At 37.9% G+C, this 72,089-nt stretch overlaps 2 protein-coding genes across 3 annotated transcripts in view; one reads left to right on the forward strand and one right to left on the reverse strand.

Annotated features, from left to right (window-relative positions):
- Positions 1-9,963: 9,963 nt before the first annotated feature.
- Positions 9,964-53,829, forward strand: LOC111150741 (ring finger protein 2). Its single transcript, XM_022508320.1, has 7 exons — positions 9,964-10,142; positions 42,047-42,135; positions 44,864-45,024; positions 45,649-45,864; positions 49,935-50,207; positions 51,147-51,318; positions 51,817-53,829. Exons 2-7 carry the CDS (start codon positions 42,049-42,051, stop codon positions 51,916-51,918), a joined length of 1,011 nt encoding a protein of 336 aa, XP_022364028.1. The 5' UTR covers positions 9,964-10,142; positions 42,047-42,048; the 3' UTR covers positions 51,919-53,829.
- Positions 53,830-64,603: 10,774 nt separating this feature from the next.
- LOC111150716 (tRNA methyltransferase 1 like) overlaps positions 64,604-72,089 on the reverse strand; it is a 53,327-nt gene continuing 45,841 nt past the window's right edge. The window contains exons 11-15 of one of the 2 annotated variants that reach the window (XM_022508268.1): positions 71,544-71,622; positions 68,060-68,226; positions 67,474-67,536; positions 65,916-66,042; positions 64,604-65,813 (exon numbers count right to left, since the gene is read on the reverse strand). In XM_022508268.1, coding sequence (XP_022363976.1) covers positions 65,561-65,813; positions 65,916-66,042; positions 67,474-67,536; positions 68,060-68,226; positions 71,544-71,622 — 689 coding nt within the window. In that variant the 3' untranslated portion in view covers positions 64,604-65,560. Of the gene's footprint in view, positions 65,814-65,915; positions 66,043-67,469; positions 67,537-68,059; positions 68,227-71,543; positions 71,623-72,089 lie in introns of those variants that run through there. The other variant, XM_022508267.1, reaches the window with a different exon arrangement.

The raw sequence follows: 72,089 nt of genomic DNA on the forward strand, positions 1-72,089 counted from the left end.
CTCATTTTTATTAGAGGTTTACTTTTTTTTTTTTTTTTTAGATTTTATTTATTTGACAAAGAGAGAGAGACAGAGACAGTGAGAGAGGGAACACAAGCAGGTGGAATGGGAGAGGGAGAGGCAGGCTTCCCACTGAGCAGGGAGCTGGACACTGGGCTTGATTCCAGGACCCTGGGACCATGACCTGAGCCAAAGCAGACGCTTAACGACTGAGCCACCCAGGTGCTCCTAGATGTTTACTTTTTACATGTAATTGTATCTTTACTTTTATGATAAAGCTTAATGTTTTATTCCAGTGTGAAACATGCAGATGATACAGAAATTAAAAAATAATTTAGAAACTGAAAGTCCTCAAAAGTTCTCCTTTCCTTAAATATAATCCCTCTTAATATTTTGGTGTATATTCATTTGAATATGTTTGTATTACAAAAATAGGATATATGGCACACACCACATACATTGCTGAGATACTTGACTTTTCACTTGATAATATATTTTTTTATATCTTTCTATGTCAGTACTTGTAGCTTTTTTCTCCAAGTTTTTATTTAAATTCTGGTTATTTATCATATATGGTAAAATTTGTTTCAGGTATAGAATTTAGTGATTCATCATTTACATGTAACACCCAGTGCTCATCACAACACGTGCCCTCCTTGATACCCATCACCCATTTAGCTCATTTCCCACCCACCTTCCTCCATCAACCTTCAGTTTGTTCTCTATTTTTTTTTTTAATATTTTATTTATTTACTTGGCAGAGAAAGAGATCACAAGTAGGCGGAGAGGCAGAGAGAGAGAGGAGGAAACAGGCTCCCCGCTGAGCAGAGAGTCGATGTACAGCTCGATCTCAGGACCTTGGGATCATGACCCGAGCTGAAGGCAGAGGCTTTAACCCACTGAGCCACTCAGGCACCCCATTGTTCTCTATTATTAAGAGTCTCTCTTTTTTTTTAATATTAAGATTTTATTTTTACTTATTTGACAGAGAGAGAGATCACAAGTAGGCAGAGAGGCAGGCAGAGAGAGAGAGAGTAGGGTCCCCGCTGAGCAGAGAGTCCAATGAGGGCTTCCATCCCAGGACCCTGAGATCATGACCTGAGCCGAAGGCAGGGCTTAACCCACTGAGCCACCCAGGCACCCCTATTGTTAAGAGTCTCTTATGGTTTGCGTCCCTCCCCCTTTCTTTTCCCTTCTCCTATGTTCATGTTTTGTTTCTTAAAATCCACGTATGAGTGAAATCATGGTATTTGACTTTCTCTGACTTATTTCACTTAGCATAATACACTCTAGCTCCATCCATGTCATTGCAAATGGCAAGATTTCATTTTTTTTAATTTAATTTTTTTATTTTTTTAATAAACATATAATGTATTTTTATCCCCAGAAAATTTCATTCTTTTTGATGGCCGAGTAATATTCCATTGTGTATGCGCATGCACGCACACACGTGTGTGTGTGTCTGTACCACATCTTCTTTGTCCATTCATCAGTCAGTGGACATTTGGGCTCTCTCCATAGTTTGGCTGTTGGTGGTAATGCTGCTATAAACATCGGGGTGCATGCGTCCTTTTGAATCTGTATTTTTGTGTCTTTTGGGTTAATACCCAGTAGTGCAATTGCTGGATCATAGGGTAGTTCTATTTTTAAGTTTTTGAGGAACCTCCATGCTGTTTTCCGGAGTGGCTGCACCGATTTGCATTCCCACCAACAATGTAAGAGGCTTCCCCTTTCCCTGAAATCTTGCCAACATCTGTTGTTTCTTGTGTTAGTTTTAGCCATTCTGACAGGTGTGAGGTGGTATCTCATCATGGTTTTGATTTTTATTTCCCTGATGAGTGATGTTGAGCAGTAGCTTTATCTCATTCTTTTTAACAGTTATATGATATGGTGCTGTATAGAATACTAAAATTTATTTAACCAAAAATAAAATTATAGTCAGGTTTTTACAAATGTAAGCAATGTAAAAATTAACATCCATGTATATATTTCTTTGCACACTCGTGTGAGTACTTCTGTAAGATACATTCCTGGAACTGGATCTCTTAGGCTGAAAGATACACACCCTCAAAATTTTGAGAACTACCAAACTGCCCTCTTAGGGGGTTGTGTCATTTTCATGCACATCATTAGTATATGTAATATATGTGTCCATAAACACAGACCAACAACTTGTATTATAAATGTGTGAACGTGGTAGGTAGAAAATTATGCCTATTCAAAGTTTCACTTTCTAAGTACTGTTGTAATGATTAAACAAAACACTCTTTGTAAAATATACAAAACAAGTATTTTTAGTGACTGCTTTTTAAAAACTGTAGTTATTCTCATTACCTGAAGACATTCCAGATGTATCTTAGGAGCAAAGCATATACATACCTATAGATTATAATGTTTCAAGTATTGGGGCCCACTTAAAATGAATAATGACTGGCACTGAAAGATGAATACTAACATTGTGCCGTCATGCTACTTTCATTCTCCTGGGTGGGTTAGGGGGACGTATTTCCATACAACAAATCTAGGCAAGTGAATGGGGGAGAAAATGCTAAATCTGGCTTGAGAAGTAATCACCTTTCAAGTTCCACTTGGAATATTGGGATTAATGTATAGCATGTTAAACTTTTGCTCTTGGTATGAAATATTAGTGTGTTTTGACAAGACTCTTCAAAATCAACGTCCAAACTGAAGATCCACCAATAACAAACTTTCTTGTTGGTCATCATTCTTTTGGTGGGGTGGGGGGGCAGCTGTAACGATACCACATGACATTCCTAACATGGGTTCTCCGGATCCAGGATTGTTCCTGGAGTGTTCTGTACCACAGAGAGCAGTCAGTGGACATTTGGGCTCTCTCCAAATGTCCTCCTCATTGTCTCTCCAAATGTCTCTCCTCATTGTTTCTTTGTTCTTTTCCACTAAAGAGCTCTGTATTTTCTGTATTTGTTGATAAAGATGGCTCTTTTCCCGTACCGTAAATGGCATGGTCTCTACAGGTTATGCTTGGCATGTCCTTATAATACAGTTTGTATTCACTATGTGTCAAGCCCCATGTTAAAGGCGGGGGTAAGGATATGGCCAAGCCTAATTAAAGAGCAAGTCAGGAAATGAATAGGTTGGCAAATAGCTAAGAACTGGATCATGTGGAAGAAGGGACAGCTGTGTTGAAGTCAGGCCCACAGTCATCTTTTTAAATTTTAGGAAAGGGTCAAACCAGGACAGCTAATGTAATAAAGTCCAAGAGTGAAGTTGGAGACTAAGGATGTGTAAATGTCAAGAAGTCAATGAATTGAAAATACACGAAGAGCATCAGTACTGCCTTAAGACAAGAACTAATTAGATCATAGCTGTGAGTATTGGAGGGGGATAGAACAGTGTGAGTTAGGTCACCCATATATCCTTGACAGGATACTATGACAAGAAGGTTCTTTTGTAGTCAACTTTATCCCATACTTCATATGTGACAGATTTCATAATCCTTAAGGGACAATAGTTAATTCTGATCTTATAGGCATGGTCTGTGAAATCTGTTTATTTTAAAAATGTTACAACTTTTGTACAGACTAAAATCCTTAAAAAATGTCCTTTCCTGGGTGTAACACATAAAACCTCATTATTCTAGGTTGACCAGAATGGTTTTTGGGTTTACCTGAATTATAACCTACTTTAGTGTCTTTTTTGATGTATATTTTAAGGGCTTGCTTCTGCAGAGTATAAAATGCAAATGACCCAGCAGATGGATGGATACTGCAGGGGTTTCCAGATCTTAATGTAGTTTAAAATAAAACAAAATTTTCTTTGTATGGGTGGGAGTTGGCAGTTCTTTTAGATTCTTTACTAAAAACATTTCCCAGAAATGTATTAGATAAGAGATGTCTTTACCCTCCACTTTCTCATCCCACAAAAACCATTCTAGCACCATGCTTGTTTTAAGTGGGAAAAACTAAAATGTCCAAAAAGGCAGTTTGAGTAGTTGTCATTTGACTTAAGTATTTTGCACTCTTCAACTGTACTTCCCCATAAGGATCTTCCAGCTTTCTTCTCCGGAGAAATTTCCATTTTAGTTCTGAGTTTTGATCTTAATTATCTATTCCTTGTTAGCTTCCAGGATGATTCTTGGTGTTCCTATATCAACGCCAAGACACAACTCTCTTCCCTTCCAGTAAACATTTTGAAAGGAAAAAACTTTCAAAGTTTACTTGAATGGAATAAACATTTTTCATGTTAGAAAGCTTAAGCCAGTAATTATTAAATCATACTCTAACTTATACTTGAAGTTGGATATCACAGTAATATTTCCCATTTATGTGCCCCATTATTAACTACAAAGAAACAGTTGGCTATTTGTGTTGCATCAGAATGAAAACTTTTATTCTTTCTTTTGACTTTTCAAACATATGCTAGTTCATTATTTTAATAAAATGCGCTACCAGATGTTAGGCAGAATGTGGCCACATCTGGGACACATAAAATACCATTCCAAGTCTCCAAAGGAGGGAAGTAGCAATATTGTGTAGTTCTCCCCAAAAGTCTAACTCGCCCATCTCATTTAATCTATTTAACTTCTTCAAGTTGAATCGTTAAGAGTAGCACCAATTATTTGGGTTGTCTTGGGAATATAAAGAGGAATGAACTAAAACACCAAGGGAAATGTCACAAGAAGACACGCACTATGCTGAAATACAAATAAAACTTCACTAAAGCCTGTGGCTACAGCTATATTTTTTCAGCTGAAGAGGTTGTAAATCTTGAGTTGCTGGCTTCCTGAAGTTACCTTGAAATATAGGTCTCTTTAGGCCTTTCTACAACGTCCCTACTTAAGTTGACCCTTTCAAAGAAAGCATAACACATCTAAAGAATGGCAAATAAAGATTTTTTTTTAGGAGATATATTTTGACAACAGTAAATACATAGATGGTAATTAAATCCCAAGCTATTCCTGTTTTCTAACCCAACTTTTAATTTTGTTTTGTTTTTGTAAAGCAAACTTTTTCTAAAGATTTTTATTTATTTATTTGACAGAGAACACAAGTAGGCAGAGAGGCAGGCAGAGCGGGGGTGGGGGGGGGGAAGCAGGCGCCCTGCTGAGCAGAGAGCCTGATGTGGGGTTTGATCCCAGGACCCTGGGATCCTGACCCAACCCGAAGGCAGAGGCTTTAACCCACTGAGCCACCCAGGTGCCCCTGTAAAGCAAATTTTCTAAGAAAACAAAACCAGGACCTGCTGGTCTTCTGTCAATGGATCAGGTTTATACACTTATATTTAACATCATCCCTAGCTTCTTAAAAATAGACCACACTAAGGACTGGAATAATACTAGTGTTGAGAGGAAGCTCTGGAGATGTTTCTCTTATATGCTGCTTACCCATTAGAAAGAAGGAAAATGCTGAAGTTGAGTATGCAGCATTGAGCGGTAAGGCACCTGTGGCATGAAAGTAGGTATCCCTTGGCTTGAATTCAGATGACCTAGGTTTGAGTCTCAGCTCTGCCACTTGTGAGCTCAATGTCTGCAAAAGCTAGTTAACCACAGAAGTCACATTTTCCTTGTCTATAAAGTAGGAATTATACCTTGGAGGGCTGATCTGAAGATTCCGTGAAATAATTAGTATAAATGTGCTATAGAAACTGTGAGACATACATAGTTTATTAGTAACAAGCTATTGGTGGCCTTAAATCTTTATTTTAGAAAAGCAGGTTAACAATTAGATATTTGGAGCACAACTGAAAAGAAATCCATGTGGTATATATAGAATAGGCAGGCATATATTCCCATTTCAAACACACTGCCTAAATAGAGAAAGATTCTGCAAGGACTAACAGCAATCTTAATAGACATTTCTGCTTGTCAGTGATAAAACTGAGGCAAACCCAGCTCATATGCACTGCTCTATTTCATATACACACTGAGATCAAAGATTCGTCTTTCATTCTCTTAACACCTATTTATTGAGCATCTAGTGTATGGGCCTAGCATCACACTAATCTCTAGGTATACACTGGTGGACAAGATTTCTGTTCTCAAGGAACTTATGTCCTACTTACATTTGTATCTTTAATCCAAGAACTTGGCAAAGTGTTGGCACATAGTTGATGCTCAATAAAAGTTGGTTGAGCTGAACTAATCTAATTTTGTATCATTACCACAGCAGAAAGCCAGTAAAGCTGTGAATTTTGTGATCAGAAATGATTTCTATACTCAGTTCACCATGGGATTAATAGGGTACCACTTCTCAAGTTTTGAGGGAAAATAATCTTTTTTTTTTTTTTTAGGTAAACTCCACCCCCAACACAGGGCTGAAACTGACAACCCCAAGATCAAGAGTCGCATGATCTTCTGACTGAGCCAGCTGGCCACCCCAAAAAGAATCTTTTTAACCTAGAGTTCATGGAGTCATCTACCTATAGTATGATACTTGCATTATGTAGTGTTAGCATTTTCCTACTGAAGGAAGACATGATTATCACCTTCAATTAGTACATGTAACATGGGAGCAGAGTATTAGTAGGAAATGTTTTTAAGGGTAATATCCCTTAGGTCAGGTAAAAAAAATTAGCAAAAGGAATGTAGGTTGGATATGTCAATCACTAGACAGACTGACATTGATTTAATATACAACTAAAACAAAGGGGAAGAAAATGGCAAGTCCATTCTATTTACATGATAGTCAATTCTTTTTTTTTTTTTTTTAAGATTTTATTTGACAGACAGAGATCACAAGCAGGTAGAGAGGCAGGCAGAGACAGAGAGAGGGGGGAGCAGGCTCCCCTCTGAGCAGAGAGCCCAATGTGGGGCTTGATCCCAGGACCCCGGAATCATGACCCAAGCCGAAGGCAGAGGCTTTAACCCACTGAGCCACCCAGGCACCCCATGATAGTCAATTCTTAACAAGCAAAGAGAGTTTACTTTTGGAAGCATAACTTCCAGTGTTATGGAATAAAACTTCTTGGGAGTTTTTTAAAAATATATAGGAGCTCACTGGTGGAGCCAGGATGGGTGACATTAGTATCGTTCACCAAAATCCCTACTTCTGACTTGTTTCAAGGACTCAGTCTCTCTGCAGATGGCAGAGGCTATGTAACTAATTTAGGCCAATGAAATTCTATCAGTAATGTGTGTGTGTGTGTTTACATTTTTTTTTCAGTCATGTGTTGTGTTTTTTTTTTTCCCAATCTAAGGCTATGAAAAGTTCATTGGGATTTTCATCTCTTCCTCTGCCACAGAGAATCAGCTGCTATGATCTTGGTGAGATAGCTACAGAACAGTGGACCCTCTGTCAATCTGGTTCCTGGAGTGACTGGAACAGAGGGCATTTGATCCATATGAAGCATGAACAAGCAGTAAATGTCTGTTGTGTTAAGGCATGGAGATTTTGGAAACTTTATTATCATACCATAACAAAATCTTTCCCGATTAATATAGTCATGGGTGGCCTATAGCACTCTCAATGCCAAGTTTTTGAGTAAGATAAAATAGATAATATGAGTTCCATTAATTTGACAGTCGTGTCTTTCATATTAAGGATGCTAGCCCGAGGTCTAGCTTTTTAATCACATTTAATCCACATATCCCATAAGTTTTCCATTTCCCACTAATTCTCCTGTGAATCTTTTAAAAGTACTATATTTAACTTTTATCCATAAAGTTCCCATGCTTTCAACAAATGATCACTTTTTGCAACATCGACTGAATTTCTTAATGTAACCATACACCATTATCTTCACAGGCATAACTGGAGCAAAAGGTTCCGAATTATGAACACCCAGGCAGTTGTCATGAATAAAGAAGTGATGGTTCTGCAACTGCACTATCTTTAGAAAGCGGACCATTACAGGAAGGGAGAAGAAGAAGCATGCTTTGATTATAGTTCTCCCTTGACTTACGACAAGGCTACATCCTGATAAACTGGTGGAGGTTGAAAATATCATAGGTCCAAATCCAGTTAACACACCTAAACCTACTGTCATCATAGTCTACCTTAAACGTGCTCAGAACACTTAGATTAGCTACAGTTGGGCAAAATCATCTCACACAAAGTTATTTTATAATAAAGTGCTGAATAGCTCATATAATTGAATATTGTACTGAAAGTGAAAAACAGAATGGTTGTATATGGGTACAAAGTGATTGTATCAGTTTTTACCCTCTTGATCAAATGGCTGACTGGAAGTTGTGGCTCACCGCTGCTGCCCAGCATCACAAGAGTATCCTATCACATACAGCTAGCCCAGGAAAAGATCAAAATTCAAAACCTGAACTACAGTTTCTACTGAACAGTATCACTTTCAACCACTGTTAGGTTTAAAAGTCATAGATGGAATTGTAAGTTGGGACCATCTGTATTTGGACTTTTTGGACTGGAGAAAGAGCTTGATCTTGAAGATCTTATAGAGTCTGAGAATTGCCATTCATTTCTTTCTTTCTTTCTTTCTTCCTTCCTTCCTTCCTTCCTTCCTTCCTTCCTTCCTTCCTTTCTTCCTTTCTTCCTTCTTCCTTCCTTCCTTCCTTCCTTCCTTCCTTTCTTTCTTTCTTTCTTTCTTTCTTTCTTTCTTTCTTTCTTTCTTTCAGTAGGGGATTCCAAGCTCAATGTTGGGCTGAACTCACCACCCAGAGTTCAAGAGTTTAATGCTCTACCCACTGAGCCAGCCAGGCTCCCAAGAATTGTCATTTCTATTTAAAGCTATAGACATGAAAATTTTCAAGTCACTGAAAAAGAATAATGCTTTGCTCGTTTACTTTAATGGATCGTTAGGTAGGATACATAATGTGTTATCTTTCATATTTTAACACTGTCTTCTTTCTTTCTACCCATCCAAAAACTATCTGCCAAAGTACGAATCAAATCCTAGCTCCTTAGGAAATCTTCCTTCCACACACCAGCTGTAATTGATCCCTTTCTTTTCCAAAATCCTATGTAAATTCATACCGTTTATTTGGCATTGCTTGGAGAGTTTTAGAAAGTTCAAAAACTGGAAAACACCTAAGAATTATCCAACACAATATTCTCATTTTGCAAATGAAGAAAATTCAGTTCAGAGAGGTTATGCAATTTACTTAAGTCACATGGTTAGAGACACAGTGGAGGCTATAAACCTAGTTTTATAGGGTGCTCCATTTCTTTATGTCACAAATGCCTTCATATTTACTGTCTGATTTTGCGGATTATCTTTTCAAGAGAATAGGACATCTCACCAATAGCATACCCTGAGGTCCGGGAACTCTTTCGCTTAACTTCTTCAGTTTATCGCTTAATTTGTACGCATTTTACATTAATTTTTTTGGCTAATTGGTTGTGTTTTAGGTAATGATTACATCTATTTAATCTATTCTCATATTCTCAAGTTCAGAAGATAATACTGGAAGGGGGCAAGAAGGTAGGAAGAAAACAGCAAGGTATAATAGAGCTGATGAAAACAATCGGAAACTTACAGACGTCCAACAATATACTTCTAGAATAGAAGGTCATTTACCCTGTAATAATTAGATGTTGTAGGTTCACTTCGCCAGGATGGTAAGTGTGTGTTTGTTGAACGGGGAGGCAGGCAGCCGAAGTTCAGGTGAAGTTCTAGGGCTGAATGCCTAATGAGGACGTCTGCCGGGTGGGATGGGTGTAAGAACCGGAGGCAGTCACAGACAGCACAACTCCCAGCCCAAACCCTAAATGCCGGCCGACGAGGTGTAATGGGTGGGCCGAAGCGGGGGCCGAAAGCTCCAGCAGCCTGAACCACGACAGCGAGGCCGCGCCGTCGACATCCGGGCGTTGCCCGGGGGCTGCGTCTACCCCGCCGAGGGCGCCGAGGGGCGGGGCCGGCCGGCCCGGGGAGGGGCGGCTCGCGCCCTCCAGGCCAGCACGCGGCGGCGCCCCCTCCCCTCGCGCCGCGGGCCTCCCCGCGCGGTGTACGTCCGCGTCCCGCGCCTCCGCCCCCTCGCTGGATCGCTCCTTCCCGCCCTCCCCGCAGCGCCGGCCGAGCCGGCTTCCCCTCAGTCTCTCATGAATATTGAGCGGCCCCTGTTGTATTTCCCGAGCTCCATTGCGGAAGCCGAGGCTCGCCATATTGTGCGGCGGCGCCGGCGGCCGCGGCGGCTTGTACCTGTGTCTCGGTCTGGCCGCGGCCAGCTGAGTCCCGGGCTGGGGCAGGAGCCGGTGAGTGGGGCGGGCGAGGAGGCGAAGGGCGCGGGAACTGCGGGCCGGGACGCGCGTCGGCTCGGCCGGGCTGCGGGCGGCTGACGGCAGCCCGGGGGCCGGGGGTGTGTTGCCCGCGGGGGTGTGAGGGGAGATGGCGCCGCCGCCCCCGGCCGCTCTCGGGGCGGGGATGGTGGGGGGAGGCAGCTTCTCATTGTTCCCGTTCTTCAAGGGTCCGGCTTGCGGAGGACCCCGTGGGCGAGGCTCAGGGATTGAATTCCTTCCTTCGTTGGGAACCCCTTGCTGTCCGCTCCTCCGCGGAGGCCGGGGCCACTGTGCGGCCCCCTCGCCTCTCGGGGCGGGGGCTCCAGCCTCTCTGCGGGGCCTCTCCGAGGCCAGCCGCGTGGAATGCGGGGTTTTTCCTCCGGGCTTCCCCCTCGCTGCCCGCCAGTGTGTGTCTACACCGTGGGGGTGGGGTAGGGGTGCTTTGTGCAGAATGCCCCCTCTTCCCCCCGCGGTGCTGGAGTCTGGGTTCGCTGGTGGAGGCGCTCCTCGGCGTCGGGGTTCCTTGTGGGCTGCGGGCAGAGCCCTCCGGGTTAAAACATTCCTGGAGTGCCGCCTGCCTGCCCGCGAGTATCTGTTGCTGCTCTCTAAAACCGCGAGGTTGCCCCGGAGGAGTCGTGGGGGGAGGGGGGTGTCTTGGTTTGTTTCTGATGGAAGCCTCGCGTTTTGAACCCTGTCGTTGACGCTGAGATCTTCGGTATTGGGTGTCGCCAGGGAACCGTAGACCTGGTTGTCAAGATACTTTGCCTCCTCTAGAAGAAGTAGCTTCCTTGCTCCCAGAGATACTGTTAGTAAAAATTGGTCTTCGAAACTTCCGAGGTTCCTTCCGATTATCCGCCCGCTAAGACCTTTATGGTCTTACCGTCTTCAGACCTTTTTTGGGTATATACTGCATGGCTGTCAGAAAGTTTGAGAGAATGTGTGCCTTTAAGGGGTAAAGTGGCTTGAAAATGTTAGGTTTCCTTGAGGTGTCTGAAGAAATTTGCTGTAACAGGATAGGTTTGCATTCAGTGTTTTGGTAATACGCTCTACTTTTAAAAATTAAAAAAAAAAAATTGAGACGTGGCTTGGATGTTTTAGACTGAGCATTATGTTTAAAACTCATGTCTGAGTGATTTGTATTACATAATCTACTTTTGGTGAGTTCCAAGACGATAAGCTGGAATACTTAGTGTAATTGGTAGGTAATCTACTTTCTCTTTACTGCATTGGGGTGTAGTTGTTGAATTTTTTAATAACTTAGATTGGTGTCAGATCAGGCTTCTTACAGTAAATATTTGACCCTTTGATTTACAAAGAATTTAAATGGCAGCAATAAGATTTTTGGTGATCTTTATTCCCCCTGTAATTTATACTCGTCACAATCAACAGGTATCTTTTAAAATCTGGATTGTAGGGGCGCCTGGGTGGCTCAGTGGGTTAAAGCCTCTGCCTTCTGCTCAGGTCATGATCTCGGCGTTCTGGGATCGAGCCCCGCATCGGGCTCTCTGCTCAGCAGAGAGCCTGCTTCCCCCTCCCTCTCTCTCTCTGTCTGCCTCTCTGTCTGCTTGTAATCTTTGTCTGTCAAATGAATAAATAAAATTAAAAAAAATAAAATCTGGATTGTACATTTAACGTGTTCAAAGTAAAATAATGGGTGGTTGTATAAGACTCCATTTTCCAGCGATAGCACAGCAAATATGGCCCCTTACTTTTTCTGAGGACTTGAGTTATTTCCTTCAGGTACACTTGTGGAATCCTCCTTGAGGTTAATTATAGTACGTATGAGAGTGATTTGGAGAATTTATGAAGGAAAAGTGCCTGAGTAGGCTAGCCTGAGTATTTAAAAAATATGCTTGTGGTCCTCATATGTGCTGCACAGAAAATTTTCAAATTAGAGCCACTAATATTATGTAGACAATGCACACATTCAAAATACTGAGACATTTTGAGAATTTTGAGTTTTTCTCTGCCTGTATTGAGCTAGATCCTAGGTTTGTGTGGATAGAAATACTGTATAGAGCAGGTCAGCAAATATCTTAGGAATTTCATTTTTGTATTATTGACCTTTAGTGTGTAGTGTGAGGTCATTCTCTGATTTATTCATGATTTGTGTTTTTATTATGTGGTCTTTGGAGTAAAGGTAGATTTATGTCTAATGAATAATATATAACCAGATGTTTCAGTGACAGTTTCATTTCTATACATTAAGCAAAGAAGCATAATTCCTTCCAGCAAGAGAAGTGAGTTAACATGAAAATGTACTTTATTAAAGTTATGGACACATTTTTAGTATGACTTAAAGCACTCATAATTTTGTGGCAACTCATTTATTAAGTCTGGAGAAACTAAACAATGCATCACGGTTTGCCATTTTTAGAAAAGGAAAAATACTGTCGGATTATGTATGTTCTGCCCACATACAAATCTACACTGAGTGTTTATTATACATGGTGTGAAGGCCTTGTTATTAGACACATTATTCAATTTCATTTTTTCCCATTTCTCTGAAATCTTAGTTATCATAGTAACTTACTGAATTTTTTTTTTTTTTGCATTTAATTGAACAGATCCCCATATAATTGGGGGGGGTATACAGAGGTACAATAACATTTGCCCTGTCCTTTCCCTCTCTGTAGGTCAAGATATCCTATTTATCCCCCTCATCCCTAGGTTTCCATGTAATGTGTCAGATGGGTCCTTGGGTGTTTCTTGTTGAAAGGAATAGAGCTTGGGGCGCCTGGGTGGCTCAGTGGGTTAAAGTCTCTGCCTTTGGCTCAGGTCATGATTCCAGGGTCATGGGATCAAGCCCCGCGTTGGGCTCTCTGCTCAGAGTAAGCCTGCTTCCCCCCATCTCTCTCTCTCTCTCTGCCTGCCTCTCTGCCTACTTGTGTTCTCTGTCAAATAAATAATAAAATAAAATAAAATAAAAAGAAAGGAATAGAGCTTGGTTTATTTTACATGGACATACTGACTGTGGTAATACGACTCTTGGCACATAAGTAGAAGGTGGTGTTAGTATTTTTATATCTGTAGCAGGAGCTAGGTAATGAGTCCCTGACTTTTAGATGTAGGTGGTAAGGGAAGTAGGTGGCCCACTATCCATTTTTATGCTACTTGGAGGAACTCCAGTAGAATTGGCAATGGATTTTCAAGTTTAAAATTCTTTTCACTTCTCTTTTGCCTTATAGATGTTATAGGCAGGCGAAGTGGGCTAGTATGTCTGGGTCTAGTGATACTCAATGTTGGAAGCTCAGCTGTGTACATTACTAAAAATTACAGGAAGGATTCCTGTTGTTTGAATTTGCTTTCTCCCATTTCATTTGGAAATGGATTAACAGTATGTTTGCTGCTTCTCCGTATCTTCCATTTTGTCATAATTAAAAAAAATAAGTTTGTTAGGTACAATAATAAAAGATTATTTTTGTAGTTCACCTCAGATTAAATTGTCTAATGAGGCTATTTTATTAAGTAACAGACCATATGAAAGCTATCAAAGCATTTTGGTGACTTATTTTCAACAGATGTGTTGATTATGGACTCTCCTGCACGGGGGATTTCTTTTTGTTTCTATGCTACAGAGTGCAGTTGCATTTTATGAAGAGGTTAGATTCTAAAGTTGATGCATAAAATGAAAGTCACACGTGGTAAAAAAAAGAAAATGATTTCTTGAAAATCCCTTAGGAAGGGAGAACAATATGCCAATAAATTCAGTTTACCTTTCGTGTTGGAACAGATTAGTGTTCAACAAAAGAAAACTTTCTATTGCATTTAGGGGCCATATTGAACAACGAAAAAAAAATTTATTTAAATTTTAAAAAATCTTTATTTACTTTTTATTTTTTTATTTTAAAGTTTCTATTTATTTATTTGAGAGAGAGAATGAGAAAGAGCAAGCACGAGAGGGGGACAGTCAGAGGGATAAGCAGACCCCCTGCTAAGTAGGGATCCTGATGAGAACTGATCGCAAACTGATCTGGGGACTCCCAGGATCATGACCTGAGCTGAAGGCAGTCGCTCAACCGATTGAGCCACCCAGGCGCCCTTTATTTTCTTTTTAGAGTAAACTCTGTGTCTAGTGTGGGGCTTGAACTCGTCCCCAAGGTCAAGAGTCGCATGCTGCACCAACTCTACCAGCCAGGTGCCCCTCCAAAAATGCATTTAAATGTAAGAATCACATTCAGCATGGTCATGCTTACGTGAGGAGAGGCTTGTGGGAGCTGAGACCTTTGAAGAGCAGCAAGTGAGCTTTTACCATCTCACATTTTCTGTAGGATATGAGCTCTAGTAAAGGGAGGTGGTTGTGTGTGCTTAGAATACCTTGTGCTATTTAAATAATTCTCATTTCCTTTCTTTTTTTCTTTTCAAGTTGGATAGTTTAAAACACAAAAGTTGAATGATTTTTGTGGTGCACCTCAACAAATTTTTAAAAGATTTTTAAGTAATCTCTATACCCAAAATGGGGTTTGAACTCCGTCCTGAGATCAGGAGTTGCATGCTCCACCAGCTGAGCCAACCAGGTACCCCTTAGCAGACAAATCTAAAGGGTTTTGAGTTATCCTTTATAAAATAGATTTTATCTATAGGAATAATTCCAAATTTTCTTAACTTTTGTCTTCAGTGAAGGTGCAAAATCTCTAAAAGGAGAGCTGTTTGACAGTGTATTTGTCCTAGTAGAGAAGACAGTAACTTGAGTAAGAATTTCAGCAGAGGAGTTTTAATATAGGGAGTTGGTTCGATGGTTTTAAGAGCAAAAAGAGAACATTACAGTGTAATGGACCTAAGAGCTCAGAGAAAAGATTCCATTGGCCTGGTTCTGAACCTTTGAGGAGGTCACCATTCAGCTGCTGATCAGTTTCTGGAAGTACCTAAAAGTACCCAGAGTCGCTGGAGACTAAACACTGTTGTTTCTGCCAGGGTGAGGGGCTGCAGTTGCTGCTGCTGCTAGAAACTGGAAGCAAGTCCTTTCACCCCTCTTTTTGCTTTCCAGTTTTCCTTTTACTGCCTTCACTGTCGAAGCCTAGCAGGGAGAGCTGGCAGAAGAGTATGTGGAATAAAATTCTGCAGTCTCAGCTGCAGCACCAAAGTGCGGTATCTAGAATGTGGTTTTAGAGTTGAGAGAGAGTGAGTAAATGGTCGGCACAAAATAGTGTAGGTTAAAGTACAATAATTTAAATAGGGATTCTTGTCCTTACCTTGCCTGTTCAAAAAACGTGTTGATTTTCTTCTGTGTGCCAGACCCTATTCAAGGGGTTAGGGGTAGAAAATGTATTGAACAAGGTCTCTGTCCTTAAGGAATTTAGAGTCTAAGTAGGGATGACAAATAAACCATCTTACAGTGTGTTAAATGCAATAACAGACGAGTGATGTGCTTTGAGAACCCAAAGGACGTTGCAACCTACTTGCCTCTTTGCCTTGCTAAACTTAATGACTACTATTTTTATTTTGTATCTTGATCAAATCCAACTTTATTCTCTCTGCTGTGTTCAGCTCAGCTATGAAAGCTCTTTACCTGAGATGCCACAATATTGTTATGTAGTCATAGTCATTACTAGTTAAGCATTTCTGTGTGCCGTATTGATTTAGATCGTAAAGGCTATCACTTTCTCTGCACTTTTAGCCTAGCCTAGTGCTGCAACATATAAGATGTTTGAGAAATTTTGTTTTTGCAGTAGATGATGGGAATTAAAAATGTTGATTATTACTTTGCAGACATTGTTTCTTCATTCCAAGGTCATTAGAAAGTAGTTTTGAGTAGAGCGTTGTTTGATTTTACAGATGTGAGAGTTGAAAGATTAAAATAATTGGTTAACTTAACCTGTGTAGCACCAACAGCTGATCTAGAAATAGGACTTGGGATGTTTTATTCCAGAGCCGCAGTTTTGGCAGGGATCCGTTTAACGCCTAAGTGAGATCGTCTTGTTCACCTCATTACTTTATAGGCTAACGATCCAAAGTCTCACAGTTACTTCTGGCAGAAAGACAAGCTCCTCATTTTATTTCCTAAAAATATGATGCAGTTTCTTTTTATGTTGTTCTTTTTAATTATCCATTTTTTGTCTCCTTTTTTTCCCTATTCCATTTGTTACTACTGTCTCTATTAGCTATTGTAAAATATGCAAATCTGTAGTATTTCATTTTGACTTCTCTTAGAATAGTGTTCTGTTTGTTTCTACTACCATACACACACTATTAACTTAAACCAACTTAAAACCAACTGATTCTTCACTTTTAAAAAGATGTATGCCTCCATGCCAGTAATTGCATTAAACCTTCACTATTTACACCATGTGCTATATAGAGTCCAATTCAGTCTGGGACTGCTGTCTTGGAATCAAGCCAAATGTTTTATAGGAGCCTTTACTATATTACAGAAAGGGTAGTGTTGTATATAGTGGAAAGAGCTTCAGAACTGAAGGCAGGAGTCTTGGTTTCTAGGTCCGGTTTCACTACGAGCAAGATTATTGGCCTTTCTGTTTTCTATTAAAAAAAAATGCCACTCTTGCTGACCTCACAGATTATTTGTAAAGACATAAGAGGTAGTGTAGGTAAAAGGTTCTGTAAACAGTGAAGCACATTGCAAATATATGGGATGTAGGCGAAGAAAGAGAGAGATGGATTAATCTCTGGCAAGGATGCTGGTTATAGTTCTGTGTCTACTTTCAGGGGAGTTTTCGTATTTCAAAGTTGTTAGGGTGGAATGGAGTGTGGGAGGAGTTGTGGATGTCTCATAACCCTTTTCCCAAGTCTAGTTTATGGTATAGTATTCTCTCCCCCTTAAATAATTGCATTTTAAGGTTGACCTGTCTCATTAATTTTTTTACACCAGGGTCAGATATCTTCCTTATATCATTAGACAGTAATATCCCAAGCTTTGCTTACACATTAGGAGCAAAACTACCACTTTGTAGATTGTTTAAGTGACAAGGACCTGGGAGAGTATGAGAAACAGATTGTATTACTGTTTTGACTGGAAACTACTCTAGTGGTTTTGTTTTACTTATTTGTTATTTTATGATATCAATTACAGAAAATATCTGCTTTTCACAATACACTTAGCAAAATTAGAAAATATATCTCTTGTTTACTTTTAATGAACTTACCCTCTTATCCTTGTTCTTAAAAATTTTAATTGGCCTATTTGTGAAGAAAACATACCTCTTTGAATTAGTGGAAAGATGCTTTTTTCTAGCTTTTCTATTTTTATGAGGTACTGTCCTCCAGGAATGTTTTCTCATGTGGCTATAAAGTAATGAAATATATTAAAGACTCTTGAACATTGATAGTTGAGTATTGTCTAAAATATTAAGACTCAGTTTCTCTGTCCTTATGTTATTATAATTGATTATGTTTGTATTTAAATGTAGGTCTCATTTCCAGTTTGGGTTAACCAGTGATAAATTACCAGTGTAGCCTCCTGAAATACTTTTTTTCTCAGAAGTCTCCATAACTTTTGGAAAGGTAATACTATAAATGTATCGATAACATGACAATCAATGCTAGTTTAATTTCTTCTGAAACCTTTTGGATAATCTGTTGCAATAATTGATTTAGGAAAATTAGGAAGACAATATTGGTGTGCCAGTGAGGAAAAAGGTGTCACACAGTAACCTAGCAGTTTTTCATTTCTTTTTTTTTTTTTTTAAGATTTTATTTATTAATTATTTGAATGAGAAGAAGCACACGCATGTGTGAGCGTGCGGGGAAGGGCAGAGAGTGAATCTCCGAGAGCTGACTCTGGGCTAAGCATGAGCCTATGTGCTGTCTCAGGGATCTGAGATCTTGATCTGAGCCCCCCAGATGCTTCATGTTACTCATTTCTTAAATGGATTGTTTTTAGTTTTAATACTCATATTAAATATTCCTTGGTCCTTTAAAAAATAACTTAGGGGTTAATGGGAAAATTGATAATGTATTGAATTTTTTTTAAATTAAATATAGTTTCAGTCGTCACTTTAATTTTTTTAAGTGTATTTTTGGGGAAATTTTAAGAAGAAAGTAAAAAATCATGTTTTCAGTACTCAGTTTTAATTCCTCTTAAATTTTGATGTATTTCTTTTTGGAAATTTTATCTTTTGGTTTTTGTTTTGTTTAAAATGTAGTTTTAACTGATTTTATATTATGGACCTGAATTTATGTGTGTTTTTAAATTCTTTTGATATCACAAACATTTTCTATGCTGTAACCAGTCTGGTAACGTTTTGACAATGGTATGATACTTCAGATGGATTTAATAGTGGTTGGATCGTGGGGTTCCTTTTAGCTTTGTATTTATGTTGGTGGTAGGGAGGTCCAAAATTCATTGTGACAGCCAGATCACAGTAAACAAGCAATACTTTTGGTCTCCATAAATTCACAAGAATCAATCTGTAATCCTTGGCAGTAGCTTTGTTGCAGTATAGCTGATGAAAACTGAGAAGGATTAAGAGCAGATAATCTCTGGTTTTTCTGTTTATTAGGTTTTGGAATTCTTTTTTGGAGCCAAGTGTTCTTGGCCTTCATTTCTGGGCTCTCTTAAGGCACCATTATTCTGAGATTTAGGGCATGTGTTTTGTGTATGGTATCCTACCCCGCCCCCCACCCCCAACATGAGAGTTCCTAACTTTTTTCAGATTCTTAATGGAGTTGTGGATTCAAAAGTTAAGAACTGTGGACTTAAAGGATTTCGTTAAAAAGTGGAGGTAGAGGGAAAGCTGTACAAAAAGTGCCTGCAAAGAGTATCTTGTGTTGAATTAATGTCAGTTTTCTTTTTTGTTCATTGTTTAATAATACAGAATCAGTTTTGCTTATGAAAGGGTGATTTCACTACTTTAGCTACTTAAGTCTTTTTTCTTAAAGATTTTATTTTTAAGTAATCTCCCAATGTAGTGTGGCTTGAACTCACAACCCCGAAAAACCAGTAGGTTGCATGCTCCACTGTCTGAACCAGCCAGATACCCCAAGTTTTTATTTTTCTATTTATTTATTTGTTTATTTTTAAGGATTTTATTTATTTATTTGAGAGAGAGAGAGAGAGAGACAGAGTGAGAGAGCATGAGAGGGGAGAAGGTCAGAGGAAGAAGCAGGCTCCCCATGGAGCTGGGAGCCCGATGCGGGACTCGATCCCAAGACTCCAGGATCATGACCTGAGCCAAAGGCAGTTGCTCAACCAACTGAGCCACCCAGGCACCCATCCCAAGTTTTTATTATAGTATTATATGGTTTTCTCTTTTTAACATTATTTGAACTCACATTAAGATTACCAAAGTGTAATTGCTAGTAAGTAGCTTTTAAAAAATATTTTGATATATACAGATTTAAATATATGTATTTTCATTGCTGATAAGGAACTCTGCCTTAATGGACATAAGATATATACATCTGTACACTACCTAAAACATGTTTATTTTATTATAAAGAGGTTAAATCTTTTTTTTTTTAAGATTTTATTTATTTATTTGACAGAGATCTCAAGTAGGTGGAGAGGCAGGCAGAGAGAGAGAGGAGGAAGCAGGCTCCCCTCTGAGCAGAGACCCCGATGCGGGGCTTGATCCTAGGACCCTGGGATCATGACCTGAGCTGAAGGCAGAGGCTTTAACCCACTGAGCCACGCAGGCACCCCTAAAAAGTTTAAATCTATATATTAACTCAAAACCATGTTGATTTCCAGTATTGATGAGCTGTGCCAATTTTTGCTGCTTTCATGAACGTAAAGATTATGCTAATCTTTTTTAAAAGATTATTTATTTATTTATTTATTTGACACACACACAGAGAGAGAGAGAGAGAGAGAGAGAGAGAGAAATCACAAGTAGGCAGGCAGAGAGAGGGGGAAAGCAGGCTCCCTGGTGAGCAGAGAGATGCAGGGCTTGATCCCAGGACCCTTAGATCATGTCCTGAGCAGAAGGCAGAGGCTTAACCCACCGAGCCACCCAGGCACCCCTATGCTAATCTTTAGATTTATCAGAGCTGTAAAACTTCTTTCTGTCCTCAGAGCTCCTGATTTCTTTTTCATGCTTCTAAGATCCTGGTTTTTGGAACCCCAGACTGCTTTTTCAGTTTAAAACTTTTTTTGATATAAGTTGCAGAAACCAAGAGATAAAGTCCAGAACAGAAGAAAGATTAAATCCATTTATCTTTTTTTTTTTTTTTTTAAGTTTTTACTTATTTGACAGAGATACAGTGAGAGAAGGAACACAAGCTGGGGTGGGGGGGTGGGGGGGTTGGGGTGGGAAGCACACTTCCGGCATAGTAGGGAGCCCAATGCACGTGGCTCAATCCCAGGACCATGACTTGAGCCAAAGGTAGACACTTAATGACTGAGACACCGAGGTGCCCCTAAATCCGTTTATCTTTTGGAATTGTTTCAAGAACCCAAAATGAGAATTGAGGTCTCCTGAATCCCAGTCTGTCTGCTACTATTGAATATGCATAGGGACATAAGAGTTTTTCTTTTCTTGCAAGAGAAAATCTACCGTGTGTGACAAAGGGATACCAGAGACATGTTCTTCACTTCTCTGTTCTTATCTTTCATTGTCTTAAAACTGTTATAAGTCTGTGCTTACTATTTTGGGAGTTGAAAAATGGAAACTCCCTCCACTAACTCCTAATACTCTGTGTTACCTTAGAACGTAACTTTTATATAGCTGTAATTGTAGCACAGATGCAAATCAGTGGCCTCTGTTATCATTTTATCTCACGAGTATCATTAGTCATTGCATATCCTATTAACGATTGTTACATTTAATCACTAGGAAATTTCCTGATGTTGATGTTGCAAGTGTGTCTACTTGCTGATGATGTTACTATTGTAGTAGTTCCAGTAGTCTTTGATGTGGTTAAGGGCATGGCCTCCTTACTCAAATAGACCTACATTTGAGTCTTGCCTTTGACGCTTATTACTGTGAGACCTTTAAGCAAGTTGCTTATTAATTTACACTTTAGCTCAATTTCCTTATTTCTTAGGTGAGGAAAATAGTACCTGCTTCATAGGGTTGTTATGATTAAGCAGAATTTCAGAGAAAGTGATGAACCCTCTAAATGTTTATTATTAATAACATTTGCTAGGACTGGGATTACTGGGTAAAAGCATTCATATATTTTTGTATTTCTGGAAATGAATTGCCTCACTGCTTTCTTTCTGAAAGTGTTATTCCATTATTCTAGCTGCTGTTATAAGAGAATTTGGGGGCATAAGCCTTCAGCTTTCTCTATTATCTTCATTAATCATATTCTTTTGTCATTACCACAGATTTAATTTTTCAGCAGATATGCCTTTGTCAGAAGTGTAGACCCTGTTACTGTATTTTCAGTGACACAATGGGGTGTTGCTGTGATTTCCTATGCTGTTGTTTGCTAATGCTTATGTGTGTGTTCATCAGCACTTGTGCGTCTGGCAAGAGTCTGGACTTTATGGACATTTCTCTTCCCAGGAAAGGATAACACCCTTGCTCTACCACTTTTCAGAAGTTAGCTTTTATTCTGGCAGATGGGGCTTTGGACTAAAACTCAGTAGTTATTAGACTTTTTAGCTTTGTCATTAGTGATAAGCTTATTTAAATTTTTAAGCTTTGCTTTATGCCTTAGTTGTGTTTGACATCTCCCTCTCAAAACCAGAAGTACTGATCTGTCTGTGCCATTAAATCTGCAGATGTTTTTGGGGGGCCAATCCTGTGTGCTGCTGACACAGAGCAGTAGTCTACAGCCCCATAGTAAGCTTGTAACTGCTGCCACATTAATATGCTCCTTTGTTTAGTTTCCTCTAATCTGGGGAGAGATGTGAAATGAAGTTGGTAGCATCCCTTGTTCTACTTTAGGAACTAAAAAAAAATTTTTTTTTCTTTGCTTTGCTCGGGAAATATCAGTGTCCTTTGTGTCTCTTGGTCTTAGGGTACTGGGAGAATTAAAAGTCCCTTTCTAAGAATGTGGTTAGTTTGTGGTATAGAGTTGGTGTGTGTTCAGAGCTGAGAACCTAGATCATGCCAAAGTCTGAGAACTAAATTACTAGTGAGTCAGTGGTTTGGCAGGTTGAATCTAGGTTACTAGATTCAAGTAATCGGATGAAGCAGTAGACTGGAAACCCCTTAGGCAAGCAGAGATTGAGACATCCTTGGAAGAGTTACAAAATCTAGACTGGCAGATGAGAACCAGGAGGTAAAGTACCAGTGTAAGGAATAGACAGAGGGACAGTTAAGAATTCAAGAAATTAACAAAAATGGAAGGTTCTGACTAAATGAGGCAAAAAGTATAAAATAGCACGAGAAAAAAAAAAAGGAAAAGAAACAAAATCCCCCAGATGTATAGCCTCTACTGCCAAGGACACTAGTTAAAGGGAAAATAAATAGTTCATTGTTTAAAGTATGTGTGCAAACAAACCAGATGAATGTGGAGAAGTATGGTATCAGCTATTTTCTTTAAGACAAGGGAAAAAAGTGCAGATAACCTTGGCTTTAACTTGGAATCCTAGATGTGTGAACAGTATGTCTCTTTTGACCTGCTTTAAAAAGAAAAGATTGGAGGAAACTGGTTATGATTGTTTGAAGTATTCAAGTTGAAAGAAGTTGCTAAAGGTAGAATACCTTTTCAGCTTAAGAGGACAGGACTCTAAGCACGATACTGTTCGAGACATTTTTAAACAAGTTTTTTGATCTACTAGTTAAGAGGGCTTTTGATGCTACTTTAAATTCTTAAATTTACAAATAAGGAAACCAGATCCTCATCAAAAGTAACTAGCCCTGGTTTACTCAAGAATTTAGAGGTAGAACTTCTTTACCATTTGATAATATATTTAGAAAATTTAGGGCTACTCTCGTTTCAGTAACTAATATTCCTATTATTAAATTGTCTCCACCTAGTGGCAACATATATTTTGCAAAGCTGCCTACAAACTTTGGAAAAACTGCTAGGGACAACATATATTTTGCAAAGCTGCCTACAAACTTTGGAAAAACTGCTAGGGACAACTGTTCTTCACTCTTTTAAGGAAGAGTCAGCCTGGTTGGTGACGGTTGAATTGCTTTTGCAAAGAAATGGAAGAGACGTGTGCCTGGTGCCTATTTTCATATTCCATAACCTTACTAAGGAATTTATAAATTCTGTATACCTGAGTTCAGCAGCACGTTTATTGTTGACAGTGTAAGAAGTTAGTATGTTAAGTGTGTATTTTCAAATTTTCACATATACACGTATAAGTGTATATAGTCACATGTTTAAATTTTTTTTCTCCTTATTTTTGTAATGAGTTAAAATGATAGCATGGTAACTTCCATCAGTGGAGAAGAGATAAACTAAACAATAAATGATGTTCCCAGTAAGTTACATAGTGTCAGAGAAAGGGGCAGAGATTGAGTTCTTAAATGTAAAAAAATGAAACTCTGGAAATATTAGAAAAAAACTTTAGGTGGCTGGTAGACGTTTTTATAATGTTAGAGTATAGATTAGAGTGTGGATTAGCTTTCCAAAGAAGCCATATAGGGAAAGATAAATATGGTTTAAAAAAAAAAAAAACAAAAAACCAACAATCTCTGACCTTAAGAAGTCAAAGCCAAAGAACAGAAAAACAAACTGGGTAAAATATTAAACACTCATGGGCAGACAAAAGGTCAATTTCTTTAACAGAAAAAATTTTTGCAAATCAGCTTATTTATATGAGAGAGAAAGAGCACAAACGAGGGGGGGCAGACAGAGGGAGAAGCAGTCTCCCCACTAAGTGGGGGTCCATCCCAGGACCCCAGGATCATACCTAACCTGAGCTGAAGGCAGATGCTTAACTGATTGAGCTACCCAGGCACCCCGCAAATCAGCCTTTTTGTTGATTTAATAAAGTTTTATTTTCTAAAATGTACAGTTGGTGGATTTTGTTCATGCATCTTCACCAGATCAGCTTTTAAAAAACTAATAGAAATGGATATGTAGTAATTGACAGGCAAAAAAAAAAAGGTCAGTAAAGCAGTGAAAATAAAATACACTTGATCACTCATGATTGAAGCCTTGCAGATTAAAACATCAGTGAAATGTTGGGCAGGTTTAAAAAAAACATGTTGCTAATCCTTAATTGGTAGAAGGGTAAATTGGCATAGGAATTTAGAAGTATTTGTCAGAATAAAAAAAATTTGCTTGCTTTTGATCCAGTAGTTTTTCCTTTAGGAATTTGTGCAACTTCTTACTTAGGGTAACTTATTGTCAAAGATAAATTAGCGGGGTGCCTGGGTGGCTCAGTGGGTTAAAGCCTCTGCCTTCGGCTCAGGTCATGATCCCAGAGTCCTGGGATCGAGCCCCACATCGGGCTCTCTGCTTAGCAGGGAGTCTGCTTCTTCCTCTCTCTCTGCCTGCTTCTCTGCCTACTTGTGATCTCTGTCAAATAAATAAATAAAATCTTAAAAAAAAAAAAAGATAAATTAACAAAACGTACATGAAACCAATGAATGGTGAACCACATCTTTATTGGGGACAGTTTCAGGAACTTCTAGTAGTATTTGGAAATGCCATAGGTTTCCTTAGATTGCTAAAAACTAATCTTTAGGGGCGCCTGGGTGGCTCAGTGGGTTAAAGCCTCTGCCTTCAGCTCAGGTCATGATCTCAGGGTTCTGGGATTGAGCCCCACATCAGGCTCTCTGCTCAAGCGGGGAGCCTGCTTCCTCCTCTCTCTCTCTCTGCCTGCCTCTCTGCCTACTTGTGATCTCTGTCAAATAAATAAATAAAAATCTTAAAAAAACAAAACAAAACTAATCTTTAGCTAGAATAGCAAGTTTTCAACCCTGGCTGTACATTAAAACCACCTGACTGATTCTCTGACCACGTCAGGAGCCCCAGATGTAATGACTGAATTGATCTGAAATGGGACCTTGTGACCTGAATTGTTTAAAAGTTCTCCAGGTGACACCTATATGCAGCCAAATTTGAGAACTACTCACATCCTGTGGATGTGTTGAATTTTCTTTTGGCAGAAGCCAGTACTCCACTGGGCATGTAAACTGTTGTACATATTTTTTTTTCAATTTCTTTCCCTCTGCCATTGACTTTCTCATGATAATCTGGGTTCAGCTGGTGTATTAGTTTCCTGTTGCTTACAGTTCTGACAGTCAGAAGTCCAAAATGGGTCATAAGGGATTAAAATCAAGATGTTGGCAAGTCTGCATTTTTTCTGGAAGCTCTAGGGGAGAATTCATACCTTTTACTTTTCTAGCTTCTAGAGGCTGCTGACACCCTCTTAGCTCATGGGTCCTTGCTCAGCATACCAGAAGCATGGCCTCTTAGATGTTCACTCTATTATCCCTGTTTCCTTCATCACGTCGCCTTCTCTCTTATAAGGACTCTTCTGATTATATTGGCCCAAACTCACATAATCTAGGATTATCTCCCCATCTCAAAAATTCTTAATTTAATCACACTGGCACAGTCCTTTTTGTCACGTAAGGTGACATAGTCACAAATTCTGGGCATTAAGATGTGGACACTTTGGGGGGCCCATTCAGTGATCTCTGTCAAATAAATAAATAAAAATCTTAAAAAAAAAACAAACTAATCTTTAGCTAGAATTACTCCAACAGTACCGCAGTTGGAGACGTGAGAAGGCCACTAAAAATTTATAAATGCAATATTTTAGTTTATCTTAAATTGATATCATATTTTATCCCACAGTGTAAATTAGTTTCTTTATAGTAAGTTATGATTAATATTTATTACCCCTCAAGAGCAATATGCAGTTTTTGTCTTTGTTGTTAGAAATGTAGGTTGAATAGGATAATGTGTTGTCTCATTTTTATTACAACAATAATAGCTATCATATGTTCTTCACAGGATTCTGTGAAGTAGGTACTTTATTTCAGCCCTGGCAAGATTTCATACTTTGATTTTTGTCTCTCAGGTACATACCTAGAATTGGAATTGCTGGATCATATGGTAATTCTGTATTTCATTTTTTGAGGGACTTGCCGTACTTTTTTCAAAACTGGCTATATCATTTTATATTTCCAAAAGCAGCACACTAGGGTTTGACTTTTGCCACATCTTCACGAATACTTGCAGTTTTCTGGTTTTTTTTTTTTTTTTTTTTTTTATACTAGTCATGTAGCCATCCTAATGGGTATAAAGTGTGATATTTTGTGGTTTTGATTTGCATCTTTCTAATGATTAGTGATATTGAACATTTCTTCATGTACTTGTTGGCCATCTGTTTATCTTCTCTGGAGAAATGTGTCTATTCAGGTCTTTTCCCCATTGTTTTAATTGAGTTGTTTTGTTGTTGTAGTAATTCTTCATATATTCCAGATATTAATCATTTATCAGATACATGATTTGTGAATTTTTCTCCCATTTTGTGGATTGCCTTGCTGGCAGGGAGCTGAATCCCAGGATGTGGAGATCAGAACCTGAGCTGAAGGCAGATGCTTAACCCACTGAGCCACCCAGGCGCCTCTCCTTGATTTTCTATATGAATATTAGGTTTCTGCAAAAACCATCAGGATTTTGATAGGAATTGTGTTGAATCTGTAGATTGCTTTGGATATTATTGTCATCTTAACAATATTAAGTCTTCTGATCCATGAAAATAGGATGGGATATCTTTACATTTACTTAATGTCTTCCAACAGTGTTTTATAATTTTTGGTGTACAAATCTTTGCTTTAGTTAAGTTTATTCCTAGTATTCTTTTTGATACTTTTGCAAATGGAATTTTTTTCTTGATGTCCTTTTTAGACTGTTTATTGTTAGTATATAGAAATGCAATTGTTTTTTGTATGTTGACTTTCCCCCTCTGCAATTTTGCTCAATTCATTTAATCAGTTTAGTTTTTAACTTCTTTTGTGGAGTCTGGAGGGTTCACTATCTATAAAATCATATCATATGTAAACAGATACTTTTTCTTTTCTAGTGTGGATGCCTAATTGATGTGGGTAGACTTTCAGTATAATATGTTGAATAGAAGTGGCAAAAATACCATTTCCTTTTTGGTTTCTCACTTTTTTTTTTTTTTTTCGTATCAAAATCTTAACAGCCACAACCTTGGGAGTTTATGGCTTTCTTCTCCTTTCTTTCTCTTTTCCTATACCCCAAGTATTTTGCCTCCTACATATTTTGCAGCTCTGCTGCCCCTAATTCACCCTTAGTATTAACAGACTCATTGTATTCATTTCTTATTTGAAATATTGCACAAATTTCTTATTTGAAATATTGCACAAGCCGTTTAACTGGTATTCTTGCCTCCTGCAAGTACATCCTCCACTGTTACCAGAGTTGGTCTGTCTCAGAAGCAAATCTCACCTTGTCATTGAATTGTAGATTTTTCCTGAGACCTTTGCATGGCTTTTAGGCTTCCCTGATCTGGTCCAGTTTAATTCTTCAGCTTCACTCTCTGCCTGTCTCTCTTTTTTTTTTTTTTTTCTTTTCTTTTCTCATTTAATAGTGATCTAGTTAGTTCCCCAGCACACCATACTGAGTTGTGCCTTTGCTTATTATGATGATCCTTCTGGACTGCTTCTCTTTCCTCATTTGGTTAACTTCCACTTGACCTTAAAAAGTCTCTTCTTTCAAGGAAGAATCTCTTTCTCTGGGAAACCTTTCTGGTTTTCCATTTGACTATTGTTGTTTGTTTTGTTTTGGTTTTTGGTGCTCTTGTAGCATTTACCAAATGGTATTGAAAGCATGTTCAGGACCCACTAGTCAATGAGCACTTGGAGGGTCTCTTTTCCTATCACATGGTAGTTCTCAGTAAATGTTTCCTAAATTGCTGAACTCAGCTGTTTTTCTTTATAGGTCTGTTAGCTAGCTTCTAATATGGATAGGCAGAGGGAGCGGAAGGAAAACAAGGTGGCTGCTGCTGCTTCAACTGGTGTTGACCAATATTAGACCTTAGTAGGAGAGACTGAATTGGGTCATTAAGAAACTGTTGTGGGGGGGCGGTGGGGAGGTTCAGGAAAATGAAGTAGTGTTAGAGGAGATGAGATAGTGATGGGTGATAAGTATGGTAGGAGGGCACAGATCACACTAATTATCTAGATCTGCATTTTAATTGGTGCCTTAAAAATTCTTCAAACAATTATTTTCCCTGTAACAATAACTCTGTTATATAAGACTAGAAAAAACCTTGTTACCAGTGCTCGAAAACTTAAGATTGGGTAATGAAGATTTGGTAAATCATCTTTGAAAGTTTCCTGCTCTGCTCTGCAATATGTAAAAAAATATAATCCAATTAGGAATTGGTTATATTGCCTTTTTATTTTTCATTTATTTAAAAAAGATTTTATTTATTTATTTGACAGAGAGATCACAAGTAGCCAGAGAGGCAGGCAGAGAGAGAGGGGGAAGCAGGCTCCCCGCTGATCAGAGAGCCTGATGCGGGGCTCAATCCCAGGACCCTGAGACCATGAAACCATGACCTGTGCCAAAGGCAGAGGCTTAACCCACTGAGCGACACAGGCGCCCCTATTATTACCTTTTTAAATAAAGATGCTGTTAGGTTACCAAAGTAATTTTGATGAGTATTCCAGATGTTTAGTACAATGGTATCTTTTTCAATAAAGAATACTGCCTTTGTGTCTTTACTCTAGAAGCTTACAAAAATTAATGTCTGTTTTACAGCTGTAGTTTTAGATTAAACTGCTGCAAGTGGTTTTTATGAGGTGATACTTACTGCAGGCAATGCTATGATGGCAGTTGGATTGCTTAGTCAGAATTTATTATTGCTCCCTGGTTTGCCCAGTCTTGAATACAGTTTCTAAAATTGAACACCTGTATCCTGTAAGCAAGCAGTGTTTTAATTAAGGAACAAATAGTTTGCTCACTCACATGTTGTATAAAGAGGAAAAGAAAAATGCTAAAGATTGAGAGAGCTAATTTGAAATGATGTGTATTTACTTTATGTTCAGAAAGGACAATAACCATGAAAGAAAAAGATATATTTCTTGTTTAAAAATAAAGAGTTTCTTCGTTTTGTTTCATAGTGCTCAGGGAAGCAAATCTCAAATGAGGAAAAATGCTTAATGGAAGGTGGGATAATCTAATTTAAAGTTATTGTATTTTCTGATATATATTTTACAATTTGAAAAACGAAGGAAAGAAATCATGTGCAGGATAAAGACATAAGTGTTGGCTGCAAGGAATTGGTTATATATTTAAGCTTGCTTTGGCACGTTTGGTAGGCTGAAAAATGGGCTCTTCCAAAATGTCCCCATTCTAATCCTTGCAATCTGTAATGTTACTTTGTTTGGGGCTGGATTGTGTGTGTGAGGAAGTCTTTGCAAATGTCATTAAATTAAAGGTCTTGTTATGAAGAGATTATCCCGGATTATCTGGGTGGGCTCTAAATGTCATTCTGTATCTTTTGAGTGAGGCAGAGGGAGATTACTTATACAGAAGTGGAGGCAGTGTGGCCACAAGGGAAGGAATGCCAGCTGGAAGAAACAACAGAATTTCCAATAAAACCTCTGGAAGAAGCACAGCCCTGCCAGCACTTTAATTTCGGCCCAATGGTACTGATTTAGGACTTTGGGCCTCCAGAAGTAAGAGAGTATGGTAATTTGTTAGAGTTGTAGGAAATTGATACAGCAATCATTTTTCAAAGTGCAAATGGACTTTTCTAAACAACTCCATTTACGTAAACTCTTTCTCCTTTGGTGGGGGAGCTGTAATTTATAACTTACTCATATTAGTCTTTAATTCTATTTAAAATATTCTGTACACCAGGCAGTTTTTATGATTAAAGCAACTGGTGAACATTCTTTGGCACAGAACTTTGAAGTTTTAGCTCAAAATAATTTATATTTAAAGCCTCCTTTTTTGGGTAAAGTGTATTATCCGGTCTGGAAGCTCCCTTGTGGTTGCTTTGTTATAGCTATACTTTGGTAAGAATACAGTTTAGACTCCTAAAATTTTACAACACAGGGCCAGCCTTTTTGGCTGCACAGTTTCTATTTAATATGAATTTTTCTTTCGGTAAACTACAGAAAATGTACACGTGAAGCTTTTACTGAGAATTATGTTACCAGTTCACTGTGACCCAGCACGTACTAGGGTCTCAGTTAAGACTTTGATGTGTTGGGACTCTGATCAGATGATAAATAAAGGCCATGTAAGATCTTTTTTTTTTTTTTTCTTTTTTTAAAAGATTTTATTATTAGAGAGTGCGAGAGCATGAGCGGGGGTGGGGCAGAGAGAGGGAGACAAGCAGACTTCACACTGAGCAGGGAGCCCAATGCAGGAATCATCCCAGGACCCCAAGATCATGACCTGAGCTGAAAGGCAGACACTTAACTGACAGAACCACCCAGGCACCCCTCGTCCTATACACTTAATGATCAGACTCAGGTGTACCTGGCCTATATTATCTTAGTCCCTCAAAGATTGTGTTCGAAGAGGGAGGGATAATCCAAGAGACATCTGAATGTCTTTGAATGTTCTGCAAAACTGTGCTTCAGGATGAGCTTCTTTATGTTACTTTATGTCCCTTTTTTAAAGATTCTACAAGTTTTTAATAAAGTCTGGGCCAGCAATGTCTCTATTTAGTATTTCTCTTTTTCTTTTAAGCTTCCAGGAGCTACACTTAATATTCAGCCCACACAGTTTACTAGCAGTAGGCAACTGACAAATCTCTTTCTGGCAATTTTTTGTTACTGAAAAGGCCTTAAAGAGTAGTCTTGGATTAATTGGCCTGCTGTTTGATTTTTTTTTTTTTTTTAATCACATGAAGCACATAACCAAACATTTTTATGTTTTTTTCTAAAGTAATTTAATCTTTTTAAAAAGTGATTAATGTAATATTTTTAGTACATTAGGGAGTGGCTAAGTAGTTTTTCTCCCTGATCTTTTATATTTTGGGTGGCCGGGGGCTGAGAAATAAGAATTCTTAATTTATTGAAATAAATCAAGGAAATGATGCCCTCTTTGTTTTATGACCATCATTCATGAAATATGCCAGGCACTTTATATGAACATCTCATTCAACTTTGCCAATGACCCTGAACATTTCTGTCACTTTGAAGATTTAAAAAAAAAAAAAAAAAACTTGAAAAATTTGAATATAGGTCCATAACCAGTAGCAGCCAGTATTATGATGCATATGCAAGCTGATTCCGTTCAAAAAAATAATTTACTGTACTTTCTGGGTGTTTTGTTTGTTGTACCATAAAATAAAGACATACCTAAAATACAGAGTTCTCTGTCCTTATTCTTGAGGAATTTATGATTTAGTCCATTTTTCCTTCTAGGGGAGCTAGAGAATGGTCTCAGGAGCAAATGTATGACTTATTCAAGGGAGTTGAGAGTCTTGGGGGGTCTCAAAGAATTGAATGTTTTATTATTTTTATTGTTTTCAGTTTTTCAGAAACCTGTTCTTTGCCACATGTAATCTCTAATAGACTTGACCATGATTTTTTACATTCCCCTTGACCAATTAAAGGATTGTAGATTAGGGGTGGGATTTAAAAAAAAATGGCAGGGGCATCTGGGTGGTTCAGTGGGTTAAAGCCTCTGCCTTTAGCTCAGGTCATGTTCCCAGGGTCGTGGGATTTAGCCCCATGTCGGGCTCTCTGCTCAGTGGGGAGCCTGCTTCCTCCTCTCTCTCTCTCTCTCTCTCTGCCTGCCTCTCTGCCTACTTGTGATCTCTGTCAAATAAGTAAATAAAATCTTTAAAAAAAAAATGGCACTTTAGGAAGCCTCTATTTGCTAGGCACTATTAAAAGAATATGTATGTAGGAACAGTGTTGTGATTAGTGGTTAGGTCCTTAGACTAGTCTTCAGAAGACTAATCCATAATGTGATTGAACCTAGCATGCAAATTTTTCAGTAGTTCATACAGTTCATTAAATTCATTACTTAAGTATAGTATGTTTTTAGGGCGCCTTGGTGGCTTAGTTAAGTGTCTGCCTTGAGCTTCGGTCAAGATCTCCAGGTTCTGGGATCAAGTGCCACATCCGGCTCCCAGCTCAGCAGGAAGTCTGCTTCTGCCTCTCCCCGTGCTTGTGCTCTCTCCGTCTCTGTCTCTCAAATGAATAAATTAAAATCTTTAAAAAAAAGTTTAAAGGATAGTGTGCATGTCTTGTCTTTTTTTTTTTTTTTTTTAAGATTTATTTATTAGAGGGAGAGAGTATATGCTTGGGGGTGGGACAGAGAGGATGGGACGGGGGCCAGGGGGAGAGGGAGGATCCCAAGCAGGCTCCACACCCAGTGACCTGAGCTGAAACCAAGAGCCTGACACTTAACTATGCCACCCAGGCACCCCTAAGTATAGTATTTTTTTTTTTTTTTAAGATTTAATTTTAATTATTTTGGAGAGGCGGGGAGAGTGAGCGAGCATGCAAGCAGGGAGGGGCAGAAGTAGAGGGAGAGAGGCAGACTCCCTGCTGATCTCGGAGGCCAATGATCGTGACCTGGGCCAAATTTGAGTATTGGCTGCTTAACCACCTGAGTCACCCAGGCACCTCTATAGTATGTTTTCAATGGAAAAGCTTAGGATGGAAATTTGAGTTTCCAAGCTGGGGACTTAATGTATTCTGGTCCTGAAAATTTATTTTTTAAAAATTGTTATTTTTTTATTTTTTTTTTTTAAAGATTTTATTTATTTGACAGAGACACAGTGGGAGAGGGAACACAAGCAGAGGTAGTGGGAGAGGGAGAAACAGGCTTCCCACCGATCAGGGAGCCTGATGTGGGGCTCAATCCCAGGACCCTGGGATCATGACCTGAGCCGAAGGCAGATGCTTAATGACTGAACCACCCAGGTGCCCCTAAAAAAATTATTTTTCTTAAAGCTTGAATTACAATGATAAATTTTAGGAGCCAAATTTATAATAGAATGATAAATTTTTAAAAGCTGTATTCTTGTTTTCCTGAAAGTAAACACAAAATTTCTCAGGCAGGGATGGATTAATTATTAAAGTAATAACCCTTTTGCCCCAGTTCTTCCCTCTCAGTGATGCAGTGAAACCCGGATGTTCATTTGGTAGGTAAGGAACCTGAAGAACATGAATCTGAGAGCTTGTTAGATGTTTGCTCCCTCCTGAAAGAGGGAGGGAGACCTTTGCTCTCAATATGAACAAATTCTCCGTGGTTACAGAGGGGAAGATCCTGTTTCTTACACTTGGAATGTAAATGAATGTGGGGAGGGGTAGGGAGATCAGATAGGTGTTAGAATTTACAATCCGTGAATGTCTCCATAGTCTTATACCCCCTGAAGTATAAACACATACTTCTAAAGAGGTAAATCTCTTATCTATTCAGTTATCTTTAATTTTTCAAGACTTCTCTTTTGTAGGACAGATTTGTATGCTCTGGTAGCTCTAACTATGTAGATACATAAAGATACTTTCTCTATACATAGAAAATAGACCAACTGATAGATTTTCCCTTTGTCTTTTTTACCATGTTATTTTGAAGTATGTGTGTTTGGTTATGAAAATATGAAATGTTAAGGTTGTCTAATTTTAGCTCCTTTATTGAATGATCACTGCTGAGTTCTACAGCAAATATTTATTAACTCCTATATGCCAAGCACAGTGCAGGGTTCTGGGGATATTGTGGTGAATAAGATAAATATTCTGCATTCAAGGGGCTTAGAGACTATAAAAGTGCTGTGATGAAAAAGGAAAAGAGAGGAGACATGAGCAAATGGCAAAGATAGAATTTTGTTAGAACACATGAAGGAGGTAGCAATGGCAAAATCTTAGGGGGAGGGGTGGGACCAAAGCATTCAGTTCCAGATGGAAAGGATGTACTAGTAAAAAAATTCTAAAATGAGAATGAGCTTGGCAAGATAGATAGAAGGATGGCAGATATGGGTGAAACCTAGTGAACAGAACTCAAAATCACAAATGTACATTTAGGTGTTTGGATTTTTTTTTTTTTTTCTGGTATTGCTGAAATCGGGTCATGTTCTATGTATTTTGCCCTTCAACGTGTTTTTTTTTTTTTTTTAGATATTTTTTTTTTTTTTTTTTATTTGACAGAGAGATCACAAGTAGGCAGAGAGGCAGGCAGAGAGGGAGGGGGGAAGCAGGCTCCCCGCTGAGCAGAGAGCCCGATGCAGGGCCTGATCCCAGGACCCTGAGATCATGACCTGAGCCAAAGGCAGAGGCTTTAACCCACTGGGCCACCCAGATGCCCTTGCAATGTGCTTTTTAAAAAGTTAATGTATGTTGTATATGTATGTTGAATTCTGTGTCAGCATGTATAGTTTTGTCTGTATCCCGTGTAGCCATATTCCTGTTGACAGACACATGCAGACTTTTACGATTTTTTTGCTATCACAAACAGTGCTGTGATTACCATTCTTGCGTATATGTTTATTGCATACCTGTATGAGAATTTTTGTTGGATAGATTTCCTGAGAGAAGCATTACAAGGTCAGAACTTTTGACGGATTCAGGCTGCTTTGAGAGGTGAAGATTCAGCCAATACAGTACAGTGTTAGTTTTGATTTGGCAAAAGATCAGAGACCGTTCTTTCGGTATATTTTCTTTCATTGGCATCTATTTTTCAGATACAGTTTTTTGATTCATAACCGTTAATTTTATTGAATTTTTAAAAAAGATAAATGAGATTATTTCAGAGTTTAAAGTACCTGTGTATGTTAAAAAAATATATATGTATATGCATATATATGTATAAGTATGTATATATATGTATTGAAGTTCTGGGCTAATGTGTCTGTCTACTATTAATACTTTTTTTTGGGAGTAAATCATATTTTTTCTCATTTAAAAAAAATTTAAATTAACATATAATGTATTATTAGTTTCAGAGGTAGAGGTCAGTGATTTATCAGTCTTATGTAACACCCAGTGCTCATTACATCACATGTCCTCCTTAATGTCCATCAACCAGTTGCCCCAACCCTCCCTGCCATCCCCTCTCAGCCCTCAGTTTGTTTCTTACGATTAAGAGTCTCTTATGGTTTGTCTCCCTCTCTGATTTCATCTTGTTTTATTTTTTTCCTCTCTTCTCCTGTGATCCTCTGTTTTGTTTCTTAAATTCCACATATAGTGAGATTATGTGATAATTGTCTTTCTCTCATTGCCTTATTCTGCTTAGCATAATACCCTCTGGTTCCACCATGTCATTACAAATGTCAAGACTTCATTTTTTGGTGGCTGAGTAGTATTCCATTGCACACACACACCCACACACCCCACCCCATCTTTATCCATTCATATCTAGGCTCTTTCCATAGTTTGGCTATTGTGGACATTGCTGCTATAAACATTGGGGTGCAGGTGCCCCTTCAGATCACTACATTTGTATCTTTGGGGTAGATACCTAGTAGTGCATTTGCTGGGTCATAGGGCAGCTCTATTTTTAACTTTTTGAGGAAGCTCCATACTGTTTTCCAGAGTGGCTACACCAGCTTGCATTCCCACCAGCAGTGTAGGAGGGTTCCATTTTCTCTATCCTTGCCAGCATCTGTTTCCTGACTTGCTCATTTTAGCCATTCTCACTGGTGTGAAGGTGGTAGCGCATTGTGGTTTTGATTTGTATTTCCCTGATGCCAAGTGATGTTGAGCGTTTTTTCATGTGTCTTTTGGCCATCTCTGTATCTTTGGAGAAATGTCTGTTCATGTCCTCTGCCCATTTCTTTCTTTCTTTTTTTTTTTTTAAAGATTTTAAAAATTTATTTGACAGAGATCACAAGTAGGCAGAAAGGCAGGAAGAGCGAGAGGAAGGGAAGCAGGCTCCCTGCTGAGAGAGCCCGATGCGGGGCTCAATCCCAGGACCCTGGGATCATGACCTGAGCCGAAGGCAGAGGCTTTAACCCACTGAGCCACCCAGACACCCCTCTCTGCCCATTTCTTGATTGGATTATTTGTGCTTTGGGTATTGAGTTTGGTAAGTTCTTCATAGATTTTGGATACTAGCCGTTTATCTGGTAAGACATTTGCAAATATCTTCTCCCATCCTGTTGGTTGTCTTTTGGTTTTGTTGACTGTTTTCTTTTGCTGTGCAAAAGCTTTTTTTTTTTTTTTTTTAAATAAGATTTTTATTTATTTATTTGAAAGAGAGAGATAGAGAGAGCACATGAGTGGGGAGGAGAAGGAGTAGCAGGCTCCCCAGTGAGCAGGGAGCCTGATGTGGGGAGATGTGGGGCTTGATTCCAGGACTCTGGGATCATGACCTGAGCCGAAGGCAGAGGTTGTTAACTGAGGCACCCAGGCGTCCCTTGATTCCCCTGCCTTAAATAGTTCCCTTTCTCCTATTGATTATGTAACCCAGAGCCCCTTTTTGTATCTTTTATATGGCACTCAAGAATTACTAGTTCGTTGTATGCATGTTTGTTCTGTTTATTGTTGGTATTTCTAGCACCTTGTACAGTGCATGGTGCGCAGTCGATAAATTAGTATTTGAGTGAGTGAATGAACTCATGATTTCTAAACTTATGAAAGGATTAGGGAAGGAGAGGGACCCACCCAGATACATAGGCCTATTCTTAGGTCCTTTGGATAGAAAGACTTCAGGAAAATTGATAACCTGTAAATTAAATTATTGGAAAACTGTCCTAGCCCTGGATAACTGACTGGAAAGCTTTTGTCTAGGTCAGGAATATACATGCGTACCCCAATTTGAAGATGCCTGGTTAAATCATGTTAAGATCAGCTTTAGTAAGCAGTCATTCTCTACTGTTACATATCATGTAAGGTTCATTTTTTCCTGAGTATCTTCCCTCAGTCATTTATTTAACTTCTGTTAGCGTGGGAGAAGAGATTAAGTTGTATTTCAGTCAAGCCAGAAGGGTAGATATGTAAGCAACTATAATGCGATATAAATTGTACTTTGATTTTTTAAAAATTTATTTATTTATTTATTTGCAAGTGTAACCATTTCCTCTGGCTTCTTTCAGACTTTTTTCCTTCATCTTTGAATTTCTGTGGTATGAAAATTATGTGCCATGGTGTAGTGTTTTTGGCATTTATTCTGCTGGGAGTTCTCTGAGCTTCCTGGATCTATGATGTGATATCTGACATTAATTTTGGGAGTCATTAAAACAGTATGACTGTTTTAATGATTTCTTCTGTTCCTTTCTCCTCCTCATATTCCCATTACATGTAGTTAAATCTTTTGAGGTTAATCCACAGTTCTTGCATATTCTGTTCTGTTCTTTTTTTTTTTTCAGTCTTTGTTCTTTTTCCTTTTCAGTTTTTGAGGATTCTGTTGATCTTGTCATCCTCTAGCTCAAGAGCTCTTGCCTGAGCAGTATCTAGGCTACTAATAAGCCCATCAAAGGCATTCTTCATGTGTGTTACAGTGTTTTGATCTTTAGCATTACTTATTGTTTTTTTCTCAGGATTTCTATCTCCCTGCTTACGTTGCCCATGTGTTCTTATGTCTACTTTACTCATTAGAGCCCTTCACATATTAATCATAGTTGTTTTACATTCCTGGTGTGATAATTCCAGGACTGTTTTGCCATGTCTCCTTCTGATGCTTGCTTTGTGTCTTCAGATTGTGTTTTTGCCGTTAGTATGCCTTGTCATTTTTTTCTAGATGGCCAGACATGATGTAGTGGGTACAAGGAACTGCTGTAAATAGGCCTTCAGTTATGTGGTAGTGAGATGTAAGGGGAGAGGTAGGGCTCTGTAGTCTTATAATTAGGTCTCAGTCTTTTAGTGAGACTAATACTATGGACTGTGAGCTTCATTAGTGGTTCTGTTATTTTCCTCCCCCCTTAGGTGGGACAGGATGGCTAGAATAGGGTGGAGTTGGGTATTGCCCTTTCCTAGGTCAGTTAGGTTCTGATAATATCCCAGTATGTTTGGTTCTGGTTAACTAGTTTTTCCTAAGGGTAGGCCTTGTTAAGAAGAACATACTGCTCTGGCAAGCATAAGGGGGATTTTTCCTATTATTTCCTGTGGGAATCTGGTCAAGCTTCTGGAGGTAAATTTCATAGAATTTTGGGGGTTCTCCTATGACTGAGTCCTCCTGGAGTTTTTAATATCAGATTTCTTTGCCCTGAGCCTCTAGCAATTTTTTAAAGATCTTATTTATTTACTTAGAGAAAAAGCAGGAGGGGTAGAGGGAGAGTGAGAGGATCCCAAGTCGACTTCACGCACAATGCATGGAGCCCAAGGTGGGACTTCTTTCATGACTCTGATATCATGACCTGAACCAATATCAAGAGTTAGATGCTCAACCCACTGAGCCACATAGGTGCCCAGCAATTTTTTTTTTATTGCACTTCAGACTTCTCTACCTGACACTAATTCCTGTTGGAGTTTCCACTCCTGAATTGCTCTGGTAAGCTGAGATTCCCTGTATTTTGTCTTTCTTGTCTTAGGGGCAGTGGTTTTCTTGGGTTGTCCCCTTGCTTATGGACTCAAGAAGAGTTTTTGATTTTTAGCCTCTACAGTTTTTTACTTGTTAGGACAAAGTGGTGACTAACATGTGGAACTGGAAACCAGAAGTCTAACCTTTTTCTTGTTTTAAAAAAGACAAACTAGGGGTGCCTGGGTGGCCCAGTTGGTTGGGTGTCTGACTCTTGGTTTCATTTCAGGTCGTGAACTCCAAGTCGTGGGATTGCCTGTGGCCAGCTTTGCGCTCAGTGTGGTTTCTGCTTGTCCCTCTTCCTCCCTCTGCTCTCTGCCCCCAACACACGTGTGCTCTCTGAATCTCTCTCAAATCTTTGAAAAAAGATAAACTTATTAAATCTTGCTATGTATAACACGTAAGAATTTCTCATCTCTTTTTGCATATTCTCCTCATTCTGGGTAGTCACTTCTTGGGGGTGCTGTCTTGAAAAAGCTTCTGAGATAACTTTGAGCCCCTTGCAGAAGGATTGCGTGATCTGCCATACATGTGAAGACACATAAGTCAGCATGAAAGTGCCAGGTATTTTCAGTCACTAAAAGAATATTGTGAATATCGTATTGCTATTTCTTCAGCTTTGGTTATTGAAGCTGCAAGCTTTCAAAATCTGCCTGTAACTAAGTTTTTTATCAGATTTATTTTCTATTTCTGCCAAGTTATCTTGTCCAGACTGATGCTCACTTTTCATTTGTACATTCTCTCCACAAAAGTGAGAGCCTAGTTTGTGCAGTTTGTTGGATATCTCTTATTCAAGTATAATTGAGGTGTTATAAGTTGGGTATTGGGCCAGGTAGACCTAGATCTTTTTCTGTTGTACTGCAAAGATCACCAGGAAGTGGTCATCCAGGAAGCACATACCTGTTGCTGCAAAGAATTTCTAAGATTACTTTTTCTGACCTAATTTCTCATCTTTGCTGGCTTCATGTCTTCTCTCCGTCCTTTCAGGTTATAGTTATTCCTAGGTGACCCATTCTTGTTTTCTCTGTCTATATATTAGTAATATCTGTACATAGATAACTCCCAAATACTGTTCATTAAAATGAGAGTTCATTCTCTTACGAAAAACAGAAGCTGTATGTGTTTCACATTCTTGGCTTAGACAAGCAGAAATGCAGCTTCTAACCAAGTGAAAATAGAAGAAAGGTTTTAAGTGATTTTGGGGAAGGGTAGAGTTTAGATTAAATTTAAATGACACAGTATATTGGCATAAAGAGGAACTAGTTCTTGAAAGGTTTTCTGTTTAGTGACTGCCAAAAGTAGAAATCTGAGCTTCCTTTTACACAGATAGAGCATGGCCTTTAGGCCATGTACTATGTATATTTATGTATATACTTCTGTGTGTGTTAATTATGTCTTGAGACAAAAAAAAAAAAAATGGAATTTTTAAATCTTAGTTTCCATTGACCCTCCCTGGCCAGGTCACAGGAGAGGCCACTAGATATTATTGAGATCTACACTGCTGCTATGTTCTCAATAGAGATTGTGGTTTTGACAGTCAGCAAGATTGTATCCTTTTTTTGGGTCTCAGGATAACCTGCTATATTGTTTGGTAAGGTAACAACCATGCAATAGCAGTTAAGACTCCAGATACCAGGAAACATATGATTGTAATATAGACACAAACAAAAAGACTGGAAAACGTATCAAAGCCACAGAAATCCTAGTTTTGCCAAATACAGGAAAATCTGCATCTACAACTAACTTGTGAATTATTTCCTGAATCTTGTTGCCACGGGAATACAAATATCTAAATCAGATATAATTTGGTTATATGCAGGAGAGCTGATATCTCTAGAAGTGAGCCTTCAGCAGAAGGCTTTTATTTGATGGTTCCCGTTAATTTGCTGGGGGAGCTTTCTGGAGACAGAAGAAAGGACTATTCTGTTTATAGTGGACCTTAGGTTAACAGTTAAAGGTTGGGACATGGGATTAGGATTTGAAATTATTAGAAATTCCACCCGAGTAATTTTAGTTCTCTGAGAGATTCATTATGTTGTGGTAGGATTTATGGCAGAAATAATGGCACATGTATCTACCAGGAAGCACAGAAAGCTCAAGGAATTTTTGCTTGTTTGGGAGTCCACTAGTTCTGATAAGCAAAACAACTGAGAATACTCAAGGTACACTCAGTGGATGGCCTTGAAATTGTAAAACTTCTTTTTTAAAGGATTTTAAAAATTTATTTGAGAGAGCATGAGCAGGAGGAGGGGCAGAGGGAGAACACACTCTCTGCTGAGCAGGGAACCCGATGCAGGCCTCAGTCCCCGGACCTCTGATAATGACCTGAGCTGAAGGCAGAGGCTTAGCCGACTAAGCCACCCAGACACCCCAGTCTTGAAATTGTTAAAAAAAAAAAAAAAAAAAAAAAAATTTCACAACTTGCTCATTTGAAACGTTTCATTATATTTATTTCAAATTTTGTGCTTGGGCAAGGGAGAAACTTCATATGGAATGTGGCTTTTGTTAAAAGAAGAGGCAAGGTATATAGAATTTTAGAGGGGGCTAGCATCGAGGTTAAGTTTCAGGGAAGTGCTTTTAGTTCTCAAAGCAAAGTTGCGCTAATTGGTGATTGTGTGAGTTCTTTTTCTTTTTCATTTTTTAAGATTTTATTTATTTATTTGACAGAGAGAGACACAGTGAGAGAGGGAACACAAGCAGGGGGAGTGGGAGAGGGAGAAGCAGGCTTTCCGCTGAGCAGGGAGCCTGATGTGGGGCTGGATCCCAGGACCCTGGGATCTTGACCTGAGCTGATGGCAGACGCTTAATGACTGAGCCACCCAGGTGTCCCAAGAGTTAGTTTTCTAAGACCATCTTCTTCTCATGTATCCTAGATCCCATTCCCCTATTCAAAGACAAGCATAGAAATTGGCCTTAACATTGTTCAGTTTATTCATAACTTGAGGGGAGAGGCAGAATTAATATCAGGGTGGTGAGGAGACCTTGAAATCACATTAGGTGGTGGGCAATAGGCAGAACTAGAATGTTTGGCCAAAAGGAAAGAAAAATCAGGTGGGATACATAACAGTACCCAAATATTTGAAAGGCTGTCATACAGAAAAATTATTAGTCATAATCAGTGTGCCTCCAGAGGGCAGCTGTGGGATGAATAGGTAGCAGTTTTGGGTTCAGCATTAGGAAGAGCTTTCTGTACATTGTAAACTGACTTACTATATCAAGTAGGGGATTTTTTTCATGAGTGGAGCTGTGAAAGTAGAGGCAGAATGATCAGTTTAAAGTACTATGAAGTAGATTTTGTTATCTCTGGCAAGAATTTACCATACTGGAGAGTCTTAAGTTTTCCTGGTATAGTTCTAAGTTCCAGGACCATGAATTTTAGAAGCATATTTATTGTTTAGGATTAAGACTTGATTTCTGTACATTCAGTAATAATTTTAGGTCTTTCTTTGTGCTACCTGTTAGGCATTCAGAGATTAGGTGATGGTCTCTTGCACTCAGATAGCTCATATTTATAAATGAAAAGATTCTTGCACTTTCAGTTTTTGAAGAGCTGGTGTGTCATTTGATTATTTTTAGGATTCACAATTCTAAAAAATCAGTTTTGAGATTTACTTTCCTTCCGGATGCTGAAATTATTTTTCTTTTCTTTTTATTCTTAGCAATGTCTCAGGCTGTGCAGACAAACGGAACTCAACCATTAAGCAAAACATGGGAACTCAGTTTATATGAATTACAACGAACACCTCAGGTAATGAAAACTAAGATAAATTTGGGGGAAATATGACACATGCGGAAACCGGGATACATTTTTAGAAAATGAAAGCTTGAAAGAACAAAATGATAATAATGAACTTATATATAGGTAGTCTTGTGTATGTTTGGTTTACACTTCATTCATTGATTCAACAAATAATGTCAGTGTATACGCTATACCAGGTCTTACACTAGGCACTAGGTGAAGTGAATAAAATAGATGCGGCACCAGCTTATGGAATTTAGAGACATTAAATGAATAAATCCACAGAAGTACACATTTGAGAAGTGTAAAGGGGGAAAGTCCTCAGTGCTATAATAAATAACAATGGGAGGGGGCACTAGAGAGATTAAGAAGGTAAAGATGGGAAAGACTGGGGGAGGAGCGAGTTTGAAGGAGATAAACATGCTTAAACTGAACTCATTTTGAGATGCCTGTTAGGCAGGCAGAAATGTTAACCTAGGGGTCTGTACTAAATATAAGATTTTGGGGGGTGTCAGCACATTTTAAGCAATGAAAATAGGATAAGATCACCTGGAGAGAGAGATAAGCAGAGGGGCCCAGAATTTCATCCGAGGAGCTTCAACATTTAGAAATAAAGGAAAAAATGGAAAAGGAGCTGGCAGAGGAGACCTCTGAGAAGGAATAGGCAAAGTAAGAAAAATAGGAGATGGAGAGAGGATCAAAATCTAAGAGGAGGCGTCTTAAAGAGGGAGGGTGTAGTTACTGTGTTCAACACTTCTGAGAGGATAAGTAAGGTGAAGATTACAGAAGTGCATGTTGTATGTGGCAGTCTGTACTTCATGACCTTGGCAGGAGTAAATTCACTTGAATAGATTGTGCTGTGTTGAAGGGGGAAAAATGAAAATGTGTAGGTAATTTTTCAGAGAAGTTTCATTCTGTAGAGAAGCAGAGAAATGGGAGTAGAAACTGGAGGGAAACATGGAATTGGGAAGTTTTAAAATTTTGTTTATAAGATGGGAGATAAGAGGTGCACCAAGGACATCCCCGTGGCCTGCTTGGCTTTCAGGTGTATTGGTCAGATTTCACTAGACAGCAGCCCCATGCAGATACTACTCTAGGCTGATCTAGTGGCGAGTCCAGAGATTGCTGAAGCCTGAGAGCAAATAAAGTAATCGAAAGGATATACTTGAAAAGGGAGGAAGGAAGGTACTTTTGATAGGAAGAGGCATATTTTCTCTTTGTAGCAAGAAAAAAGATGATTTATAAAAAGGTCAGAAAATGAGAGAACTCAACAGTGAAATTTGAGGTAGGGTAAACTTTTGAATGTTCAGATATAGGAAGTTCTGCAGATAGAAGAAAAGGTGTGAAATAGCATAGAAAAAAACAAGTTTGTTACAAGAGAAACTTATTGCTGAGGGTGTTGAATGCCAGTTTGAAACTTGTGAAATTTTTAGTGTTACCAGTCTGGTTGATTCCCCCCCTTTTTTCTACCACAGTGCTAGACACCTGCACAGGTACATAGATCAAGAACATGGATGGTCGAGTTTATCCAGGGCTGGGATTTTGCTAGGCAAGTTTTAAAGAGGAAAAGGACAGACTTGGTTACTAGCTGAGTCGTCGTCATACTCTGATAATTTCCTCATTTGTGAAATGGAGGTTTTAATTCCTGAATCAAAAGTTTGTGTGTATTGAATTAGGTAAAAACACTGAAAGTGCTTTCTATAGAGAGGTTGAGACATAATAAGACATTCAAAAATAGTGGTAGTTACTGTAAATGTAAAGATATTTTACTTGAGTCCTTCATGGACAGTATCTTAATGGACAATAGTTTCTGTGTCTTTCCCTGTAGAGGAAACACAAGTGTGGAGAGCCAGTGAAAATAGGAAGTCTCAGTAACATATGGGAAGCCTTTTATTTCTACCTGCACCTTCCTCTTCAGGAGCCACCTATTAGACATCTTTCCTCAATCCATAGGAGCCAGGATTGGTAACTTTAGAGCTAGATAATTTCTGCTCAGTGCCACCTTGTGGGAAAGGTGGGTAATGGTGAAGAAAGCCCGAGTCATCTCTGCCGCTGGGAGATGTGCTGGAATTCTACACTGGAACTCCAAATGCATTTTTGCACTGAAACATTTTTACACATAACAGTTAGAAATACTAATACTGGTACTGTGGATTAAATTAGTTTGTAGGTTAGCCTGAGAACCTGACCACTTTGTATAAAACTGCTTCTGTGGATCAAGACTTAAGATTCAAGAAGTGCTTTCAAAATGAAACCCTGTTAAACTGTGTGTAAATTAGAAATACTTGTATTGAAATCTTAAAATATTTAAATGGATGGCATGAAATATATAGTTTGTTATCAAAATGGTAGAATTTGTGGAGATAGAACAATTAAAGTTTATTTAGCTTTACCTTCCTCATTTTGAAGGTAAGAAGACAATGTTAAATTATTATTTAGAGTCATGTTAATATGGCTGGAACTAGAACGTAAGGCATCTGATTCTAAATTCAGTGTTTTTTTATTATGTTACTTGGCTTTTCAACACATTATTATGTTATTTTTTAGCGTTAAAATAAGATAATTGGTGGGGCTGGGGTGTTGGGGAAGATTATGATAAAACTGAGTTGATAGTGGTGGTGGCTGGGTGATGGGTACATAGTTGATTTTTGTCATTTTCAGTACTTCCGTTATGTTTGAACTTCTCCATAATAAAAAAAAATAGGTAGCATTTAATTTTAAAGTGACTCTTCTATAGGAGGCAATAACGGATGGCTTGGAAATTGTGGTTTCACCTCGAAGTCTACACAGTGAATTAATGTGTCCAATTTGTTTGGATATGTTGAAGAACACCATGACGACAAAGGAGTGTTTACATCGTTTTTGTGCAGACTGCATTATCACAGCCCTCAGAAGTGGGTATGTTGAAATGAGTTATACTAGGTATTTAATTATACCAACATGGTGCTTATATGGGTTTTGAGAAATACGCTCTAAGTATTCATTTGAGAATTGGAAATTTTTCTAAATCTAAGTTTTAATTACTGGAGAATCTTTGTTTTGAAACAGTTGGTTTTATACAGTTTAAAAAGCTTTATAGCATGAGTATTTGTTTTGAGGAAATTACAAAGCATGAAACAATGGTTCTTCCACTTCTAAATTATATAAAAAGTATCTTCATGATTGCTATTTTAATAAAAGAATAAATTAATATGTACTAGTGATTAAATTTTCCTTGTAGGGCATGGATGTCAAGGAAAATTTATATTAGCAAGAAATAGATTTTTATTTCTAAAATGATTACATTTGAATTATCATTGGAAAGTAATAGAATTTTTGCCTGTTGGCAAATACTGCCTGAAGTTCCCAAAATCTTGCTTACTCTCCAATCAGATTTTCAAAGAAATTCAGATTAATCAGTTTAAATTTCTGTGACTGAGTAAAGGTATTAGAATAGAGATAACTATCCAGAAGTTGGATGTTTTTGTCCTTAGCTCAAAGATACTGACATTGCTTACATTTTTTCCCCCTCTTTTTATTTAGCAATAAAGAATGTCCTACCTGTCGGAAAAAGCTAGTTTCTAAAAGATCACTAAGGCCAGACCCAAACTTTGATGCGCTTATCAGCAAAATTTATCCAAGTCGTGATGAGTATGAAGCTCATCAAGAGAGAGTATTAGCCAGGATCAACAAACACAATAATCAGCAAGCACTCAGTCACAGCATCGAGGAAGGACTGAAGATACAGGCCATGAACAGGTACATGGGAAAGAAGGCCAGTGATGGTGGCCATTTTTCTGAATACTTTTATTCAAGTATTGAATTTACTTAGCAGCCTCCACTTTGAAAAAGATACAACGTCACAATAAATAGAAGTTCTGCATGATTTCCTTTCCATGCAGGCATAATATATACCTCCAGGCGTTAATAGGGTTTTTGGTTTACAATACTATTCTCTGTTGTACCCACTTCCCCCTCCAATTACCATTTCTTTTTTTTTAATTTCTATAGCAAAATTGCTTGAAAACTTGTGCTCACTATCTCCAGTTCTTCTCCCATTCTGTTTTGAACCCCCTGTATTCAGGCTTTTTTCCCCTCCCCTACCTCCATATCACTTTATCAAATTTTCCATTGACCTCCAAATTGCAAATTTTAATTACTGAGTCTCAGACCTCATTTTCCTGTCTTCCTCAGCAGCATTTGACAATTTCTCTTTGAATGGTTTTCTTCACTTGGCTTTCAGGAGATAACATTCTCCTGGTTCCTTTTGTATAAATTAGCTTATTCCTTAACTCAAATTTAACATGTCCAATACTGAACTTTTTATTCTTATCCCCTACTCCTCTTCATTCTTGTTCATTTCAGTTGATCGCAACTGTCATTCCACTTGCTTTAGCCAAAAACTTTGGAGTCACCCTTAACATTTTTCTTTTTTCTCACATTGTATATCCCAATCTGTGAATAAATATATATTTAACTTTTTCCATAATATATCCACATTGGTCTAGGCCACCACCATCTTTCATTTGAAGTATTGAAATAGCCTCCTAATTGGTCTTTTTATTTTCCATGCTTTTCCTTACAAAGTCTATTCTCAGCACATCAGCGAGAGTGATTCTGTTAAATTGAAAGTCAGATCATGGTTCTCCTTTGCTTTGAAGCCTCTTATATCTATCTTCTCTTTGCTTTCAGGTTAAATGGCCTTAATGATGGCTTTCAGCACCCTGCATAATCTGGCCACTTTCTTACCCTCATTGTAGTTTCCTTTCTGATACTTCCTATTATATTCAGGCCTCAGTGAGAGTCATCGTTTTCCAAAGTAAGAGATGCCAGTAAAGCCCCATCCCAGTTTAGTGTTTCTCACCTTGGCTGAACATCAGAATCACAGAATGTTTTAAAATTTTAGGACCTCCAGTATCATCCCAAACCAAACAAATCAGAATCTTTGATTGAGTTCCAGGCATTGCTATTTTTAAGGTTCGGAAGTGGTTTTGAAGATGTGCTACATTGTAACTATATTAAACTGACCTATAACTCTATTGAGCAAAGTAAAATAAAGTATTAAATGTTGAATGTATTTATTTTGAAAAAGTTATGCATTTCTAAGAGTTTGAGGGACTTTAGTGGTGCTCATTTTAGATACCATTTTAAGCAGGACAGAGAGTCCCCTTTGCAAAATCTGTTATAGATAGTCCTTTGATTTTGCTTGAACATTTCTAATGGTGGGCGTATGTGATAGAAGCTCCTTTCGTTTGTTCACAACTTTATTACAGTTTCCTTGCTGATCTTCAGATTTCCGAAGCATGGTTTTGTCTCAAGGCCGTTTATACTTCTTATTCTCTCTTTAAGGAACCTTCCTCCAGATAATCCACATGGCACACTCTTTCTTCAGATGTCTGCTAAGTTCCCATCTTCTACCTCAGGACCCCAACCATTTTACCCTCCCTTCTTCATTTTTCTCCACAGAACTTATTCTCTGACATGTATGTGTTACCTGCTACATAGAACAATATAAGCCCTTAGAGGGCAGAGAGACTGTCAGTATTTCTGATTGTTATAATTGCAGTGCATAGAACAATGCTTGGCTTCAGATAGCTGCTCAGTGACTATTTCTGAATGTATGAATTTTTTTAAGTTCTATTATATTGAATTAAAATTAGTTTCTTATGTGTAGCAATCTTGATCTGTCTTTGTCAAAATATTTATGTTGGATTCTTTACTTACTTCAGATTCTGCTTTTTTCTACTAGTTCTTTAAATAGTAAAAGCTAATTTTTTTTTTTTTTTAAGATTTTATGTATTTATTTGTCAGAGAGAGAGAGGGTGTACAAGCAGGGGAAGCAGCAGGCAGAGGAGAAGCAGGCTCCCTGCCGGGCAAGGATAGACGCTAAATATTGACATTCCTAATTACTGTTATTGTTCCTCAAATGACATTTAAGTTTGATGGTGTAGGTCTTGAAATGCTACCTCTAGAATGGTATGGAGTATTATACATATGATTTGATAAATGCAAGATATAATAAGCTATTCATCTCTATTATGAACATTATTTTGAGAATGATGACTGAAATAAATTGACCCAGGTCTGTCAACCTCACACTTTTTTGGAAAGAAGTTTGGGATAAAAATAAATACATTAAGACAAGTAACCCTGTTAGATTACTTTATAATCAACTGAAACAACTTTGCTTTTGCTTTAGTTGTAGATTTTAGGAAATAATTTAAGTGTGGTCTTTATATTTTCACTGTTGTATTTTTCTGTTTCATAATTTTGACCTGTTCATATCATATATATGTATTTTAAATTGTGATAAAAAAGATATAATGTAAAATTTACCATCTCACCCATTTCTAAGAGTACAGTTCAGTATTATAAATACATTCACATTAATGTATAACCAATTTCCAGAAATTTTTTATCTTATAAAACTGAAATTCTGTACCCATTAAACAACTCATTTCATCATCTCTTGGCGACCACCATTCTACTTTCTGTTTTGATGAATTTGACTACTTTAAATACCTCATATACATGGAATCGTGACTGGCTTATTTCACTTTTTGTTAAGATTTTATTTATTTATTTGACAGACAGAGAGAGATCACAAGTAGGCAGAGAGGCAGGCAGAGAGTTGGCGGGGGTGGAAAGCAGGCTCCCCGCCGAGCAGAGAGCCTGATGCAGGGCTCGATACCAGGGTCCTGAGATCATGACCTGAGCCAAAGGCAGAGGCTGAGCCACCCAGGTGCCCCTTATTTCACATTTTTAAGACTAATATTTCACTATATCTGTTTATATCTTTTTGGATCATAGTTTTGCCATTTGATATGTTAATGATCCCCACTTAATTTTGAAATGATATATAGATTTCATAAACAGTATTTTGTGTTTTTGTTGTTTAAAAAAAAAAAAAATTACAGGTTCTTGAGCATGTTTCCTAAGCAGTGGACTATGATTTGCTTGTACTGGCAGTAAACAAGTAATAATGATACTATCTTAGAAGTGCAAGTCATTTCTCATATTTCTTTCCTATACAGGTAGAGAGGGGGGCAGTGCGGTAGAATGTTCATCACATCCTAGTTCTAGTTCTGGTACTTACTAGCTTATAACCATAGAGCTTTGAACTTCAGTTTCATTGGTTTTCTCAACTATAAAATGATGATAATGTTAACTACCGTGATGATCATTTTCCGTAACCATTGTTTTGATGAGTAAGTCAGATCTGTACACAAAGCACCTTGCCCAGTTATTGGTGTTTTTTTGTTTGTTTCTGTTTTTGAGCTTGTTAGACTGCTTCTGTATCCATGCTTGTGATTTAGCTCTCCATTTCATTTTGCTCACCAGCATAATTTTATTTTGTATTAGCAGACTTTGAGTGAGGTTGCAGGGAGGGACTGCTTAACGTTCTCTTAAATCTTGTTTCCATAAGAAGCTTTAATTAAAGAGGCATGAATATCTTCCTTTAAAACTTTTACATTTTCATTTCTGAATCATGTCTTTGTTTAGATTTAAAATCTCATAACAAAATTTATCAACATGTAAATGATATAATTCCTATAGTCAACAAAGAAAATTATTTTTGTGACTATAAACATTTGTTTAAGTGACTATAAACATTTGTTTAAGTCATTCAAATATATCTGTGTGAGTAAGGTTCTTTAGAAATTTCTGGGACATGAAGTTTCAAAATAAATGCCATTATCCAGCTTGGAGCAAATTCAGTTATGAAGACTTCTTTAGAATTCTAAAGTTCAGTAAACATGTTTCAAAATCAATGCATTCAAAAGGCCCAAATATAAATTTTATGCAACTCCTTATTTTTCCTTCACTAGATTACAGCGAGGCAAGAAACAACAAATCGAAAATGGCAGCGGAGCAGAAGACAACGGTGACAGCTCTCACTGCAGTAACGCTTCCACACACAGTAATCAGGAAGCAGGACCTAGTAACAAACGAACCAAAACATCTGACGATTCCGGGCTTGAGCTTGATAATAACAATGCAACAGTGGCAATTGATCCAGTAATGGATGGTGCTAGTGAAATTGAATTAGTATTCAGGCCTCATCCCACACTAATGGAAAAAGATGATAGTGCACAGACAAGGTAAGTGTGTAGGTTAGCTTCAGATTATTTGAATTCGTAATACTTAATTTGGAGTTAAAAGGCAATTTTGTGTAAGAAATAAGGGCAGTATTTGTCATGCCATTGATTGCCAAGGTTCTTTTGGATGTTCTGGCTGCCTAGATTACAATTTTCTTTCTTCTTCGTGTGCTTCCTACCCACATTTGTGTATCTAAAAGGAGTGACTCTGGGGCGCCTGGGTGGCTTAGTCTGTTAAGGCTCTGCCTTCAGCTCAGGTCATGATGCCAGAGTCCTGGGATTGAGCTCTGTGTTGGTCTCCCTGCCTAGTGGGGAGCCTGCTTCGCCCTCTTCCTCTGCCCCTCCCCCCACTCACTCATGCTTTCTCTCTCTCTCTCATATAAATAAATAAAATCTTAAAAATAAATGAATAAACAAAAGGAATGAGCCTCCTAGGTAGAGGGGGAAGAAGAGTCCTTTAACTTGTTCAAAGAGTGATTGAATTATAAACCATGCTTTAAGAAAAAGTCTCAAGATTAGTGCTTCTTGGATCTGTTTTAAAAACCAGAAAATTGATCAGTTCTTAGTATAAAATTTGCTCAGAATTTTATTATTCCTCTTGCTGCTGTAGATGGTAGAATTCTGCTTCTTGGGGTTGAGGGGTATTTTCTTTCCCACTGCTGCAGTACTCCTTGTATTTGTTTGATTTTTGTCATGTCATATTTACAGATGGTAAGGTAGAGCTTTCGTGCCCTTGTAGACAGATGGTGAGTTTGTACTTTCCCCTCTTCTGCACCTTGCAATAAAAAATGTTTAGATAATAGAGGAGTAAATTTTTGGTACTCTTTTATCAGTAATTGAGACATTTACATTTTATTCAGCTTGTTAGAAATGTATTCTATAATTTGAGTATGTTTTTATCATTAGTGTAGAAATTAAATTATTAATGATTTATTTTTCCAGATACATAAAGACTTCAGGTAATGCCACTGTTGATCACTTATCCAAGTATCTGGCTGTGAGGTTAGCTTTGGAGGAACTTCGAAGCAAAGGAGAATCAAACCAGATGAACCTTGATACAGCCAGTGAGAAGCAGTATACCATTTACATAGCAACAGCCAGTGGGCAGTTCACTGTGAGTATTTAAAAGAATAGGCTGTTGAGGGCGCCTGGGTGGCTCAGTGGGTTAAGCCGCTGCCTTCGGCTCAGGTCATGATCTCAGGGTCCTGGGATCGAGCCCCGTATCGGGCTCTCTGCTCAGCAGGGAGCCTGCTTCCCTCTCTCTCTCTCTGCCTGCCTCTCTGTCTACTTGTGATCTCTCTCTGTCAAATAAATAAATAAAATCTTTAAAAAAAAAGAAAAGAAAGAATAGGCTGTTGAAACCGGGAGCACATTCACCATCTGAGTCTGGCAGGTGTTTGGCGGGGCCTAATAAAAATGTTCAGGACCCTGAGACCCTGACAGAATGAGAAATTGCAATGGGGTAATTATTTTGATATCTTTTGGTTGTCCTTTTATGAATAGTATGTGACAAGTTTTATCCTAAGAGTAAAAAAAAAAAGGACTTTGATGTTTGTTTCATCTCACTGCTGTGCTTTGAATAGTTTTTTAATTGTTTCTTTTTCTGTTTTAGGTATTAAATGGCTCTTTTTCTCTGGAATTGGTCAGTGAGAAATACTGGAAAGTGAACAAACCCATGGAACTTTATTATGCACCCACAAAGGAGCACAAATGAGCTTTTACTAAAACCAAGTCTGAGAATGAACTTTTTTTATAGCCTATTTCTTTAATATTAAAGATGTAACGTCTTTACTTTTACGGACAGAATCTTGGATATGTTGTTCAGTTTTCTTTCTGAGCCAGACTCGTTTACACTATTAGAGTCTTTTCCCCTTAATTTAAAATTTCCTTTTTGGAAGGGACTGCAGTTATTCAGGACTTTTTCTTTCCTTTTAAAAATATATCTAAGTTGTATGTTTTCATGAAGTATGGTTCCATTTGGAGCACCCTTTTGACCCAGGAATTTTTCACAGTTCCATATTCTTAAGTGAAGATTCAGTTGGCTGTCCTTTTCCCTCCCCTCAAAAGTTTTTTAGGCCTACAGAATGTTAAATAATATGTATTTTGACTTTTTTTCCTGGAGTCTTGTATATTTATAGTTTTCTATATAAGCTGTAGTATCTTCATGAAGACCAAGGCTCAAACTTACTGTGCTTAAAAAACAATTCTCATAGGATTATTATTTTCATGGTATTTTCTTCCATAATATCTCATTTTTTAAAAAAGGTTCTTTATGAACTTAGTGTCCATTGTCATGCAATGTTATTTTTTTCCATTTTTTCCCTCTAATTTTGGAATTTCTGATCCTGGGAAAGAGAAACAAAATGTCAAGTTCTATGAGAACTTGGTTCATTTACAGATTTCACTGAGGAAAGAAAAATTAAATTGGTCTTATGTAGTCTTCAAGTGTATATTTAAAGAGGTCTTTTTGTATTAGCTTTACTGTCACTTCAGTTCCTTTATTATGTGTGTTTGATGTTTTTTCCTATCAAAATACCAGAGATATGGAGATATTTTGCACTTTAGCCTTGATGAAAAGTACAAGATATGTTCAAAGCTTCCCTAATTCTTTTCTTCTTGGTAGCCACGTAAGTTTCAAGAATATAACATGGCACATAGAACTAACTAACAACTGGAAAAAAAAAGTTTACTTCAGTTTGAAAAGTGTGTTCAGCGTTTTGGGTGGCCCTATCACTTTGTAAATTTGGTGCTCTGCTAATCACACTCTAGAGAGGCAAGGTAGTGGAGCTTGAGCCCTGCCCTAGTGAAAGATTATTTTGTAGAAGAATGTCAGCAAGTAGGGTAAAGTCATTTTGTTCTTCTTAATTTAGTTTTATATTTAGAGACAGTGTTGGGCTGTTAGAGCCAGAAGGCTTTATGACGACAGATCAGAAATAAGATTGACTTGTGTGTTGCTTTTCATCACTGTCCTAATTCCAGGTATGTTTCCAGGTTTATAAATATCACAGTATTTACAAAGACTTGATTGCATTGAGAAATTAACCTCAAAGGGTTTTTTGTTTTTTTTGCCCACCAGGGTTGAGTAGTCCTCCAGTTCCATTGTAACTAAATAACCTGTCTAGACATTGTAAATATTTATCTGTCATTTTTGACAGATTGCGGCCAGCTTGATGTTTTAAATCTTCAGTCCAATATGAAAACTTAAAGGCTCATTAAATTTTTTACTGTCTTACTGAAAATATTTCAAATCTGTTTTTATAGTTTTATTGTGCCATGAAATTTGAAGACCACCAAAAATCAAGGGAAATTTTGTATTCAATTCCTTTTCTGGTGTAATGTTAAGTTGTATAGATTATTAATGCATGTCCACTGCATATAACCCTGGTTTTGTGATATAACTGCTTAGATTTTATTCGTGATATTAGATTAGTGGTTGCATTAAATAACCAAATTCCCATTGTGATTAATTGAAATTTTGTCTTGAAGCAGAAAATTATTTGTGAATATAAGCTTTGTGCTTAGAGAATGTGTTTCTATCTGTTGGTATGGGAGGATGTAAAATGCGTCATTAGTGAATTCATTAGATGTGTAATTCTTTGCAAAATATAATAGGTATTTGGTAGAGCACTGAGTGTAGTTTGTGTGTGTGTGGTGGTGGGTACTGGGGTGTGTGTGTGTGTGTGTGTGTGTGTGTGTGTGTGTGTGTGTGTGGTGGGTGGGTACTCTTTATCATCACCACCAACCAAGGTTTTGTAACTCTTTATCTAAGTAACTTGTATACCCACTCTTTCAATTGAAGAACAAAAGGCTCACCAAATGACGTAAGGGCCTTTAAGATACATTATCATTTTAAAATTTATTATAGTAAAATATACATAACCAAATTTACCATTTGAACCATTTTTATGTGTATAAATCAGTTGCATTAAGTACATTCATGGTGTTGTGTACATCACTGCTGTCTAGTTTCACAACTTTAAGTTCGTCATCCCAAACAAACTCTGGATTCATTAAACAGTAACTCCCCATTCCTTTCCCCATCCTCATCCCTCAAGCCCTTGGTAAACTTTATTGTTTCTCTCTTTGAAGTTGACTATCTTAGGCACCTTTTATAAATGGAATCATCTGTCTTATTTTATTTAGCATGTTTTTAAGGTTCATCCATGTTGTATATTTATGTTACATTTTGTTTATCCATTTATCTTTGGATGGACACAGATTGATAGACACTTTTGCTGTTCGAATAATGCTACTTTGTACATTTTTGTACAAGTATCTGTTTGAGTCCCTGTTTTAAATTCTTTGAGTATATACCTAGAAGCACAGTTGCTGGAATATACAGTAATTCTATGTTTAATTTTTTGAGGAACCCCAAACCATTTTCCCCAGGCCCTGCACTGTTTTATATTCTCACCAGCAGTGTACTAGGATTGCAGTTTCTCCACATTCTCACCAACACTTGGTATTTGTTTGTTTTTTAATAGTTACCCTAATGAGGGTAAAGTGTTATTTCATTGTGGTTTTGATTTACATTTCCCTAAAAGCTTGTGATACTAATCTTTCATATCCTTATTGGCTGTTTGTATATCTTCTGTAGAAAAATGTTCAGATCTTGCTCATTTTTAATTGGGTGGTGATTTGTTGAATTGTAGGAGTTTTTTAATCTATTATCAGATATACGATGTAGAAATACTTTGTCCCATTCTGTGGGTTGCTTATTTACTCTCTTGGTAGTGTCCTTTGGTGCACAAAATTTCTAATTTTGATGAAGTCCAGTTTGCCTATTTGTGTTGTTTTCATTGTTGCCTATGCTTTTTGTGTCTTATCTATTCAAGAAAGCATTATCAAATCCAGTGTTAGGAACGTCTTATATATGTTTTTTTCTAAGAGTTTTATTTATAGATTTAGCTATTATATGTAGGTATTTGATCCATTTTGAGTTTTGTGCATGGTAAAAGGAAAGGATTCAGCTTTGTTGTTTGCTTTTGGATATCCAGTTTTTCCAGCACCGTTTGTTGAAAAGACTGCTGTTTTTCCATTACATTGTCTTGGCAGTCTTACTTGAGATTAATTGACTATGTATGTGAGGGTTTATTTCTGGGCTCTGTATTCCACCTGGTCTATATATATGATTGTCCTTTTGCCAGTACCACACTGTTTTGATTACTGTAGCTTTGTTGTAAGTTTTACATTATAATTTAAAATTCTTTGAACCCTGTGAAGATCATGTTTCCCTTGTACATTTTAGGAAATTGAGGGTCAGGATTCTGATTTAGATATCTAAATGTAAAATAATTGAAATCAGCTAGATGAGAAAAGGTGTCTTTTTTTTTTTTTGAGAAAAGGTGTCTTTTTAAAATCCCCTCACATTTCTACTTAGAAATACTTGCTTTTATAAAAATAAAATAGAAACATAGTTTTAAGAAAGGAATATATGCATGCAGTTGTTGTCACTATAAAAATTACTTCCTTGAGAACACTTCTAAATTAATGGAATAAGGCCTCTGAAAATCTGTTCTTCCATAAAAGTGATGAGAACACTGTGAAAGTTGTCAAAATTAAATTTTTCAGAACTCTGAAACTGAACTAAAGGCTTTCAATAATCTGAATATTTATCAGTAATAAAAACTGTAAGTTCCATAGCATTAGAGATTGCTCTGCCCTCTTCCCCCCACTTCTGGATAGCCTTAAAAAGGAATAGCCTTGCAACTATGGTAGCAGTGAAAATCTGCAGCCTTGGAACCCCTGGAAGGGGCTTAAAGCTCCCTAAAAAGCCCATCCCAGAGAATCATCACTATTTGACTTGTCTGGTCCTTCACTGAATAGCTCTAGTCCCAGAACTTGTCTTTATTTGATCCAACTCTGCCTGTGTGTATAGAGCTCTGTCTACAGCCTGTTTGTTAAAAACAGCTTCAGTTGTTCAGCATAGCAGTGTTTCGAGGCAGTGATACCAATTGGGAGTAAAAAGAAGGTGGCCAAAAAAATAAAAGGAAAAGCCGGGAATGACATGTCCGTGTAGGACTTTGAAAAGCTTCAGCATATCCTGTGAATATTGAAGGCCGCATGCATGTGCAAGGCTCTATGCATTCCCAAGGGGGAGAAGAAGTCACTAATTGTACCTGTGGCACAACATGAGCCTCTGCAAGCGGGAAGTGAATACTAAGGTCGAGTTGGGAAAAAACAAAACAAAACTACATGTTGTGGTGTTGGAGGCCTACCCCAACACACTTACAGAGCACTTCAACAAGGCCGAGGGAGTGATGCCATTGTTTCAAGGCACGGAAGCATTAGCGTTAGCTGACCTCTAAATTCATGAAGAAGAATATAGTGACCACACAGCGAGAACGCGCTGTCTCACTAGAATTAGTCCGGGAAGGTCACTCAACCTGCATTGTTGCAAATGTCTAGTTTTCAACAAAAATTTACAATATATGTGAAGAAGTAGGAAAGAGTGAAGATACCCAGATGTTGGACTTACTAAACAAAGACTTTAAGTTAGTGTCTAAAAACGTGTCCAAAGAACTAAAAAGAAACCGTATCTTAATAAGTAGATATGAGAACAAATGAGAATAACAGTAAAGAGGTAGAAATTATGGTAAAACAACCATAGAGAAATTCAGGATTGAAATAATATAGTGAAATAAGTTCATAGAAAGATAATCCTGGGTGTCTGGCTGCCTTAATCAGTAAAGCATGTGACTCTTGATCTCGGGTTTGTGAGTTCAAGCCCCACATTGTGCATAGAGCTTACTTAAAAAAATTAAAAATAGAGGGGCTAACAGATTTGAACTGGTAGAAATATTCAACAAATGAGAACACAGTCCAATTGAGAGTATCCTATCAGAAAAAGAAGGGGAGAATGCTGCAGAGACCTGTGGGACACCCGTCAAGTGCATAATGAGAGTCCTAGAAGGAGAGGAAGAAGAGGGGCTCAATGAGTATTTTAAGAAATAATTGTTAAAAAATTTAAAAATTTGATGAAAAACATCAATCTGCACATCAAAGAAGCTCAACAAATGCTAAATAAATAAGACTCTTGTAAGCAGCAAGAGGAAAGTAATTAATCACATACAAGGGATCTTTAATACAACTAATAGCTTCCTTACGAGAAGTCACGGAGGCCAGAAGGTAGTGAATGACAGACATTTAGAGTCATGAAAGAAAAAGTCAACTAAGGGGGTACCTGGGTGATTCAGTCGGTTAAGCCATTGCATTCAGCTCGGTTCATGATCCCAGAGTCCTGGGATTGAGCCCAACATCAGGAACCCTGCTCAGCAGGGTGTTTGCTGCTTCCTTTCCCTCTGGCCCTCCCCAGGTGTCCCAGAGATGAATTATATTTTATAATGATAAAAGAGTTCATCAGGAAGGCGTAATAATTATAAACATGTATTCAAACAACAGGACCTTAAGATATATTGATGATGCAAAAACTAGCATAATTGAAGGGAGAAATCGACAATAATAGTTGAAGAAGTTAATACCTGTTGTCATGGGGGACAGTTCACCTGGGCAGAACATCAGCAAGGGAAGAGAAGACTTGAACAACACACAATAAAATGAAGTAGACCTAACATACCTGTAGCATACTTCACACGACAATAGCAGAACACGTGGAATGATCTCCAGTGTGGACAGGTTTACATCAAACAAGTCTTGGTAAACTTAAAAAAATACACATGCAGGTACACAAACATAGCAGCATACAGACTCTGGCTATAATGGAGTGAATTTAGAAATCAATAGCAGAAGGAAATTTGGTTAACTCACAAATAAATGGAAATTAAACAGTACTCCTAAAAAATACCAGAAAAAGTCAAAAAGTAAACTAGAAATACTTCAGAGTGAATGAAATGAAGATGTGGCATTCTCAAACTTACAGAACAAAGCCAAAGCAGTGCTTAGAGGGAGATTTATAGCTGTGGATATGTATATGAAAAGATCTCAACATAACCTTCTACCTTAAAACTGTAAAGAGCTGAAGTTGCTTCCAGCTTAAACATTTAATGATGCGTTCTTTTTTTTTAAGATTTTATTTATTCATTTGACAGATCACAAGTAGGCAGAGAGGCAGGCAGAGAGAGAGGAGGAAGCAGGCTCCCCACTGAGCAGAGAGCCTGACGTGGGGCTTGATCCCAGGACCCTGGGATCACGACCCAAGCAGAAGGCAGAGGCTTTAACCCACTGAGCCACCCAGGCACCCCTTAGTGATGCATTCTTACACATAAAATGTCTTTATATCACAGGTGATTTGTTTATTTGGTGTAAAACTTATGACCTTTTTGAATATGACTATTCATTTCCTTCCTATTAAAGAAATTCTCCCCTAGTTGCTGTGCTTTTGGAAATTTAAAGCTAGAAATCAAAATTTTCTTTCCTAATTATATAGGAGTTGACTTCAGAAGTAAATTAGTTGTATATCTAAACTGGTTATTTTAGCAGATTGTAATTAGAGAGTTCTGTTCAGTTTAAGTTACACTAAATTTTAAACCCCTCAAAATCTTAAGTGATTTTTCTTTCATTATATATATAACATTTGCTACCAATTTCTACTTTAGGTGGCTGTATTAGTTTGCTAGAGCTGCCATAATAAATACCACATTACAACAAAAATTTATTTTCTTACAGTTCTGGAGGCTGGAAATCCAAGATCAAAAGTGGTGGTGTTTCTTTAGAGGCCTCTCTCCTTGGCTTATAGATGGCATTTTCTCCCCTTGTCTTCGCATGTTGTAAGACACCAGTCATATCCGATCAGGGCCCAACCTCAATGACCTCATTTAATCCAAATTATCTCTTTAAATAACCCTATCTCCAAATACAGCCACATTCTGATGTACTCAGGGTAGGATTTAAACATGTTTTGGGGAGATAAGAAATATCTATTATGGGCTTAGACACAATTTAGACAATTCCTAAGGTAAAGATGAAAGCATACTATATTATGCTAAATTAATCTCTTAGCAAAAAATAAGATGGCTAAATTTTATTTGATGACCAGTAATAAAAATACACCGAAGGAGGTACTGTTCAACTGGCAAAAGATATTTGCTAAAAATGTACTTCTCTTTAGTCTGTGGATTAAAATGTAAACTGCCCAGTTTAAACCAAACCCCACTAAGATGTTGCCAAAGGAATAATTTTTTTTAAATGAATAAATTTGACAGGTCAAAGGCAAGGATTGTTGAGATAGATAATAGATGTTAGTTATCAGCACACTGGGGAGTTAGGTGTTCTCACACGGGTGATGAACAGTTGGCGGTTACTGATGTACAGGATGAAACAAGATCAAAAACATCACAAAAGGCTTAACGATTGGAGACTTTGCCTTACTGGAAAGACTAGTGTGGAAAATGGGCGTGAAAATGAGGTAGGCTAATGGTGTGTCTAAGGAGTATTTGGACCCACAGAAACTTTTCCTTTACTACCAGATCACTATTCACTGATCCAGCCAAAGAGGAGCAGTAACTTCTCTACAGAAAATAAACCAGAGCTGCGTGAGACTTGGGATACCAGGCATAGTGGAGACGGCCTCATAATTATGGTGCGATGACTGCTCCCTTCTAACAGAAAGTCCCCAGAATGCTGCCATTGTAGTTTGCAGTGATTTTGCTATTAGTCAAAAATAACTATGCTGGGAGAAAATGAAAATGAAGCTGGAAGTGCTTTCTGCATCTGCATAGATAATTAATGAGTATAAAATATAGTGGTTCAAAGGGTTTCAGATAGAAAAGGTACAGTAGGTCAGTGGTTAACTATAATTTTATAATCTGTACCAGAATTTTCTATGGGACTGCCTTTGGTGAAGTTACATTTAAACTTTTATATATGTATTTCCTTTACTAAAGACAGATCACCAAGTGGCTGAAAGCCATGGCACTGAGGTCATCCTGATGATATTGGATCCTGGCTCTTCCCCTTGCCAGTTTGAGAACACCATTGGGTAAATGAGTCTTGCTTAGCCTTGCTATAAATTATAGGATATAAACTGTGTAAAAACAACACTGTGTCATTCTAAGTCTCATATAAATATATAAGGTATTGCAATTAATATGCCACTTCTTAGGAAATATTTTTACTTGGCAAATCTTATTCTCTGGCCTACATGATCTAAAACTCTCCTTCCATTTAAATTGCATGAAGTAGGTTGAAGGAAGTTTGCAGTTTGGGGATTTCAGATACACAGTTTATTCACATTTTAGCATATGTGCTGCCGAAGCGAGCACGTTTATTCACATTTTAAAGTTAGTTTTATCTCTTCAGAGCTAGTAAAGGATCTTTGGGCTAGAAGAGGGGTTGGTCCTTTCTGAGTGGGGAAAGGAGGGTGGCCGCAAAGAAAGGGATTATACTGCTGTAGATGACAAGGCATTATAGACAAATGTAGACACTTTTTTTTTTTTTAAGATGTTCAGTCTTTGTAACCTCTCATGGGCTTTGTGAATTTCTCTGTCGAGACTAAAACTGAGATGCTCACTTGCAGCCTACACTGTAGCTTTAAGGCTGAGCTACTGGTTAAGAAACTGCTCCTGTAAATGGCCTGGATTTGCTATGTTGCTCTCTTTCAAGCCAGAGTAGAGACACTGATCAGGAAACAGAAGCATTTCTTTTTCTTTCTTTTTTTTTTTTTTAGATTTTATTTATCAGAGAGGGAGAGTATGTGCACAAACAGGTGGAGCAGCAGAGGGAGAGGGAGAAGCAGGCTCCCCACTGAGCAGGAAGCCAGACGCGGGGCTCGATCCCAGGACCCTGGGACCATGACCTGAGCCGAAGGCAGATGCTTAACCAACTGAGCCATCCAGGCGCCCCAAACAGCAGTACTTTGAGAACTGGAATGAGAATTTTGGGAAGGTTTGGATGAATGAGTATCCTAAATTCCTGCTTCAAGGAGCCTCACTTAAAATGGAAGAAACCCCTTGGATGTCTGCTGCTTTGGCAGGTGACCCCTAACCTCACTTTAAGGCGTTTCCTTGGAAAAAGCAGTTCATTTGCTCTTTACAGTCCTTTGCCTGCAGGATATCGTCAGATTCCTGCATGTCCTTGGAACAAGTATGAAGTGTGATCTGAAAAAATGCTGTTTTGATCAAATATACTAATGACATGTGGAATATGCCTGTGTAAATAAGTTATGTTGGATCTTGTAGGAACCTAATTTTAATTGGGTTAAATTATCGGTTTGAATACACTTGTACCAGAAATTTTGGTTCAGATTGTCAGCTTGAACAGCAGGATGTTACTGTTTACTTGGTTGAAAGAAAAACTCAGCACTGGCCCATCTAAATTGGAGGTAAGATGTTAGAAATTCTTTAATCTAATGTAGAGAAAGGAAATCAAAGATTTACAGGAATGTTGGGGAGGATGTATTACATTATAGTTATCTCCTCACCTATCGTCTCACTGTATGTCTTAGGAGAGCCTGGTCAACTCTTTACACAGGCACTGGGAAATGTGGTGAACAGAGCTTCCTTGAAAAGCTTTATAGTATGTCGATTGGTCAGGGATGCCTGCGGAAGAGGCTTTTGTGGAAATGGACCTCCTCATTCACTGGGCATTGCCCAGGCAGCACTCTGTCAGAAACCCAGTTCCCTTCCCTGCTAGGCCAGAAAGGTGGACATAATTTTAGTTACTATAATAGGCAGTAAAAGACTGACCAGATGATCAGTATAGTCTGACAGTGATTTTTTTTTTGGCCTTGGCTAATTGATCATGTGAGCCAAAGGGCCAGAGTGGTCCTATTTAATTTATATAACTGAAAACTACAGGTCTGATCTGAGCCCCTCTATTACTATGTTTTTTAAACTTTTTAAAAAAATTTAAATTCAATTAATATGTATTCTTAGTTTCAGAGGTAGAATTCAGTGATTCATCAGTCTTTTATAACAGCCAGTGTTCATTACATCACGTGCCCTTAATGTCATCACCCAGTTACCCCATCGCCCACACCCACTTCTCCCTCCAGCAACCGTTTGTTTCCTGATTTAGAGTCTCTTAACAGTTTGTCTCCCTTTCCAATTTTGTCATGTTTTTTCTCTTCCTCTATGATCCTGTTTTTTAAATTACACGTATGAGTGAGATACATGATCATTATCTTTCTCTGATTGACTTACTTTGCTTAGCATAATACCCTCTAGTTCCATCCATGTCATTGCAAATGGCAGGATTTCATTTTTTGATGGCTGAGGAGTAGTCTATTGTGTGTATGTATGTGTGTGTGTGTGTGTTTTTAAAAAATATTTTTATTTATTTATTTGACAGAAAGATCACAAGTAGGCAGAGAGAGAGGAGGAAGCAGGCTCCCCGCTGAGCAGAGAACCCGACGTGGGGCTTGATCCCAGGACCCTGGGATCATGACCTGAGTCGAAGGCAGAGGCTTTAACGCACTGAGCCACCCAGGCGCCCCTTGTATGTGTGTTTATGTGTACACACACATTATGGTTTTATACATACACACACACACACACACACACACACCTTTATCCATTCATCTGTTGGACATCTGGAGCCACTATATTAGTCATGATCCCTTAGCAATTCCCAGGCCTGATTTAAATTCATATTCCCAGAGCACTCTGGTAAAGGACCCTGCCATAACACCACAAGGATGTAATATGTACCTTCCTCTTAGCTTTCTCCAAAGTAACTTGTGACCATTTACCAGAGCAGTTATGCACGGAGGAAAGAAATTCCTAGGCCTTTAGGATTACTAAACTGGTCTCCAGTTCTGCTTTCTGGAAACCAGAATATGATACGTTTATTCAGAGTGGAATCTGACTGAACTCAAGTGATAAATGGAGTTTGTTTTTTTTTTAAAGATTTTATTTATTTGACAGAGAGAGATCACAAGTAGGCAGAGAGAGAGAGAGAGAGAGAGAGAGAGAAAGGGAGGAGGAAGCAGGCTCCCTAACAGAGAGCCCGATGTGGGACTCGATCCCAGGACCCTGAGATTATGACGTGAGCTGAAGGCAGAGGCTTACTTAACCCACTGAGCCAACCAGGCAGCCCGATAAATGGAGTTTTAACACAATTCCACCACCCTGGCTCCAAACCCATTTCTTCTTTCCTTCTCCTGCTATATCCTGAGTGTATGGTTAGTAGTAATGTAAGTGACTAGCAGAGTCAACCTACTGATTTCCTGATGGTAGAGTGAAAACTGCTTTCTTGTGTTAATCAAATTTTAATGGAGGGGTGTAATTCATGTTCACTTTACAATGTAGTCAACATTTGTGTGCCCCAGACTAAAGTGCTAATGTAGCATTATTTGGGATTTTAAAATTATTTCCTCTTTAGGTTGATGCATTACCTTAACAGACTTCTTAACTACTTCCCATGGCAATTTCTTTGGAAAATTTCCCTGTGTATGTGAAATTAATACAGACATATTTTAAATAACAGTAATTAATATATTCTGATATCACATTAAGCTCCTGGCCTAAAACCCAACTTTATCACTGATCAAAATGTTATGCTGATAAGCATTTAGCAAGCTGAGACTGATAGTTTAATAATATGTAGTAAATCAGATGGTCGAAGTGCTGATTTGCATTTTGGATTTATAGTAATTTTTAACTATATAAACAAAAATAATAACTTATTTTTGTGCTCATTTGTGAGTAATAGTTTGAACTGGCAAGAATTAGTTTTTTTATGGTCATTAGAGAAACTAACGTGCACTTCACCTATACCTTTATTTTAGTAAAACATGATTTTGTTATGGGAAAAAAAAAAATACCCAGCTGTAACAAGGAGTTTTTTTTTTTTAAGATTTTTTTAAAAAATTTATTTGACAGATCACAAGTAGGCAGAGAGGCAGGCAGAGAGAGAGAGAGAGAGAGAGAGAGGAGGAGGCAGGCTCCCTGCTGAGCAGAGAGCCCGATGTGAGGCTCGATCCCAGGACCCTGGGACCATGACCTGAGCTGAAGGCAGAGGCTTTAACCACTGAGCCACCCAGGCGCCCCACAAGGAGATTTTTTTTTTTTAATTTCTACTAATATACTATGTTAACCTCACTCCCTGGATTTTTGTATATGTGTTATGGGTTTTTTTTTTTTTTTTTTTTAAGATTTCATTTATCTGAGAGTGAGCAAGCATAAGCGGGGAGGGAGGTGTGTGTGTTAGAGGGAGAAGCAGGCTCCTGGCTGAGCCCAGTGTGTGGCTTGATCCCAGGACCATGACTTGATCATGAGCTGAGCTGAAGGCTTAACTGATGAGGCACCCAGGCATCCCTGCTTTTCTTATATAGTGTATTAAGACCTTTCAGTTCCAACTCCCTCTTCCATCCCCCAAGCCAGTAATACTTGTAAAAAGTTACTTCCTCTCAGAAGTACTTCAGGGTAAATACAATTAAGTCCTTGAGACAAAAATCTAAACTTTATACCAAATCCTTTTATATCAAAACTCTTACATTCACATGAAGCAAGAACAGTATTTATTAATGGAGTTTCCACTAATTTTCATAGTCATGTTAGCCTGGGCTACTTATACAAAAAAAAGGAAGCACATACACACACCCGAAAACAAATCTATCCCTCCCCCCACCAAAAAAATCCTCACTTCCTAAGTTCGTAAGGTGACAAGTTTTACTTCTGAGAGGTAGCACAACCAAGCAAATGAATACTGTACGTGCGCTAACTGAGGCACTTGAGATCACCCCATTTAATTTACAGCAAAAACTGTCCTTTTCAGAATTTCAGTGCTTATGAAGAATTACTGTATTAGAACAATGGTCTCAATTTACTTGACAAAATCTTACTCTGACTTGATCCTCTAGACCTTAACTCTGAAGAAAAATGTATTTCTATCTCAGGCAAGTATTTCAATTCTCAAGAGCTACTGATAAAAGATCAGTGTGGAAAGAAGTATGCTTTCTTAAAATTGGGAACATATTTTAGCTTTGTAATTGTGAAATCGCATTAGTGATAATGAAAAAACATTGTTCTGTTCAGGGTAATTTCATACGTAAAAGGCTCCTGGCTTCATTCTGTGAGCTACAAACAGAAAGATATGAATCAGCTTAAGTAGACATGTGATTAAGAACAGTGAAGGACGGCTTCCACAACAGACATAAAATTGCTAACACTTTGCAAGTGAAAGTTTTCTGAGTTACTAAATGGTAGGGTGATCTCAGTCATAAACTTGGCTTCATATGAAATGTTTTCATTAAAATTTTAAGTTTTCTTTACAGTAAGAAAAACCTGGAAAGCATAGCTCCCAAACTAGCTAAGTTAGAAACTGCTAATTTTCTGAATGAAAACAGCACTGTTTTTTATTTTTACACCACTGAGTTGAAAGAATAGAAAAAGAACTACAGTTGGTATAGAGAACTCTTAGGCCATCTATACAGACATCTGAATAACTCTTCTCTACATTTACCATCTTCTGCAACTGCCTGCTTCTGCTTTGTCATTCACGGACATTTCAACCCTGTCAGCTACTGTATCTTCGGAGGCTGACTGGACGTGGCCCTCCGACTGTCCTCCAGTGTAGGTAGGGGTGCTGTACTTTAAGAGGATCGATTTAAATTGCATCAGAGGCGCGTCTGTACGAACACCCATGGGGTCAAAATGAGTTCGGCTTACTCGAAAGCCTGCTTGAGAAAGATAGCACAAAAACTTTTTTAACCTGCAGCAAGGAAAGGAAAAAAAGAGAGATTTTGTATCTTATTTAAATCACAATGTCATTAAAATATCAAATACACATTTTGCCATTCACTGGCTATCTTACTTTGGCATATTCATTCCTTTAATGCTGTGTCTGTGGATGTTGTAATAAAAGGGAGGATGTTCAGAACTGACATCGGTCTTTGGCCTTTTAGCTGAAGTTGCGATTGTTTCATTACCTTTTCTCTTTCCTGAAACATACATATATACACAAAATCAGACATGATACCTTTATAATGACTATTTTTGGCCTGGTATTTTCTATCTTGAAAGGTTTAAATGTTAATCAGTCTTAGAATAATTTTAGAGCTATAGAATAACCATAGAGATGAGTCTAATTCCCTTAAGCTGTATATAAAAAAAGGCTCAGAGACTTTACACATTTTTAGGACTTACGTTTTACCTTTCTCTAAAAAAGATTTAAGACACCTCTGCTGAAGGTGAGTAGCTTGGCTGAATTAATACAATAAACAGAAGTACAACGATGCTCTTAAATCTAATGCTTTTTGCAATGTACCATAATACCTTTAACCTCCGACAGAGAAATTAAGTAGAAGAGATCATTTTTAGAAAATTAGTTGAAGATGCCAACTGAACGTGACTGGTGGGAAGAGCGTATAGTAGTTATTAAACTTATTAAACTCTTTCTATACACACACACACACACACACACACATATACGTATATATATATATACGTATATACGTGTATATATATATGTATATATATAAAGATTTATTGGGGAGAGAGAGAGCAGGATGAGGGGCTGAGAGAGCATCTCCAGCAGACTTCCCGCTGAGCATGGATGGAGCCTGACATGGGGCTTGATCTCATGACCCTGAAATCAACCTGAGCTGACACCAAGAGTCAACGCTTGACTGACTGCACCACCCAGAAGCCCCTAAGTTGTCTTTTTAAAAAGCAAAACAAAACCTTAGACTTTACAGCACTGACATAAGTCTTAAAATCCTTTTGAAAGGAACCTGCAATGCCTAATACAACCATATTTTGAAGTGCACATGCACATATCTCAAATTGTGAGAAGGGCCATATAGTATATTCTTATAGCTAAGGAACAAGGTCTTCTAGTTAATTAATGGAATTATTATAAACCATATGTCGAGCGGTGCTTGGGCCCCGTCAGTTAAGTGTCTGCTTTCAGCTCAGGTCGTCCTCTTCAGGTCCTGGGATTGAGCCCTGCATCAGGCTTCCTGCTCAGCAGTGAGTCTGCTGCTCTCTCTCCCTCTGCTCATTCTCTCAAATAATTAAAATCTTTAAAAAAAAAATCATGCTGATGAGAAAATTCAAAAGAATTAGAATAAAAATCTTTATAACTATCAAATATAATCTGGTCTTAGTTTGGTTCACATGGTTCTTCAAAGTCTTACAGTTCTTGCAAGGGGATCACTACATATTAGAGATGTGAACAAGTGCATGTTAATAGAAATTCTGAACAGTGCAAAGGACAGATAAACAAGTTTTACTATAATTGTATTGTCTGTATAATGAAAAGGCATTTTAGAGTACGGCACCAAAGCAATCTGTTCTCTTCCTGCCCTTTTACTATCTGCATTTTTGCACTGATAAATATTTACATAACACACATATACATACATACCTACCTTGTGCAATATAGTTATCTGTTGTGGTATCGTCTGTAGTTTTAATAAACACACCATATTCTTCTAAAAGCAAATGGGAAAGGAAAATATTTTACAGACTAACATTAAGTAACAATTCGAAGTTTAAATAAAAGCTTAGTAAATTCTATCCACATTGCTTTTATGAAATACACGAGATTTTTTTGGTAAAAACAGACTGTAAGAATTAGATTTTTTAACTGTGTAACAATAATTGCTACTTCTAATGACTTACGAGAATACTAGAACGTCTAATAGTCCCACTCTTGTATCAACAGCCTGATAAAACTACAAAAGCCTATTTACACTAAAGAGAAAATAAAGGACAAAATAGCCTTAATGAGTAATAAGTATAAACAACCTTCGTGTCTCAATGGCTATAATGAAAATTTCTGGCCACACTAATCTCAGAATTACCTAAGGTTTCTCTTTCTAGAAAGCAAGATAGAGGGTACTAAAATCACAACAGACTCTTAGTTTTTTTAATCTACTAAAACTAGGGAAAAATATATATTTGTATCTTAATAAGACTATTATTCATTTCAGGCCCTGAATATAAATTAGTCACCTTGCTTGTTCAGATTTGAAGGTGCATGAACTGAAAACTGACTTTGAGGAGTACACTCTGATTCAAAGATTAATGTCTTTATTAGGGTCTGAATGTCATCTAAACCATGGTGAAAAGATTCAAAGAGCATTCTTTTGAGGAATCCAGTATTGAAAAGGGAACTTGACCTGAAAAAAAGAAAAAACATGGAGAAATGGGTATGAAAAATGTCTATTAAAAAAGTATAATTTAACTTTAAGATATATTATTAGTTATAGGAATGGAGAAAATGGTGAAATTAAAAAAGAATTTATGATTTAATTTAAAATTATTTTCTATTTTTCCCACTCCTTTTATCATGTTAGTTCTCTAATGGGATTAGTCACGGGAATTTCATTCAAAGTAAATCAACAAAGAATTTATTGAACCCTCATGTAAGGTGTAAGGTATAGAGCCCTGTGGTACATGGGGACATGGAGGGGATACCAAAGTAGAAAATATAGTGTTTGCCCTATAACAGCCTATAAATCTAGACAGGCACATAGTGTGATACAGAAGTTTTCATAATGCATATTCCTGTCAGTAAAATCTTTTTTTTTTTTCTTTTAAAGATTTTATTTATTTTTTTGACAGAGATCACAAGTAGGCAGAGAGGCCGGCAGAGAGAGAGGAGGAAGCAGGCTCCCCGCTGAGCAGAGAGCCCGACGCGGGGCTCGATCCCAGGACCCTGAGATCATGACCTGAGCCAAAGGCAGAGGCTTTAACCCACTGAGCCACCCAGGCGCCCCCTGTCAGTAAAATCTTAATCCAATGTGTATATGTAGGGTGGAGTGGGCAGGAGTAGATAGATACAGGAGGAGAATCAGATGTTGTAATGGTGATTCATTAAAAACATGGCACAAGGGTAAGTCTGATTTGCTTCCCATTTGAGAATCACAGGTATAACAGACAGAATATAAATTCAAAGATAAACCTAGATTTTCATCCTGGCTCCACCACTTACTACCTATGTAGCTGGAGTAATTAGTGCTTTTGAGTCTCTTATTCCTCATTATAAAATAGAAAATAAAACTTCTCAGACTTGTTATGGGAACTAATGAGATAGCACACATAAAATCCTTAGTCTGAGGTATATCCTCAATGAATGAAAGTTATTATCATTCGGTTAGCAAATATATATGAAAGGATATATCATTTTAAAGTGTCAAATGAATTATCAATGTAAGATTTACCAAAATGGAATTGAGAATTTAGTGACTTTAAGTCACGAAAAACACAATGGCTAGAATCTCTAAAGCATTAGAGAGAGACTTCAAAGAACACAACTGAATTGGAGCTGGAGAAAGGGGAAGAGACTGCGTAAGAGTAAAGACATGAACAATGGTTTTGAATGAGGAAATCCTACGATATGGTTTATAACTCAGTGCTGGAATCAAGAAATCTGAGTTCTGGCCCTGCCTGCAGTACTACTAATTTGGGGGGTTCACTTTCAGCCAGCACTTAACACTGCCACTGGGGTGCCTGGGTGGCTCAGTCAGTCGTTAAGCATCCCGGGATCAAGCCCTGCATCGGGTTCCCTGCTCAGCGGGAATTCTGTTTCTCCCTGTCCCATTCCCCCTGCTTGTATTCCCTCTCTCCCTTTGTCTCGCTCTGTCAAGTAAATAAATGAAAACTTAAAAACAACAACAAAACCCCTGCCATAAACTTCTCCATAAAATGAGGGTGTTGGGCTAGATCTTCCTTCTGGATCCAGCAACTTGTTACTCCTAATTTCCCCAGTCCTCAGATCAGTGAGAATAAGAACAACATGTAACAAGTGCTATAGGCAAGAGAGTACTAAAGGAAAGGCTAGTGAAGTCATTCTTGGTTTAAGAATATGTGCATGAGATGAAGATAAAATAATGGGCACCAGCATAAACATTTACCACTTGAGTTAAATTTTAGGTTTAGTAGATGACTAAACCCTGACCTTATAAGCAAGGTAGAAATCTGCCATGATTCTTGTCACAAGATTGTTAGGAATCTCAATTTTTTTTTTTTTTAAAGATTTTATTTATTTATTTGACAGAGAGAGATCACAAGTAGACAGAGAGGCAGGCAGAGAGAGAGAGAGAGAGAGAGAGAGAGAGAGAGAGAGAAGGGAAGCAGGCTCCCTGCCTAGCAGAGAGCCTGATGCGGGACCCGATCCTAGGACCCTGAGATCATGACCTGAGCCGAAGGCAGCGGCTTAACCCACTGAGCCACCCAGGCGCCCCGAGGAATCTCAAATTTCTATCAGAATCTCTAGTAACAACCTAAAAGTAAGGATTCTGATTAAAAACAATTCAACTTTAAGTCACTAAAAACACAATGGCTAGTTTACTAATGATGCAAAAGCACACATACATTAAATATTTGCAGCTGAGTCCCATCTAAACAGCTTTACCTAAAACAAAAGCAGACATTTACTTTCACACGCCCTTCTCACTTGAAACTAGTTTCTTTGAAGACCTCTTATATTAGCTGAGTCTTCTATAAAAAGTTACGGTGATTACTTCATAATCACACCCTAGTTCTACAAACTCTCAAAAGAAAAAAGCTTTATTCTTACTATTCAGAAATGAATTATCTAGATCACCCAGGCTTCTCTTTGATCCCACTGTCTTATCATTGTAGCAGACTTCTGAGAATAATGGTATAGAAAAGTCTGAAAACAAAAAACACCTCAGGTTCACAGGGGTAGAAGAGTTATAATTATTTGACTAGACTTAAAAAAAAAAATTACATTGAAACCTGCTTGTCTTTTACTACACATAATAAAAAAAATCAATCAATTAATATATAAATCAATTTTGAATATAGATCTTTCTTCACCTACAATGGATGGAATTAATGTAAACCCAGGTAAGTTGAAAATATCTTAAACTGCAAATGAATTTAATAGGGCACCCGGGTGGCTCTCAGTTGGTTAAGTGTCTGCCTTTGGGTCAGGTAATGATTCCAGGGTCCTGGAACAGAGTCCCACATCGGGCCCCCTGCTCAGAGGGGAGTCTGCTTCTCCCTCTCCCTCTGCCCCCAACCCCTGCTGCTTGTGCACTCTCTCTCAAATAAATAAAATCTCATAAAAAATGCATTTAATAGACTAACCTACTGAACATCATAGCCTAGCCTAATCTACCTTAAACATGCTCAGAAAGCACTTCCATTAGCCAACAGTGGGCAAAATCATCTAGCACAAAGCCTATTTTATTCTAAAGTATTGACTAGTTCATGTAATTTATTGAATATTATACTGAAAGTGAAAAACAATGGTTCTAAGTGTACTGGTCGTTGACCCTCATGATTGTGTGGCTGGCCTGCTGTTACTGCCCAATATGAGAGAAGACTATCGCATTTTGCTAGTTTGGAAAAGATCAAAATTTACAATTTGAAATACATTTTCTATCAAATGTGTATTGCCTCTGTACCACTATAAAGTTGAAAAATCCCAAGTTATCCATCGAAAAATCCCAATATAAGCACATACCACAGAGGTCCGAGTTCTATCGCTGTCTTTCCAGGCATGCTTCCGTGACAGTTGCAGGGCAGCTGTCTATACGGGTTTTCTGAAAATATTATAAAAAAAATCAAAGGAGAAATGATATTGTAAATAGTAACATATTTATAATAATTTGCAGCCACTACATAATGAGGATCTACTATGTGCCAGGTATTATGCTAAGTATTTTACATGCATTTAAAAATTTTAATCCTTACAACTCTCTGAAGCAGGTACTGTTAAAATCTCAATTATCCAGATCAGAGAATTAAAGCTTAAGAGAGGCCACAGAAATCCATGTCAAATGGCTTATAAGAGGCATAACTTTTATTAGCTTTTCGTCACTATGTTACATGGAATAATTTCAGTAGGAGAAAATCCTTAGAAGTCCACAAGATACCCATTTAAAATCGGCCGATGGGAGGTATAATTTACATGCAATAAAATGTATACATGTTATGTGGAAAGGCTGATGAGTTTTAACAAATGTATATAACCATGTAACCAACATCCAATCAAAATAAAGACATTTTT

The sequence above is a fragment of the Enhydra lutris genome, unplaced genomic scaffold (assembly GCF_002288905.1).
Source record: "Enhydra lutris kenyoni isolate GAN:26980312 unplaced genomic scaffold, ASM228890v2 scaffoldscaffold24, whole genome shotgun sequence".
In the NCBI taxonomy this organism is placed as follows: Eukaryota; Metazoa; Chordata; class Mammalia; order Carnivora; family Mustelidae; genus Enhydra; species Enhydra lutris.

Coding starts and splice junctions, on each gene's coding strand:
- LOC111150741 (XM_022508320.1), top strand. CDS start 42,049: ATGTCTCAGGCTGTGCAGACAAACGGAACTCAACCATTAAGCAAAACA. Junction 45,025..45,648: donor ATCACAGCCCTCAGAAGTGG/GTATGTTGAAAT, acceptor CTTTTTATTTAG/CAATAAAGAATGTCCTACCT. Junction 45,865..49,934: donor AAGATACAGGCCATGAACAG/GTACATGGGAAA, acceptor TTCCTTCACTAG/ATTACAGCGAGGCAAGAAAC.